The 72,089-nt window shown below is 44.6% G+C and overlaps 2 protein-coding genes across 2 annotated transcripts; both read right to left on the bottom strand.

Annotated features, from left to right (window-relative positions):
• Positions 1-27,486: 27,486 nt before the first annotated feature.
• On the bottom strand, positions 27,487-29,721 carry LOC127341760 (putative CBL-interacting protein kinase 13). The gene has a single exon (XM_051367687.2). It carries the CDS (start codon positions 29,544-29,546, stop codon positions 27,924-27,926), a length of 1,623 nt encoding a protein of 540 aa, XP_051223647.1. The 5' UTR covers positions 29,547-29,721; the 3' UTR covers positions 27,487-27,923.
• A 3,101-nt stretch (positions 29,722-32,822) lies between these two features.
• On the bottom strand, positions 32,823-36,964 carry LOC127341761 (mitochondrial dicarboxylate/tricarboxylate transporter DTC). Its single transcript, XM_051367688.2, has 6 exons — positions 36,757-36,964; positions 35,838-35,921; positions 35,050-35,111; positions 34,085-34,446; positions 33,138-33,352; positions 32,823-33,049 (listed from the first exon to the last, which is right to left on the bottom strand). Exons 1-6 carry the CDS (start codon positions 36,898-36,900, stop codon positions 32,993-32,995), a joined length of 924 nt encoding a protein of 307 aa, XP_051223648.1. The 5' UTR covers positions 36,901-36,964; the 3' UTR covers positions 32,823-32,992.
• Between the last annotated feature and the right edge of the window lie 35,125 nt (positions 36,965-72,089).

Below are 72,089 nucleotides of genomic sequence, written 5' to 3'. Positions count from 1 at the left end.
GACAAGCATAAGAAGATAAAACAAGAGTAACTTCAAAATTTTCAGCATATAGAGAGGTGTTTTAGTACCATGCAAATTTCTACAACCATATTTTCCTCTCTCATAATAATTTTCAGTAGCTTCATGGATAAACTCAAAAATATAACTATCACATAAAGCATGCTTTTCATGATCCATAAACACATAATTTTTATCAAGCTCAAAAATAGTGGGATTAAAACTTTCAAACCCACTTTTATCAATAATATAACAAGATGATTGATCAATCTCAAAAGATATGGGACTCATAGATAAAGTCAAGACCTCTCCAATCCCATTTTCATTAGTATTACAATTAATATTATCAAGTAACATAGGACCATCATCTAGAGATTTATCATAAACATTTGCCAAGCAAAACTCTTTAGTATCATGCATTTCGACATCAGGCACAAACAAAGCATTATCATAAAATTTATCAAAGTAGCATGGATTATCATAGATAACAGTAGCATAATTATTCTCACAAGTTTTACTCATAGGGAATATTTCAAGAGAATCCACAGGAACATAACATTCAACCTCTTTCGGTAAGCATGGAGGACAATCAAATAGTGTAAGAGATAAAGAGTTACTCTCATTAGAAGGTTGGCATGGGTAGCTAATCCATTCTTCCTCCTTTTGTTCATCACTCTCCTCTTCTTTTTCATCCAATGAGCTTTCGGGTTCATCAATTTCCTCCTCTTTTTCATCCAATGAGCTTTCAGGTTCATCAATTTCTTCTTCCACAGGTCCCTGCAAATTGTGAGTGCATTCTTGTGCATTAATGAGTCTCTCGTTATAATCAATGATATAAGGATTATCATTGTAGCTTTCTATGCAAAAATTAAGGATAGAAGAGACATAATCTTTAAGGTCCTTACAAACAACACAAGTTTCATAATTTTTAACCACGAAGGATTCTATCTCAGAGGCTCCCATAAATATGACAAATTGTTCTACCTCTTCAAACCCAAAATGAATATAGCTATTCCGATTATAGTTCTTAATTAAAAATTCCTCACTAAAGCCACATTGAAATTTAAGATGTTTAGTGTCCTGTTGAGAGCAAAAGTTTATATCATGGCGTTTAAGCAAGATTTTAGCAATTGTATTCAATTTTTCTATCACAGCACTCATCACTTTTCCCGCTCTTGATTCTCTATAATTATTATAATATTCTATAAGCTCCAAATAGGTTGTAGGTTCTCGCATAACAACAGTTTTTAATTTTTCGGTTTTTCAAATTTTTATGGATTTTCGGGTATATAGGGAAAATAAAACAAGACAAAAATAAACTAGACAAAAGTAAACTAAGCAAAATAAAATAAAACAGAGAGAGAGGTGGAGTGTACTCCCCAGGTGAACTTATGAGTAGAGCTATGCCTCCCCGGCAACGGCGCCAGAAAATAGTCTTGATAACCCACAAGTATAGGGGATCGCAACAGTCTTCGAGGGAAGTAAAACCCAAATTTATTGATTCGACACAAGGGGAGGTAAAGAATACTTATAAGCCTTAACAACTGAGTTGTCAATTCAGCTGCACCTGGAAAAGCACTAGTAACATGGGTGATGTGAAAGCAGCAGTAATATGAGAGCAGTAGTAATAGTAACACAGCAGCAGTAGCAGTAATATGAGAGCAATGGCACCAGAAAATAGTTGATACTACTTCCAATGACATGTAGAACAAGTATATGATGATGAGAGATGGACCGGGGTTCCCAGCTATCTACACTAGTGGTAACTCTCCAATAACAAGTGTCGGGTGAACAAATTACAGTTGGGCAATTGATAGGATTGAAATAGCATTAAGACAGAACATCAAGATCATTAATCATGTAGGCATGTTTCCCATATATAGTCATACGTGCTCGCAATGAGAAACTTGTACAACATCTTTTGTCCTACCAGCCGGTGGCAGCCGGGCCTCTAGGGAATCTACTGGAAATTAAGGTACTCCTTTTAATAGAGCACCGGAGCAAAGCATTAACACTCCGTGAAAACATGTGATCCTCATATCTAAGCCTTCCCCTCCGGTTGTCCCAATTTCTGTCACTTTGGGGCCTTTGGTTCGGGACATAGACATGTGCATACAACTTGTAGATACAATCTAAGCAATAAGTATAGAGCTTAAATCTAAGATCATGCCACTCGGGCCCTAGTGACAAGCATTAAACACAACAAGATTGCAGCAACAATAACTTCACAAACTTTATAGATAGACTAATCATAACGTAACAATCCATCGGATCCCAACAAACACAACACCGATTACATCAGATGAATCTCAATCATGTAAGGCAGCTCATGAGATCATTGTATTGAAGTACATGGGAGAGATGATACCAACTAGCTACAGCTAGAACCCGTAGTCCATGGGGGAACTACTCACGGAGCATGATGGAGGTGGTGGCGTCGATGGAGATGGCTTCCGGGGGCACTTCCCCGTCCCGGCAGGGTGCCGGAATAGAGACTTCTGTCCCCCGAATTGGAGTTTCGCGATGGTGGCGGCGCCCCTGGAGTCTTTCTGGAGTTTCGTCAATTGGTATCAAGTTTTTAGGTCGAAAGGGCTTATATAGGCGAAGAGGCGGCGCAGGAGGGGCAACAGGGTGCCCTCCCCATAGGCTGGCGCGGCCAGGGGCTGGCCCAGGCGGCCCTATGGTGTGGGGGCCCCAGGCCTCCCCTCTGACTCCCCTTCGGTGTCCTGGTCCGTCTCGGTGAATTATGATGTTTGGTCTTCATTTCGTCGAATTCCGAGAATATTGCCCGAACAGCCTTTCTGGAACCAAAAACAGCAGAAAACAGGAACTGGCACTGTGGCATCTTGTTAATAGGTTAGTTCCGGAAAATGCATAAAAACATTATAAAGTGCAAGCAAAACATGTAAGTATTGTCATAAAACAAGCATGGAACATCAGAAATTATAGGTACGTTGGAGACGTATCAGTGATGCAGGGAACACCACACGTGGCTCGAACACATGCAGCTAAACAACGTATCATTAGAATTACCGAATGAATTTTGCGGTTTTAGAATAAATACCTGGATACCAAACGAGCTCTTAGAGATATAGCTCATGAGGCATAAACATGGACCAATCTCAGAGATATAGGTCATGAGACATATACGTGGATACCGAGGGGCAATTGAAATTTTAGGATAAATTGCAAAAGCTGGATCTTGGCCTCTAATACCATGTCAAGCTTCATGCAGTAGCCAACGTAACTAAAAGTCTAAACTAATGAAAGTCGCTAGTGAAATTGACTTATACACTTCACAACACCCCCTTCTCACGTGTGACGGGAGAAGATAAAGTAAACAAGTGAATAGACGAAGAACAAACACATGCATAACTAAAGAGGCCTACACGTGGACAAAGAGGAAGCATCAACAATTTAAAGATTGATTGCGAAAGGTAGGTCTCGAACTCTTGAACTTGAGACCCCATGCTCTAATACTATGTAAACCTTCATGCACTAGCTAACTTAACCGATCTATTTATGCACTTCAACAACATTAACTATGACTTGCACATGTGGTAGAGTTGACCAAGTCACATGGTAATACTTCGTACAAAACCCTCAAAAAGTATTTTGTTCTAGTTTTGTGACCTTTTGTACTTAACAGTCCTCTCCCTTGCATCCTCCAGTGCATCGGGCCATCCCATCCTCGGCATCCACGAGCACCTCCTCGCACCACTATTCAAAAAATCATCCGATTCAACGATTAATCGGCTGATTAATCATTACTTCATGGTCATCGATTAGCCGATAAACTCACTTATCGCCCGACTTGCCAATTAATCACTAATCGCCAGCCGACCGAGTTGAAATCAATAAACGATTTCCTCAACATTGCCTCACACTGAGATTGTTGAGCGCCATGCCATCAGTGGCCACATGGCTCTTGACTATGCCAAGATGAAGCTAACCTCCGCTTGGAACTAGGGTGCGGTAGCATAGTGTCTCGAAGGAATGCGAGCAGAGCGGCTTGGGATGGGTTGGTCCATCTCTGAGCCTATTTTTTGATACATTGTGGTGCACCCAGACGTCATGCACCGCAGCTTGGTCTTTGCCTGGGCTCGACTTCGATCTATAGGTCTGCACCCTTCTCTTGATTGTACCGATCGGGGTCTATCATGCATCAAGATGGTGATCGACGATGACAGATCTAGATAGGAAGACAAAAGGAGATGACACTTATGAGAAGAAGGGGCACACAAATATTATTACAGTAAAGACTTGTTTTAGGGTGGATGGGAGGGGTTTTGCACAAAATATTGTCACCTGCCAAAGGTGCAAGGTGGCACCCTTAACAAAGCTTTAGAATTTAGACAATGAACTTTCATCCACCGGCTATCCCGATAAATGCCGTAAGAGTTACAGTTCATAATATGCGTGACCACTAATGCATATTTATCCGCGTAACCCTTACTGTCGGGAAGAGACGCCTAGGTAACGCGACATACTTGGTTATATAGACATAAAAATAAAACCTAGGTACATGTAAAGGTAGGCGCGAGATTTATACCCTAGACACGTGAGAGAATCGTCGAAGAAGATCCGGGACGCCCTGTCAAACACCCCCGCGACACCGCGCCCCGTGTCCACCTCGAAGCATCGCCTGCATAGGGAAAAAGTTAATTAGGGGCCTTTTTCTTTCCTAAAGAGGTCTATTCTATAAAACAGCCTAAATCCTAAAACATGCAAACACTATTATAAATAAACTATTTCTAATTATTTGTGCCCTAAATCCCATTTCTAAAATAATTTCTATCCTAAACTACCCTATTTTTCGTGTATATTTATTTTAACTACCTTAAATACTACCCTATATGAGACGAAAGTTCCCGAGGGCGGAATGGATTTACTAGCATCTGAGTTCTACACACCATGGTAAATATTTTGTCAAGTTTTATTCAGTTAGAGGCGGAGCCTAAATTAGGTGCATCCATAGATATGATCAAACACACTCCTTATGATGGGTCCTAGAGCCATTTCCATGAGCAAGTATGAGAATCATTAAGACATAAATGTCCCACCATAGCAATAAGATCATTGGTCCCTGACATAAATCCAAGTGAAGTAATATGTAGTCGACGTTCGCAAATACCATCATAGAATAACATAAAAGATAAAAAAACTTGCCAAATACTCATTGCACATCATGCATATAGAATCATAGCTAGGTAGATCATCTTATGCCCTTAGGAACGCGGGGAACTACTCACAAGTGTCAAACATGATATGGACCAGAGGCATAATGATTACAACACAATCTGGATATATAATCTCCCCACCAAATAATGACGAAGTACCAATCACAAACATGCAATAGCATTAAAAATAATATTCGAGGTTCAATTCAACACAAACTATGAGGGGGGGATTGATGGGGTTCGTAGCATAGAAAACAAAAATTTTCCTACCGCAAGACGAATAAAACCAATAGATCTAATCTATGGAACACCCAAGATCTAATCTACAAGATCGAAGCAACGAGATGGAGATGAGACTAACCCTCGAAGATTCCAAAGTCTACGAGATTAATCTCGTTGTTGATGTAGACGATCGTCCCCGGTGCTGCAATCCGGCAGCACTTCCGTACTCGGTCGCGCGTACGGTGTCGATGAAGCTCCTTCCTCTCCCCGTTCCAGCGGGCAGCGGAGGTGTGGTAGATCTCCACGGAATCCCAGCAGCACGACGGCGTGGTGGTGGTGGTGGAGAAGAATTCCTGCAGGGCTTCGCCCAAGCCGGAGCAGGAGAAACTGGGAGGGAGGAGAGGTGGCAAATTAGGGTTGCGAACGGAGCAGCTTTGGCCGGCCAAACTATCCCACTATATATAGTCGGGAACTAGGGTTAGGGTTTCACAAAACCCATCTAGTGTCGGCGCCTGGTGGGCCCACACAATACCCTGGCGCGGCCTGGGGGGCCCGCGCCGGCGTGTTGTGTGGCCCACTCCTGGCCTTTCTCCTTCTCCCCTTTGGACTCCGTCTACGTGACAGAAAAATAAGAACCTCTGTTTTTATTTCGTCCAATTCCGAGAATGTTTCCAGAACAACTTTTCTTGAAATACAAAACAGCAGAATTCTTCCAGAACAATTCCGGTCCTCCTCGTGATGTCTTGGATCCCATCCGAGACTCCGAACAACATTCGGTCTCCATCTCATATTCCGAATCTACCTATGCGACATCGAACCTTAAGCGCGTCACCCTACGGTTTGTGAACAATGCAGACATGGTCAAGACTCCTCTCCGAGCAATAACCAATAGCGGGATCTGGAGATCCATAATGGCTCCCACATATTCAACGATGACTTAGTGATCGATTGAACCAATTACATACGATACCAATTACCTTTGTCTCGCGATATTTTACTTGTCCGAGGTTCGATCATCGGAATCTCCATACCTTGTTCAACCTTGTTACCGACAAGTATTCTTTACTCGTACCGTGGTATGTGATCTCTTATGAACCATTCATATGCTTGCAAGCTAATCAGATGACATTCCACCGAGAGGGCCCAGAGTATATCTATCCGTCATCAGGATGGACAAATCCCACTATTGATCCATTTGCCTCAACTCACACTTTCCAAATACTTAATCCCATCTTTATAACCACCCATTTACGCAATGGCGTTTGATGTAACCAAAGTACCCTTCCGGTGTAAGTGATTTACATGATCTCATGGTCAAAGGACTAAGACAACTATGTATCGAAAGCTTATAGCATTTTGAACTTAATGACTTGATCTTATGCTACGCTCATATGGGTGTGTGTCCATTATATCATTCAACTAATGACATAACCTTGTTATTAATAACATCCAATGTTCATGATCACGAAACCACGATCATCCATTAATCAACAAGCTAGTTATACAAGAGGCTTACTAGGGACTCCTTGTTGTTTACATAACACACATGTATCAATGTTTCGGTTAATACAATTATAGCATGGTATGTAAACATTTATCATAAACACAAAGATATTATAATAACCACTTTATTATTGCCTCTTGGGCATATTTCCAATAGTCTCCCACTTGCACTAGAGTCAATAATCTAGATTACATTGTAAGGTACCTAACACCCATGGCATTCTGGTGTTGGTCATGCTTTGCCCTTGGGAGAGCTTTATTAGTCAACGGATCTGCAACATTCAGATCTGTGTGTACTTTGCAAATCTCTACTTCACCATCTTCGATGTACTCGCGAATCGAATGAAAATGCAGCTTGATATGCTTCAGCTTCTTGTGTGACCTTGGTTCCTTTGCATTGGCGATGGCACCCGTGTTGTCACAATAAATGACTAACGGGTCCAATGCACTAGGAACCACACCAAGCTCAACAATGAACCTCTTCATCCATACCGCTTCCGATGAAGCCTCTGAAGCCGCTATATATTCAGATTCTGTTGAAGATTTCGCCACCGTGCAATCGCTTTGGAACTGCTCCACATCGCCGCACCATTCAATATAAACACGTACCCGGACTGAGACTTAGAGTCATCAGGATCGGTGTTCCAACTTGCATCGGTGTAACTGGTTACAACGAGGTCTTGGTCACCGCCATAACAAAGAAACATATCCTTAGTCCTTTTCAAGTACTTCAGGATATTCTTGACCGCTGTCCAGTGTTCCATTCCTGGATCACTTTGATATCTGCTGGTCAAACTAACAGCATGTGCGATATCCGGTCTAGTACATAGCATGGCATACATGAGAGAGCCTACTGCCGAAGCATAGGGGATTTTGCTCATCCTTTCTCTTTCATCTGCCGTAGCCGGACCTTGAGTCTTACTCAAGACCTTACCTGGCAACATAGGCAAGAACCCTTTCTTGCTTTCATCCATTCTAAACTTCTTTAGAATCTTGTCCAGGTATGTACTCTGTGAAAGGCCTAATAGGCGTCTTGATCTATCTCTATAAATCTTGATGCCTAAAATGTACGCTGCTTCACCAAGGTCTTTCATTGAAAAACACTTATTCAAATAACCTTTAACGCTGCTTAATAGTTCTATATCATTCCCAATCAATAATATGTCATCTACATATAATATCAGGAATGCTACAGAGCTCCCACTCATTTTCTTGTAAATACAGGCCTCACCATGAGTCCGTATAAAACCGAAGTCTTTGATCACTCTATCAAAGCGTAGATTCCAACTCCGGGATGCTTGCTTCAGTCCATAAATGGAACGCTGAAGTTTGCATACCTTGTCAGCATTTTCAGGATCGACAAAACCTTTGGGTTGTACCATGTACAACTCTTCCTCAATATCACCATTGAGGAACGCCGTTTTGACATCCATCTGCCAAATCTCATAATCGAAAAATGCAGCTATTGCTAACAAAATCCTCACAGACTTTAGCTTCGCTACAGGTGAGAAAGTCTCATCGTAGTCAACTCCTTGAATTTGTCGAAAACCCTTTGCGACAAGTCGAGCTTTATAGACAGTAATATTACCATCAGCATCTGTTTTTCTTTTGAAGATCCATTTATTCTCGACAGCCTTGCGGCTATCAGGTAAGTCTACCAAAGTCCATACTTTGTTATCATACATGGATCCCATTTCGGATTTCATGGCTTCTTGCCATTTGTTGGAATCTGGGCTCATCATCGCTTCTTCATACGTCGCAGGGTCCTCATCATTATTATCCACAATCATGACATTTAGACAGGGATCATACCAATCAGGAGTGGTACGTTCCCTCGTCGATCTGCGAGGTTCAGTAGCTTCCTCGTTCGAAGCCTCATGATCATCATCATTTGCTTCCTCTCCTATCGGCGTAGGCTGCGCAGAAACTTCTTCCGGCACTGCGCTACTCTGATCTAGGAGAGAAGGTTCATCAACCTCGTCGAGTTCTACTTTCCTTCCAGTCACTTCTTTAGTGAGAAACTCCTTCTCAAGAAAGGATCCGTTCTTGGCAACAAAGATTTTGCCTTCGGATCTGTGATAGAAGGTGTACCCAATTATTTCTTTAGGGTATCCTATGAAGACGCGTTTCTCCGCTTTGGGTTCTAGCTTGTCAGGTTGTAACTTCTTTACATAAGCTTCGCAACCCCAAACTTTAAGGAACGATGATACGTCTCCGACGTATCGATAATTTCTTATGTTCCATGCCACATTATTGATGATATCTACATGTTTTATACACATTATATGTCGTATTTATGCATTTTCCGGCACTAACCTATTAACAAGATGCCGAAGAGCCAGTTGCTGTTTTCTACAGTTTTTGGTTTCAGAAATCCTACAAAGGAAATATTCTCGGAATTGGACGAAATCAACGCCCAGTGTCCTATTTTTGCACGAAGCTTCCAGAAGACCGAAGGGGAAAGGAAGTGGGGCCACGAGGCGCCGCCACAACAGGGCGGCCCAGCCCTAGGCCGCGCGGCCCTGGTGTGTGGGGCCCTCTTGTGGCCCCCCGCGTTGCCCTTCCGCCTACTTAAAGCCTTCGTCGCGAAACCCCCAGTACCGAGAGCCACGATACGGAAAACCTTACTGAGACGCCGCCGCCGCCAATCCCATCTCGGGGGATTCTGGAGATCACCTCCGGCACCCTGCCGGAGAGGGGAATCATCTCCCGGAGGACTCTTCACTGCCATGGTCGCCTCCGGAGTGATGAGTGAGTAGTTCACCCCTGGACTATGGGTCCATAGCAGTAGCTAGATGGTTGTCTTCTCCTTATGTGCTTCATTGTCGGATCTTGTGAGCTGCCTAACATGATCAAGATCATCTATCTGTAATTCTATATGTTGTGTTTGTCGGGATCCGATGGATAGAGAATACTATGTTATGTTGATTATCAATCTATTACCTATGTGTTGTTTATGATCTTGCATGCTCTCCGTTATTAGTAGAGGCTCTGGCCAAGTTTTTACTCTTAACTCCAAGAGGGAGTATTTATGCTCGATAGTGGGTTCATGCCTCCATTAAATCTGGGACAGTGACAGAAAGTTCTAAGGTTGTGGATGTGCTGTTGCCACTAGGGATAAAACATTGATGCTACGTCCGAGGATGTAGTTATTGATTACATTACGCACCATACTTAATGCAATTGTCTGTTGTTTTGCAACTTAATACTGGAAGGGGTTCGGATGATAACCTGAAGGTGGACTTTTTAGGCATAGATGCATGCTGGATAGCGGTCTATGTACTTTGTCGTAATGCCCAATTAAATCTCACAATACTCATCATATCATATATGTGCATTGTTATGCCCTCTCTATTTGTCAATTGCCTGACTGTAATTTGTTCACCCAACATGCTATTTATCTTATGGGAGAGACACCTCTAGTGAACTGTGGACCCCGGTCCTATTCTTTACATCGCATACAATCTACTGCAATACTTGTTCTACTGTTTTCTGCAAACAATCATCTTCCACACAATACGGTTAATCCTTTGTTACAGCAAGCCGGTGAGATTGACAACCTCACTGTTTCGTTGGGGCAAAGTACTTTGGTTGTGTTGTGCATGTTCCACGTTGGCGCCGGAATCCCTGGTGTTGCGCCGCACTACATCCCGCCGCCATCAACCTTCAACGTGCTTCTTGGCTCCTCCTGGTTCGATAAACCTTGGTTTCTTTCTGAGGGAAAACTTGCTGCTGTGCGCATCATACCTTCCTCTTGGGGTTCCCAACGAACGTGTGAGTTACACGCCATCAAGCATATTTTCTGGCGCCGTTGCCGGGGAACTGAAGAAAAGTTACACCACAAAGATCTCTATCTCCCACGTCAACTACACGCCAGCAGCATATTTTCTGGCGCCGTTGCCGGGGAGATCAAGACACGCTGCAAGGGGAGTCTCCACAATCCAATCTCTTTACTTTGTTTTTGTCTTGCTTTATTTTATTTACTACTTTGTTTGCTGCATTATATCAAAACACAAAAAAATTAGTTGCTAGCTTTACTTTATTTACTGCCTTGTTCTCTATATCAAAAACACAAAAAAAATAGTTACTTGCATTTACTTTATCTAGTTTGCTTTATTTACTGTTGCTAAAATGAATACTCCTAAAAACACTAAGTTGTGTGACTTCACAACCACAAATAATAATGATTTCCTATGCACACCTATTGCTCCACCTGCTACTACAGCAGAATTCTTTGAAATTAAACCTGCTTTACTTAATCTTGTTATGAGAGAGCAATTTTCTGGTGTTAGTTCTGATGATGCTGCTGCCCATCTCAATAATTTTGTTGAATTGTGTGAAATGCAAAAGTATAAAGATGTAGATGGTGACATTATAAAATTGAAATTGTTTCCTTTCTCATTAAGAGGAAGAGCTAAAGATTGGTTGCTATCTTTGCCTAAGAATAGTATTGATTCATGGACTAAATGTAAGGATGCTTTTATTGGTAGATATTATCCTCCCGCTAAAATTATATCTTTGAGAAGTAGCATAATGAATTTTAAGCAATTAGATAATGAACATGTTGCTCAAGCATGGGAGAGAATGAAATCTTTGGTAAAGAATTGCCCAACCCATGGACTGACTACTTGGATGATCATCCAAACCTTCTATACAGGACTAAATTTTTCTTCGCGGAACCTATTGGATTCAGCTGCTGGAGGTACCTTTATGTCCATCACTTTGGGGGCGGCTACAAAGCTTCTTGATAATATGATGATCAATTACTCTGAATGGCACACGGAAAGAGCTCCACAAGGTAAGAAGGTAAATTCTGTCGAAGAATCCTCTTCCTTGAGTGATAAGATTGATGCTATTATGTCTATGCTTGTGAATGATAGGACTAATGTTGATCCTAATAATGTTCCATTAGCTTCATTGGTTGCTCAAGAAGAACATGTTGATGTAAACTTCATTAAAAATAATAATTTCAACAACAATGCTTATCGGAACAATTCTAGTAATAACTATAGGCCATATCCTTATAATAATGGTAATGGTTATGGTAATTCTTATGGGAATTCTTACAACAATAATAGGAGTGTATCCCCTGGTCTTGAAGCTATGCTTAAAGAATTTATTAGTACACAAACTGCTTTTAACAAATCTGTTGAGGAAAAGCTCAATAAAATTGATATTCTCGCTTCTAAGGTTGATAGTCTTGCCTCTGATGTTGATCTTTTGAAGTCGAAAGTTATGCCTAATATGGATATTGAAAATAAAATTGTTACTAAAGCAAATGCCATCCAAGTTAGAATTAATGAGAATATAAGATTAATGGCTGAATTGCGTGCTAGGTGGGATAGAGAAGAAAATGAAAAACTAGCTAAAGAGAATAATGTAGCTAAAGTTTGGACTATTACCACCACTAGTAATGTTAATGCTCCACATGTTGCTGCACCTCCTACTAATAATGGTGAAAGAATTGGTGTTGGCAATGTTTCTACTCCTAGTGCAAAGCGTACAAAACTGCCTGAAATTGCTAAAGCTGAAACCGCTCGTGATAAACCGCTGAAATTTTTTCCAACATTGGGGATGATGATCCCATTGCTGTAGCTCATAATGATTTAGATTTTGATGATTGCCACATCTCTGAAGTTATAAAGTTCTTACAAAAACTTGCTAAAAGTCCTAATGCTAGTGCTATAAATTTGGCCTTTACAAAACATATTACGAATGCTCTCATAAAAGCTAGAGAAGAGAAACTAAAACTTGAAACCTCTATTCCTAGAAAGTTAGAAGATGGTTGGGAGCCCATCATTAAGATAAGGGTAAATGATTTTGATTGTAATGCTTTATGTGATCTTGGTGCAAGTATTTCTGTTATGCCTAAGAAAATTTATGATATGCTTAACTTGCCACCATTAAAAAATTGTTATTTGGATGTTAATCTCGCTGACAATGCTATAAAGAAACCTTTGGGGAGAGTTGATAATGTTCGTATTATGGTTAACAATAACCTTGTCCCCGTTGATTTTGTTGTCTTGGATATTGAATGCAATGCATCTTGTCCCATTATATTGGGAAGACCTTTTCTTCGAACTGTTGGTGCTACCATTGATATGAAGGAAGGTAATATTAAATATCAATTTCCTCTCAAGAAAGGTATGGAACACTTCCCTAGAAAGAGAATGAAGTTACCTTTTGATTCTATTATTAGAACAAATTATGATGTTGATGCTTCGTCTCTCGATAACACTTGATACACACTTTCTGCGCCTAGCTGAAAGGCGTTAAAGAAAAGCGCTTATGGGAGACAACCCATGTTTTTACTACAGTATTTTTGTTTTATATTTGAGTCTTGGAAGTTGTTTACTACTGTAGTAACCTCTCCTTATCTTAGTTTTGTGTTTTGTTGTGCCAAGTAAAGTCTTTGATAGTAAGGTTCATACTAGATTTGGATTACTGTGCAGTTACAGATTTCTTTGCTGTCACGAATTTCGACCTGCCTCTCTGTAGGTAGCTCAGAAAAATATACCAATTTACGTGCGTGATCCCCAGATATGTACGCAACTTTCATTCAATTTGGGCATTTTCATTTGAGCAAGTCTGGTGCCATTTTAAAATTAGTCTTTACGAACTGTTCTGTTTTGACAGATTCTGCCTTTTATTTCGCATTGCCTCTTTTGCTATGTTGGATGAATTTCTTTGATCCATTAATGTCCAGTAGCTTTATGCAATGTCCAGAAGTGTTAAGAATGATTATGTCACCTCTGAACATGTTAATTTTTATTGTGCACTAACCCTCTAATGAGTTGTTTCGAGTTTGGTGTGGAGGAAGTTTTCAAGGATCAAGAGAGGGAAATGATGCAATATGATCAAGGAGAGTGAAAGCTCTAAGCTTGGGGATGCCCCGGTGGTTCACCCCTGCATATTCTAAGAAGACTCAAGCGTCTAAGCTTGGGGATGCCCAAGGCATCCCCTTCTTCATCGACAACATCATCAGGTTCCTCCCCTGAAACTATATTTTTATTCAGTCACATCTTATGTGCTTTGCTTGGAGCGTCGGTTTGTTTTTGTTTTTGTTTTGTTTGAATAAAATGGATCCTAGCATTCATTGTGTGGGAGAGAGACACGCTCCGCTGTTGCATATGGACAAATATGTCCTTAGGCTTTACTCATAGTATTCATGGCGAAGGTTGAATCTTCTTCGTTAAATTGTTATATGGTTGGAATCGGGAAATGCTACATGTAGTAATTCTAAAATGTCTTGAATAATTTGATACTTGGCAATTGTTGCGCTCATGTTTAAGCTCTTGCATCATATACTTTGCACCCATTAATGAAGAAACACCTAGAGCTTGCTAAATTTGGTTTGCATATTTGGTCTCTCTAAAGTCTAGATAATTTCTAGTATTGAGTTTTGAACAACAAGGAAGACGGTGTAGAGTCTTATAATGTTTACAATATGTCTTTTATGTGAGTTTTGCTGCACCGGTTCATCCTTGTGTTTGTTTCGAATAACCTTGCTAGCCTAAACCTTGTATCGAGAGGGAATACTTCTCATGCATCCAAAATCCTTGAGCCAACCACTATGCCATTTGTGTCCACCATACCTACCTACTACATGGTATTTCTCCGCCATTCCAAAGTAAATTGCTTGAGTGCTACCTTTAAATTTCCATCATTCGCCTTTGCAATATATAGCTCATGGGACAAAATAGCCTTAAAAACTATTGTGGTATTGAATATGTACTTATGCACTTTATCTCTTATTAAGTTTCTTGTTGTGCGATAACCATGCTTCTGGGGACGCCATCAACTCTTTGTTGAATATCATGTGAGTTGCTATGCATGTCCGTCTTGTCTGAAGTAAGAGAGATCTACCACTTTAATGGTTAGAGCATGCATATTGTTAGAGAAGAACATTGGGCCGCTAACTAAAGCCATGAATCATGGTGGAAGTTTCAGTTTTGGACATATATCCTCAATCTCATATGAGAACACTAATTGTTGCTACATGCTTATGCATTAAAGAGGAGTCCATTATCTGTTGTCCATGTTGTCCCGGTATGGATGTCTAAGTTGAGAATAATCAAAAGCGAGAAATCCAAAATGCGAGCTTTCTCCTTAGACCTTTGTACAGGCGGCATGGAGGTACCCCTTTGTGACACTTGGTTAAAACATGTGTATTGCGATGATCCCGGTAGTCCAAGCTAATTAGGACAAGGTGCGGGCACTATTAGTATACTATGCATGAGGCTTGCAACTTGTAAGATATAATTTATATAATACATATGCTTTATTACTACTGTTGACAAAATTGTTTCATGTTTTCAAAATAAAAGCTCTAGCACAAATATAGCAATCGATGCTTTCCTCTTTGAAGGACCTTTCTTTTACTTTTATGTTGAGTCAGTTCACCTATCTCTCTCCACCTCAGGAAGCAAACACTTGTGTGAACTGTGCATTGATTCCTACATACTTGCATATTGCACTTGTTATATTACTTTACATTGACAATATCCATGAGATATACATGTTATAAGTTGAAAGCAACCGCTGAAACTTAATCTTCCTTTGTGTTGCTTCAATACCTTTACTTTAATTTATTGCTTTATGAGTTAACTCTTATGCAAGACTTATTGATGCTTGTCTTGAAGTACTATTCATGAAAAGTCTTTGCTTTATGATTCATTTGTTTACTCATGTCATTACCATTGTTTTGATCGCTGCATTCATTACATATGCTTACAATAGTATGATCAAGGTTATGATGGCATGTCACTCCAGAAATTATCTTTGTTATCGTTTACCTGCTCAGGACGAGCAGGAACTAAGCTTGGGGATGCTGATACGTCTCCGACGTATCGATAATTTCTTATGTTCCATGCCACATTATTGATGATATCTACATGTTTTATACACATTATATGTCGTATTTATGCATTTTCCGGCACTAACCTATTAACAAGATGCCGAAGAGCCGATTCTTTGTTTTCTACTGTTTTTGGTTTCAGAAATCCTACAAAGGAAATATTCTCGGAATTGGACAAAATCAACACCCAGGGTCCTATTTTTGCACGAAGCTTCCAGAAGACCGAAGGGGAAAGGAAGTGGGGCCACGAGGCACCGCCACAACAGGGCGGCCCAGCCCTAGGCCGCGCGGCCCTGGTGTGTGGGGCCCTCGTGTGGCCCCCCACGTTGCCCTTCCGCCTACTTAAAGCCTTCGTCGCGAAACCCCCAGTACCGAGAGCCACGATACGGAAAACCTTACTGAGACGCCGCCGCCGCCAATCCCATCTTGGGGGATTCTGGAGATCACCTCCGGCACCCTGCCGGAGAGGGGAATCATCTCCCGGAGGACTCTTCACTGCCATGGTCGCCTCCGGAGTGATGAGTGAGTAGTTCACCCCTGGACTATGGGTCCATAGCAGTAGCTAGATGGTTGTCTTCTCCTTATGTGCTTCATTGTCGGATCTTGTGAGCTGCCTAACATGATCAAGATCATCTATCTGTAATTCTATATGTTGTGTTTGTCGGGATCCGATGGATAGAGAATACTATGTTATGTTGATTATCAATCTATTACCTATGTGTTGTTTATGATCTTGCATGCTCTCCGTTATTAGTAGAGGCTCTGGCCAAGTTTTTACTCTTAACTCCAAGATGGAGTATTTATGCTCGATACTGGGTTCATGCCTCCATTAAATGCAGGACAAGTGATGAAAGTTCTAAGGTTGTGGATGTGCTGTTGCCACTAGGGATAAAACATTGATGCTACGTCCGAGGATGTAGTTATTGATTACATTACGCACCATACTTAATGCAATTGTCTGTTGTTTTGCAACTTAATACTGGAAGGGGTTCGGATGATAACCTGAAGGTGGACTTTTTAGGCATAGATGCATGCTGGATAGCGGTCTATGTACTTTGTCGTAATGCCCAATTAAATCTCACAATACTCATCATATCATGTATGCGCATTGTTATGCCCTCTCTATTTGTCAATTGCCTGACTGTAATTTGTTCACCCAACATGCTATTTATCTTATGGGAGAGACACCTCTAGTGAACTGTGGACCCCGGTCCTATTCTTTACATCGCATACAATCTACTGCAATACTTGTTCTACTGTTTTCTGCAAACAATCATCTTCCACACAATACGGTTAATCCTTTGTTACAGCAAGCCGGTGAGATTGACAACCTCACTGTTTCGTTAGGGCAAAGTACTTTGGTTGTGTTGTGCAGGTTCCACGTTAGCGCCGGAATCCCTGGTGTTGCGCCGCACTACATCCCGCCGCCATCAACCTTCAACGTGCTTCTTGGCTCCTCCTGGTTCGATAAACCTTGGTTTCTTTCTGAGGGAAAACTTGCTGCTGTGCGCATCATACCTTCCTCTTGGGGTTCCCAACGAACGTGTGAGTTACACGCCATCAAGCATATTTTCTGGCGCCTTTGCCGGGGAACTGAAGAAAAGTTACACCACAAAGATTTCTATCTCCCACGTCAACTACACGCCAGCAAACGACAGCTTAGGTTTCGTCCCAAACCATAATTCATACGGTGTCGTTTCAACGGATTTAGATGGTGCCCTATTTAAAGTGAATGCGGCTGTCTCTAATGCATAACCCAAAAACGACAACGGCAAATCGGTAAGACACATCATAGACCGAACCATATCTAAGAGAGTTCGATTACGATGTTCGGACACACCATTGCGCTGTGGTGTTCCCGGCGGTGTCAACTGTGAAAGTATTCCGCATTTCTTTAAATGCATGCCAAACTCATAACTCAGATATTCGCCTCCGCGATCAGAATGCAGAAACTTAATCTTCTTGTTACGCTGATTTTCTACTTCACTTTGGAATTCCTTGAACTTCTCAAAAGTCTCGGACTTATGTTTCATAAAGTAAATATATCCATATCTACTCAGATCATCCGTGAAGGTTAGAACATAACGATAACCACCGCGTGATGCTACACTCATTGGTCCGCACACATCGGTATGTATGATTTCCAATAAGTCTGTAGCTCGCTCCATTGTACCAGAAAATGGAGTCTTAGTCATTTTTCCCATTAGACATGCCTCGCATCTGTCAAGTGACTCAAAGTCAAGTGACTCAAGAAGTCCATCGGAATGGAGTTTCTTCATGCGCTTCACTCCAATATGACCAAGTCGACAGTGCCACATATAAGTAGAATTATCATTCAATTTAATTCGCTTAGCATCTATGTTATGAACATGTGTATCACTACTATCGAGATTTAACAAGAATAAACCATTCATCTCAGGTGCATGGCCATAAAAGACATTACTCATATAAATCGAACAACCATTATTCTCAGACTTAAACGAATAACCGTCTTGCATTAAACAAGATCCAGATATAATGTTCATGCTCAACGCAGGTACCAAATAACAATTATTGAGGTTTAAAACTAATCCCGAAGGTAGATGTAGAGGGAGCGTGCCGACGGCAATCACATCGACTTTGGATCCATTTCCAACGCGCATCATCACCTCGTCTCTTGCCAGGCTTCGTCTATTCCAGCCTCTGTTTCGAGTTACAAATGTGAGCAACCGAACCGGTATCAAATACCCGTGCACTACTACGAGAACCAGTAAGATAGACATCAATAACATGTATATCAAATATACCTTTCTTTTTGACGTGGCCGCTCTTCAGATCGGCCAAGTATTTGGGGCAATTACGCTTCCAGTGCCCCTTCCCCTGGCAGTAATAGCACACAGTCTCAGGTTTAAGACCAGCCTTAGGCTTCTCAGGATGCGTTGCAACTTTCTTGCCGCCCTTCTTGAAGTTACCCTTGTTAGGCTTGCCCTGCTTTTTGAAACTGGTGGTCTTGTTGACCATCAACACTTGATTCTCCTTTTTAATCTCAACTTCAGCAGATTTCAGCATGGAAAAGAGTTCAGGTAAATCTTTATTCATGTTCTGCATGTTGTAGTTCATCACGAAGTTCTTGTAACTTGGTGGCAGTGATTGAAGGACACGGTGAATACCCAGCTGGTTAGGGATCATCATCCCCATGTCACTGAGCTTCTTGGCATGTCCGGACATGGCAAACATGTGCTCACTAACGGAGCTGCCCTCTTCCATCATGCAGCTAAAGAACTGCTTCGAGGCCTCATAGCTCTCCACGGCCGCATGAGTTTCAAAGATAAGTTTGAGCTCACGCATCATCTCACATGGGTCGTGGTGCTCAAAACGCTTTTGGAGCTCTGCCTCTAAGCTGCACAAGATGGCACACTGAACTTCGGAGTACCGAACAGCCCGAGTCTCATAAACATTCTTTATGTCCTCGGACACTACAGGAGGTGGTGGGGGACCTAGCGGTGCTTCGAGCACATATTGCAGGCTTCCACCATTGAGGAAAATCCTCACATGACGGAACCAGTCAGTGAAGTTGCTACCATTGCCCTTAAGCTTTTCTTTCTCTAGGAACTGGTTAAAATTGATGGAGGGGGGCGCCATGATCTACAACATATTTGCAAGGAGTTTAGATTAAGTTTATGATAAATTGAGTTCAATTTTAATTCTTAAATTAACTAGGTGAACTCCCACTTAAAACAACATCCCTCGCATTGTCTTAGTGATTACACGAACCAAATCCACTACACCAAGTCTGATCTTCACGAGAAGAGATGTAGTTTCAAAGGCGAACACTCAAAGTGTTCATCATATCATTCATATGACTCATGCTCTACCTTTCGGTATCCCGTGTTCCGAGACCATGTCTGTACATGCTAGGCTCGTCAAGGCAACCTTGGTATCCGCGTGTGCAAATCTGGCTTGCACCCGTTGTATGCACATGTAGAGTCTATCACACCCGATCATCACGAGATGCTTCGAAACGACAAGTCTTAGCAACGGTGCATACTAAGGATGAACACTTTATTATCTTGATATTTAGTGAGAGGGATCATCTTATAATGCTACCGTCGCGATCTAAGCAAAATAAGATGCAGGGATTAACATCACATGCAATTCATAATGTGTGATATGATGTGGCCTTTCTTCTTGTGCTTTTGATCTCCATCTCCAAAGCACGGACATGATCTCCATCATCACCAGCATGGCGTCAAGGTCAGTGGCGCCGCTTCATGGTTGTCCATCACTTATAGCTACTATAACAACTACTTGAAATAAAGCTATTACATGATGAATAGACATGCAGGTCTTTAACAAAAATTAAAGACAACCATTAGGCTCCTGCTGGTTGCCATAATACAATAATGAACATCTCATACATCAAATATAATCATCATCACATCATGGCCATATCACATCACCAAACCCTGCAAAAACAAGTTAGACGCCTCTAATTTGGTTTGCATATTTTACGTGGTTTAGGGTTTTCGAGTATGATCCAATCTACCTACGAACATGAACCACAACGGTGATACTAATGTTGACAATAGAAGTGCAAATTACAATCTTCACTATGGTGGGAGAGACAGACACCCGCAAAGCCACTTATGCAATACAAGTTGCATGTCAAGCGTGGAGCAAGTCTCATGAGACGCGGTCATGTAAAGTTAGCCCGGGCCGCTTCATCCCACCATCCCGCAAGAAGCAAAGTACACAAACTAAAGCAACAAAAGCATCACCGCCCACAAAACCATTGTGTTCTACTCGTGCAACAGATCTATGCATAGACATGGCTCTGATACCACTGATGGGGTTCGTAGCATAGAAAACAAAAATTTTCCTACCGCAAGACGAATAAAACCAATAGATCTAATCTATGGAACACCCAAGATCTAATCTACAAGATCGAAGCAACGAGATGGAGATGAGACTAACCCTCGAAGATTCCAAAGTCTACGAGATTAATCTCGTTGTTGATGTAGACGATCGTCCCCGGTGCTGCAATCCGGCAGCACTTCCGTACTCGGTCGCGCGTACGGTGTCGATGAAGCTCCTTCCTCTCCCCGTTCCAGCGGGCAGCAGAGGTGTGGTAGATCTCCACGGAATCCCAGCAGCACGACGGCGTGGTGGTGGTGGTGGAGAAGAATTCCTGCAGGGCTTCGCCCAAGCCGGAGCAGGAGAAACTGGGAGGGAGGAGAGGTGGCAAATTAGGGTTGCGAACGGAGCAGCTTTGGCCGGCCAAACTATCCCACTATATATAGTCGGGAACTAGGGTTAGGGTTTCACAAAACCCATCTAGTGTCGGCGCCTGGTGGGCCCACACAATACCCTGGCGCGGCCTGGGGGGGGCCCGCGCCGGCGTGTTGTGTGGCCCACTCCTGGCCTTTCTCCTTCTCCCCTTTGGACTCCGTCTACGTGACAGAAAAATAAGAACCTCTGTTTTTATTTCGTCCAATTCCGAGAATGTTTCCAGAACAACTTTTCTTGAAATACAAAACAGCAGAATTCTTCCAGAACAATTCCGGTCCTCCTCGTGATGTCTTGGACCCCATCCGAGACTCCGAACAACATTCGGTCTCCATCTCATATTCCGAATCAACCTATGCGACATCGAACCTTAAGCGCGTCACCCTACGGTTCGTGAACAATGCAGACATGGTCGAGACTCCTCTCCGAGCAATAACCAATAGCGGGATCTGGAGATCCATAATGGCTCCCACATATTCAACGATGACTTAATTAGTGATCGATTGAACCAATTACATACGATACCAATTCCCTTTGTCTCGCGATATTTTACTTGTCCGAGGTTCGATCATCGGTATCTCCATACCTTGTTCAACCTTGTTACCGACAAGTACTCTTTACTCGTACCGTGGTATGTGATCTCTTATGAACCATTCATATGCTTGCAAGCTAATCAGATGACATTCCACCGAGAGGGCCCAGAGTATATCTATCCGTCATCAGGATGGACAAATCCCACTATTGATCCATATGCCTCAACTCACACTTTCCAAATACTTAATCCCATCTTTATAACCACCCATTTACGCAATGGCGTTTGATGTAACCAAAGTACCCTTCCGGTGTAAGTGATTTACATGATCTCATGGTCAAAGGACTAAGACAACTATGTATCGAAAGCTTATAGCATTTTGAACTTAATGACTTGATCTTATGCTACGCTCATATGGGTGTGTGTCCATTATATCATTCAACTAATGACATAACCTTGTTATTAATAACATCCAATGTTCATGATCACGAAACCATGATCATCCATTAATCAACAAGCTAGTTATACAAGAGGCTTACTAGGGACTCCTTGTTGTTTACATAACACACATGTATCAATGTTTCGGTTAATACAATTATAGCATGGTATGTAAACATTTATCATAAACACAAAGATATTATAATAACCACTTTATTATCGCCTCTTGGGCATATCTCCAACAGGGATTACGTCGATCTCGTAGATGGAGATCGTTGTGATGATGGTGCTGGTGAAGATGTAGGTGGAGATGCATCTCCCCAGCCAAGGAGGAATGGTGATGTCGATGGCGTTGATTTCCCCTTCACCGGAGGCACCGATGCAGTAGGATCTGCCCTCTCCCGGAGTAACAGAGTACTCTCGCCTCCGCCGCCGCCTCAATAAATCAAAATATAACTTAGGTTTTTAGGTGAAACGGTGGCTCTGGTATAAAAGGGGCCCGATACGATGCCCGAGGTGCAAACGGACTAGGGTGGCGTGCCCTACACATCTGGGCGTGACACCTGGTGCCGTTTGGCCCTCGTGGCTCCCCTCGCATGCTTCTTTCGCTCACGGTCCTTCTGTGGGTGAAAAACTGATCAGGTATTTTTTGCCTCGATTTTTATATGTCCAGAAAGTCCTAAAACAAATAAAATACGAAAACGAGGTTTTCTTCCTCCCATGAATTAAATACCAATGAGGGGAATTTGTAGAAAAGTCTTGGAAATCAACTAAAAATGCATAAATTGTGGTGTATGATGGCATATATCAATGAAAACTAAACATATATGTAGCAATAATGATGATGTAAAATGCATGTATCAACTCCCACAAGCTTAAACCTTTGCTCGTCCCCGAGCAAATAAGCGAATAGATCATATCATGCATCAATGAGCTTATGGTTGATAAAAGAAATACGATCATTGCATCATCAACTTATGCATATTCAATTGTAATGTAAGATCTCTGAACCGACAATCATATAAACATGGACTAACTCTAGCAATTACCTCTTACCATTTAAACAAGACTAACCATTACATGCTGGACAATTGAAAAATGTTTCATGTGTGTCTATAAATATAGATCACTTCTATTCTTGGATTTTTACTAGCTTTATTTCTCTTTTACTTTGCCCCGATACATCACGAGAGATGATAGTGATGTACTTCCTCCGTCCTAAATTGAATCCCTTAATTTTTAATAGATACAAATATATCTATAATTAAAATGTGTGAGGCGTTTTTGCACCTAGGAGCATATGCTCCCTATTTTTTTAATGACTTTTAAAGGTAGTTTAAAACTTTATAAATTCCAAACAAAAAAATTAACGTGTACGCCTCGACATATTATGTACTCATAAAGTTGTTTCGCGAAAAATTGACATTTTGTATGTCGCGTGCAAAAAACAAAAATTTTGATGCTTAAAAGAGCATTTCACGAGACATTTCTTTATCTTTTTAACGCAAAACACAAAAAAGTCAGTTTTCCACGGAACTTCGCGTCCACACATATATGTCAACCTATACGCATTAAATTAACGTTCTTTTTTAACATTTTAAATTCGGAAATCCACATTGGCTCCCGGGATCAAATGCACTCGATAGTTGGACCAATCGGTTGCGTGCAAATCAATGGCAATCTCTGTATTTCCTGTTGTATATGGTCATGCACGCTGAATATGAACAGTAGACCTGGGCGCATTCATTATGACGGTCCCGATGTTTATCTGCGACGTCATGGACCAAAGTTCACGTTCTTGTACCGCTGGTAACCTGCACGCTGGCAACGCGTGGCACCTGCGGTAAAACTAAAATAGGGGTCGGACGGCTGCCAGTCGCGGCCTCTATATAAAAAAATTAAAATTTTAAAACATAATAAAATTCAACGAAAAAGTAAATTTATTGATAGTTCAGCCATATTTGGCCGATATTTGTACAAATTAAAAACATTAGATTAAAAAAAACCTAGCAACTGCCGCCGCTGTTTCCGCGCCCTAGTCCTGGGCGGCGGTACATCTCCGCCGTGTAGTTATCACCGTCGTCAGGGGTCGACCTCCTTCGGCTGCGGGAGGTAGTTGCTGCAGGCCTGCAGCCCTGGCCGGCATCGCCACGACTCCCGCGCGGCCTGCTGGATGGGCTAGCCTCGTTGTCATCATCGAGGTTGATGACGAGGCCGAGGCGACGGCGTCGGTCCTCCTCCTCGCGGCGGTAGTCCGCCGCGCTCCACGCTTCGGCGAACGCGTCCATCGCCGCGAAGGGCTCCAGCTGGGCTTGGCGCAGCCCAAGGAACTCCTCCGGGTCATCCTCCGCCTTGACGATGGAGGCCGCCACCTTGTACTCCGGCGGTGGCGTCCACTTGCGCTGGCGCGGCGGAGAGGGTTCCCAGATGACGAGGGCGCCGTGAGAAGAGGCATGGCATCGACTGCAAGAGGGCGCAACCTCCACCACCTCGTCCTTCACCGTTGCCAAGAACCTTGGCAACACAATGTGTTGTAGGGCGAGTACCTCGACGACGACCCGCGCGCCGAGGACCCGCGCGAGGAGGAGGAGCGCGACGACGAGGATGATCGGCGGGCCGCCCACTAGCCGTCATTGCCCCGCGGCGCCGCCAGCTGCAGGTGTCGTGGTGGCATCTGCGGCGGCGGGTTGTTCCCGTCGGTGATGTAGTGGAGGACCCACGCGAGGGTCCTCCCGGGCGCGCTCCACCACCGCTGCCGTCCAACGATGTTGTAGTTGGACGGCGGGTCGCCGTTGTCGTCGTAGGCAGCGAGGCGATCCGCGTGCTGCCGGACGAAGAGGACGTCCTAGGCGTCGTCGTTGTCCAACGACCACTAGGGGTCGTTCCGCTCCTCCGCCGTGAGGTGGTCCCAGAAGTGATTGTAGAAGGCGGTCGTCCGCTCGGTCCCCGTCGGGACGGGGTAGCGCGCGTCCCAGAGGGCGCGCGCCTCGGTGACGTGGAGGGACCGCCGACTGAAGCCGTTGGCGGCGGCGCCTTCCCTCTCACGGTCTTGGTGGTCCATGGCGGTTAGGGACGCTGGCGCTGGAGGGGCGATGTGGCTTGGAGGTTTGGAGGTTTAGAGGAGGAAAGGCGAGGTGGAATGCGCGGCGAGGGAGGCGCGCGACGGTTTATATAGCGCCGAGGAAGCCCGTTGGCGCGAATTAACGCCGCCATTGAAGATGAGTAGGTGGCGCGGAAAACGAGCAGGCGCATTAACGCCGACGCGACTCGACACGGAAGGCGAGCAGGCGAGCAACCTTTGAATGCCACTGAAGACGAGCAGGCGCTCTTAAGACGAGCAGGCGCATTAACACCGACGCTAACAGGGCGGGTCCACGGCCATGCAGGCGTTTCCCGCGGTTTCTTCCCGCGTGACACGCGCCGGCGCCCCCGCTAGCCTCCCTTTCTAATGGGTTCAGCCTAGAGACGCCGAATGCAAAGTTGGATCGCGCCGGCTAAAAAACAATTTTGGAGGACGCGGCTGGCAAGAATTTGGACGCCGGCACTCTCCAAAGACCTATTGGGGGTCTTTGGGGAAGACGACTGAAGATGCTCTAAGACCCAACTAGCAGCTACCAAGATCTGGCGCGCGCGCAAATCTTTATGTCTCCGGCATCAACACGATGGCTATGCTCATCTCCGACAGCGCTGCATCATTTTATACAAACTACTGTTCTGAACTGAACTTGCTAGGACTGTCAAAACACTTGTTGTTGTCAAGTCTGTGGCGGTGTGGCCTCCCCATGTGTTGGTTATACCAGGCTAGCAAATTATGGGCTAATCAAGTGTACTCCGTAAAGTCCTGTAGACATTTTCGCTGATATCAGCAATTGAGCTGAGATTTTTAACTCTTAGTCCAGTGCGTCGAAGGCTGATTCATATTCACACTCCACTGCACTGATTCAGCCTGCCCTTCACCTTCTCCATTGCTGGCAGCTTCTACTGCTTGAACGATGCCTGCAATGGATGGATCTGGCTCCACCGACCCGACATGACTGCACGCACCGACTAGCTCAGGGGGGAATCCAGGGCTGTCGCTGGTGAAGTCCGGCTGTCCCGCCCCAGGTCGCCTGCTCCGCACCCATGCCCGTCGTAGCTCAGCCGCAAGCCCGCAAGGGGAGTCGCCGAATTCAAAAATAACACCAAACTCGGTTTCCTGTACCATGGTCCAGGTATTCCACCACGTCTTGTTCCGCGGGTCTATCTTCTTCAGCTCCACTCGTCCGTCAATCGCAGGCAAATTCACTGTCGCCGCAAGTTAGTGTGCAGTGGGCCACTCATACGAAGATACGCTGCTCCACCAACGTATTCATGTTTGCCTGCTGCTTCTCTGTCAGGGTATTGTCCCCATATAGCAATCTCACAGCACTTTCCAACGGTACAGATAGCAGGATTAAATACACCCGGGAGCCAAAACTCCATTCAAAATGCTTTTCTCAGGTAGCATGATGCTCCTAAGTTTAAAAGTGGATATCCGCTAAATACAACAATATCTAGATAAAAGTGAGACACCTATTTTAGATGGAGGTAATATAACTTTGAAAAAAAATACCGTCCAAATACATGTTTGTCAACCGTTGTCCTAATTCAGCAACCCCTAGTCTCATACTAGTAAGAAGTAGCACCATTTAACTATTTATGCCGAAAAATCTAATTTGATTGTATACCGTGTCACTGTCCTAAGCTAGAGAGATTACGTGGACATGCATTGATCTGCCAGTTAACAGCTCCTCGTATGGCGAAAATGCTGATGCAAAGCTGATCTCGGGCAAAGCTGAAATCTGGGCCCTTGCATGGCATAGGGATGTCCATTCCTGGGTCCCACGTATTTGACTACCCACTTTACAAGATTCCCTTCTCTAAATACACTACCAATTGAAAAACTAGCACAACTTTCACGTAATAAATTTAAATTAATTTTTATTTTCATATTCGACTTGCTCGCGACGAGCTCTTCAAAATGAGTCTAATATTCAATATTTTAAAAGTTATTTTGTAAACTGCATCTATAGAGTTCTCTATTACTTGGGCATATAGTCCGGACACTACGTCCATGTAGTCCTGCGATATATAGTACTGATTTTATAAAGTCCTTCCAAATTTGTTTGAATGGTACATGTAGGATTTGTGAAAAGTACTTCTATTTTTGTACATATGACAGCTGCAGATTCCCTTTTCACGTGGGAACCATTGGCACGAATCTCGAAAAAGGCGGAGTAGAAACAGTGGCTATGATATCAGATTCGCACGAGATCAGCAGTAAAATCTGCGGGTCGCTCGTATGGCAAGTTGTTATCACGGATGACAGAGCATTTTGTCAATGTATGAAGATTGTGTGGCTGTATGAACTTGTAAGAAAGAAAAAAATGAATCGATAGTTTTCATTAATTTGCTTATCCAAATATACAAGGAACTCATGCAGTACATCAAAACAATCAAACATCACACTTACTAGTAACTTAACACACTTGATCTCCTAATGAACAATGTCCCCATTTTTCACCCCGTTTTACCCTTTATACAGTGTCGTGGAATGGAACTTTCAAAATAGATACCACCCGTAGCACCGACCAAAAAAATGGAATACGTACACATGTACGTACTTATGTGTATACGATTCTAATGACCAGTCAAACGGACCATGCGCGCGTGCATGTACCGCCATGATCACACTCTCCGAGAGGTCTCGACGACGTCGAAGCATGGCTGCTCGCCGCTCCATCATGAGCTCGCGGAGGCACCACCGGTAAAATGTTCTATGCATATACGGAGTACGTTTTTCATGTACATACACACATATATTGGTATGTGTATGTACGTATGATTCTGATAACCAGTCAACCATAACGTGCGCGCATGCATTGATCGCACGCCACGAGCCCACGATCGATCATACTTTCCGAGGGGTGTCGCCGGCGGCGGCGCGTGGCTGCTCGTCGCACTTGAGCTCGGCGAGGCTGGGCTTGAGGCTCGCCCGGAAGAACTCCTCGTACTCGGCGGCGCCGCCGGCCTTGCGCCGCACCTCCACCACGGTCAGCTCTGTCGTGAGCTCGTAGATCTCCGCGACCACCGCGAGCGCGCCGTGCGCGCCCTCGCGCGTCCCCTCCATGATGACGGACCCGTCCTCCCTCGCCCGCACCGCCATAGCCGCCGCGGCCGCCGTCCTCTCCAGGGACGCCAGGATTTCCTCCACGGGCGCGGCCGAAACGAACCTCGCCGCGTTCTGCTGCTGCTCGCCCTCGCCGCTGGCGCCGCTTCCCTCGTCCTCGAACAGCCCCGACAGGTCGAACCCCGGCGAGAAGGAGATGAGGTCGAACGCGTTGAGGCTCGACCGCCGTCGCGAGCTCTCGCCCAGCAACCTCCCTTCCAGCAGCGACGACGCGTTCTGGAGGTTGGACCGCCGGCCCGAGTTTCCCAGCAGCCTCCCTTCGAGCAGCGATGGCGCCGACCCGCACGACGTCATTCTCGCGTGCAGGTCGGGGTCGTCAGCGCGGTCGCCGCCGTCCTCCGTCCGCGGGGTGTCCGGCGGCGAGGTGGACGCGTACACGTCGCCGTCGTCGAGGTCGAAGCGTGTGAACGAGCGGTCGTCCTCGATGCGGAAGGAGAAGCGGCGGTACCCGACCCTGAACCACTCGTTCTCCATGATCTCGTCCACGGCCGCGCGGCGGATGGGCTTGGTGTCCAGCAGGCGGTGGAGGAGGCGCAGGAGCTCCGGGGAGAACCACTTGGGGCAGCGGAAGTCGCCCCTGTGGATCTTGCGGTACATGCCGACGAGGTTCCGGTCCTGGAACGGGAGGTAGCCGGCGCCGAGGACGAAGAGCACGACCCCGCAGGACCAGAGGTCGGCCTTGGCGGCGTCGTACCCGCGTCGCGACAGCACCTCGGGGGCAACGTACGCGGGAGTGCCACAGAAGGTGTGGAAGAGGCCGTCGTGTCGTATCTGCTCGGCGACGGCGGAGAGGCCAAAGTCGGAGACCTTGAGGTCGCCGGCGTCGTCGACGAGGAGGTTCTCGGGCTTGATGTCCCGGTGGTACACCCCGCGCGCGTGGCAGAAGGACACCGCGGAGACGAGCTGCTGGAAGTAGCGGCGCGCCTCGGGCTCCGGGAGCGGGCCCTTGGCGACGCGCGCGAAGAGCTCGCCGCCGCGGACGTACTCCATGACGAAGTAGATGCGGAGCTTGGTGGCCATGACCTCGTAGAGCTGCACGATGTGCGGGTGGCGCACGCGGCGGAGCACGGCGATCTCGCGCTTGATGTGGGAGGTGAGGCCGGACTTGAAGATCTTCTCCTTCTCGATGACCTTGATGGCCACCTCCTCGCCGGTGCCGACGTTGCGGGCGTAGTAGACCTTGGCGAAGTTGCCCTGCCCCAGCATCTTGCCCACCTCGAACCTCCCCAGCAGCAGCGGCTTCTTCACGTCGCGCTCGCGCCCGCTGGTAGCCTTGCTGCTTGCCACCCGCGCCAGCTCGCGCTCACGGCCGCTGCTCCCCTTGCTGCTTGCCGTTCGCGCCATTGACGATGAAGAATCCAGTTAGAAACTTGATACACTACCTAGATAACTAGCTCTTGAATTTTGCTTCAAAAAAATTAATGAAATTTTCACTTGAAGAAACGAATGGGATGAGAGGAGAGAGTAGAACGTAGGGATGGAATGCTGGTTAAATAGATACCAGTTCCAAATAGATAATTCCAGAGAGTGTGGTGCTGGCCCTTAACTCTCAAGAAGAGAGTTTCAAACATAAGAAACTCTACTAAAAGAAAGGATTGACTTTTTGGTGATACTGTCTTTTAAATAAGATTCCATGATCAATTTCTCTTGGTGAAACTTTAAAATGTCTTTTACCTTTTCGTATAATGAGCTAACGCGCAAACATTTTCCTTCATCTCAAATCTATTGAGTTTCTTTGCTTCTATGATAATGATTTATCGTCATGAAAACTTGCTTTTGCGCACATTTGTTCAATGGCCTAGCACAGTTTGGGCATGGACATAGTGGGTTGACCCGATGACCGTCCGATGTGGATTGCGGTGCTATCTTGGCCGTTGGTTCCGAGTAAGGATCTTTGCAGGTGATACTGACATATTTTTGGGAAGTACTCTTAATTAGCTGTCAAATTCTCATTTGACAATTTGCTTGAGACTAATGAGATCCAATTTTGATTTGACAATTTTTTTGGTGAGGTGGACAGTTGGACTAAAAGGTCGGTGCACTATGACATTTCAACATTTGGCGGGCACATTGTTGCTATCCTCCACGTAGGAGGAAAGGTTGGTGGGGCACCACTTAAATTATTCCTTGTGACAGTCCAGATTTTTTGGCACAACCCCTTGAGATGCCATCTGTATGTCCTGACAACGCTTCTCAGATCTAGAAAGAGAAGAGGAAATACTAGTATCTTGATGGATATATATGACACATATGAGTAGTCTAACTCTGAGCGAAAAGTGTTTTTAGCTCCCGAGCTCCAGTGCTCTCGCTATGTTAAAAAAAAATTAAAAATATTTTTACAAGTTATAAAAATCATGAAAATAATTCTGAAGACTGTCATTGAAACATTCCACAATCATGCAAAATCCTAATCCGAAATTCTTTTTATTTTGAGCTAGATAAAAATGACAAAATCTGATATGTTTTGAAGATTTGAAAATGACTACTCAGATCTACAATTTTGTCATTTTTGTGTAGCTCAAAATATTAAGTATTTGAAATTAATTTTTTTCACGTTTGTGGGATACATCATTGACTATGTGCGGATTTTGTTTCAGAATTTTTTGAAACTCAAAAATATGAATTTTGATTTTTTTTAAAAACGAGATCACTGGTGCCCATGTGCACCAAATCTCTGTCCCTGAGTTCATATACACGTTATACTCGCAAAAGGGGCAATGTGCATGTACCGTGGAATAGGATTCTTCGGAGTCTCAGAGGTTGTTTGAAAATTTCCAGACATTTTATGTGTGCTCTAATGTGATGACGATCTGAATATTGGCAAGAAGCAACGTCAGACAGACACTGTACTAGTTTTCTCTCAGCTCCAGAAGTGTGGCCTTTTTGTTTCTCCAAGGTCAGTTGGTCTGAAGAACACAAACAGAACAAATGTCCCATATTGTCGTGTAGGGACACTTTATGGTTGAGTATATTCCCTATCTTGTTTCCTTGAAACAACACAACAAGCTACTTTTCCACAGTGTTCATTTCTTTGTTTTTCTTGCACAAAAGATGCGTGCATGGTGGCCACGATGAAACATTCTTAAGATTAGGAAAATAGGAAGGAAAATCATTATGACTACCTCTTGGCACGTAGAAAATGCAGGAGAAAACTTCAAGAATGGATATAACAGTTTGCAATGAAATGAATAAGAGAAAACTTCAGGATATGCAATAAATAATAGGGTTACAGTTTGCAATGAAACGAATGAGAGAAAACTTCAGAATATGCAATAATAATAGGGTTACACGTCAGATCCAACGCACAGGCAAGAAAAAGATGAGGAGTTGAACAGTGGAGAAAAAGATGTGACCACCACTAATATCGCTTAGCCCAAAAACCAATGGGAGCTGTACAGAAACTTTCCTGTGTGATTTTTCTGCCATATTAAACTGGAATTTCGTGCTTTAGTTTCCTTTTGGTCAAATGCAAGCTAATTGGATTACCCCATCAGAATCTCATTTCTCAAGTCACCGATGGTATGTTTCTGGCTAGAAGTGTGCACCAGGAGCTGTATTACTGAAATGAAGCTACAGGGGTCAAGGCCGAGCACACGCGACAGTCCAATCTCCAATATCCATAGGCCATAACTATCTTCTCGCTGCTTCCTTAGCAGGCAGCTCATTCTTCTATCGAAAAGTGCTGGTACTAAAATTTATGTGAGACTGGATATGAAAAAGAAGCGCATTTATCATAAGGGGACCATTACTTTAAACTGAGCTCTACCTAGTACACTGATGGAAGTTGAGAGTTCTTGAATGCTGGTAAAGCATAGATGTCATGGTGGCATTAAAAGAATTGGTACCATTATCAGGTAACTGATATATCCTGTTAAACTGATAGTATATACCAACCCTTTTGTATCCCTTCGTGTGGACCTACATCATCAAATCAAGCACATGATGAACAATGGAAAACATAACAACGGTATTTAAGTTTCCCTTCGATGCATGAAAGAAAAATCAAGCAATGCTTAGAAGAATTTCTCAAGGATAAACATGCTGTTTTACATTTCACATTTGTAAATGTTGTTTGCACATTTGCAGTCCGACGTCGTGCACTTCATACACAGTGGCAACAGCAAACCAGAAACCAAATGATCCCTACAACTGAATGTTATGGTTATGGAGTCTCTACTGTCTGAAACAAGTTCAAAACCAGTGACCTCTGGATGAACGGTTCCACCAGTACACGGAAAATCAAAGGAAATCATGGAGAGTATGTTACTGCTACGTGTGAGTACATAAGTACAATCACAAGAAACCCAAGTATACTGAGTAATATTTGCACACCATCATGGTAAACTGATAAATCTATGGATGTGAGCACATTAACGAATTCAGATCCTAGTTCTCTATAAATATGGATGATCAACACTCAACAGAAATGTCACTACCACCATTTCACCTAATTCCAGAAAGGTGCATGAGCAACAAGTTACTTCATGTTACCCCTCAAAACAACAACAGAATGCATAAAAATTGATACTTGACAACCAGAAGACCTACAACAAAATTTAGATGAACAAAGTATGTTAATGTCTGGCTCCATCTTATGACATACGTCAAGTCTAATGATGGTAGCTCAAAAGTTCCCCGGAAATGATACGATTATATGGTGTGAAAGGTTCAAAGCACCAGGGTAGCATATAAGCTAAGTAAAGAAGTTCAAATTTTGTGTATCTGGCTTATAATGTACATAGAAGAAACACTATTATTATTCCTTGGGCAGGTATAGCATAACACAGCTCTTAAAGGCCAACACGCTTCTCGGCCTTCTGGATCTGACTCAAGAATATCCAAGTCATCTGCATACAACACCTCATTAGGTAAGTTGGATAGAACATGGAGATGCAAAGCTGTCAAGAACAAAAACATCATGTACTATCTGCATACCATGACATGTGGAGCAATCCTGACGCAGTAGACTGGAAAACCAGTGTAGAACTTAAATGGTCCGCCACTTTTCAAGGTCTTCATTGCGCAGTCAAGAGATCCAGTGTATGGATATTTTCCAGTGGCATCGGGCTGCATCTTCTGAACCTGTGTCTTCACATAATCGAAGGGCAAACTGCAAGCAGATGCAAAGAATCCTGAGACAGCACTGGCCCCTACAAGACAGATTCAGTGTCATCTAAGGAATGCGTAGAGCATTTGTAAGTCTAATAATGGGAAGCAATTACAGTTGGACCACACAGTTTAACAGAAATGAAAATAAAACATAACATGGTGAAAACTATCACACAAAAAGATAGGCATATGAACTAAAGTTCTCCGGGGCGGCACGGCAGCACACAACTTCCTGACACACATGATACAAATCTGTCTTTTTTACAGAAATGGCTGGGACGTCCTTGAACTAAGCAAACGGAAGGCTACTTTCAGCACGCCAACCATCATGCAGGTACCTTCAACAGGCTAACATAGCATTCAAATCCAGAGTTCTTTTCTTTAGAAATGAAACTGGCTGGAGTGTTGCCTGATCTGTTAACATGAAAAGAGTTGAACAGCACAGATAGGAAGACGTGCCTTGGAACATGAGGCCGCCCAATGGACCAAGCAAAGAGTCATGCTCTAAATCCATAGAGCTTTACATAAATTTAGAGCATGGCGTGACAGTTAAGGTTAGCGACCGTGGTTATATACTGGCTTGAAATCCACAAGTTACTTATTGTTGTATATCCTCCAGAGATACACTAAAGATGTCATAAGCTTTGAGGGCCTCTAGATAATATGATCAGTATGCCACTCTGCTTCACGCCTCAAAATGCATAGCAATTCCCAGCAGAGAAATGAAAAAACATAATACTGCAAAATTAAATATGAAAATAACATCGTCTTACCAAGCATTGTAGACATCTCCCCAGCACCAAGTTTGTCTCTGAGTAACTCAACACTCTGGTCATAGGAAGCAAGCATGCCCATGTTGAGCGACATCGCTCTCGCTACAGTTGGACCAGCACCCTTCCAAAGTGCCAGAACACCTTCATCAGCAATAATACGGTAAATGCCGTGAAAAGCATTCTTATAGTTGCGGCGCTGGGCTGCTGGTAAGGTTGAATCGGCCTGCATCCTGATGAGAGCCAAATCTGCAGGACTACCAAAACATGCTCCAATTGCTCCGGCAGTGAGGCCAATAAGAGCTTTCTGGACTAGGGGCAGTGGTTTTCCATCGTTTGCTTCAACTGCTTTATTTGTTAAAACCCTGAAGAAATACAGAAAGAAGACATAATCAAGTAAAATTGAATGACGTCCCAAGTAAAATTGAATGTCAGGATCTCAATTTCTTCTGAATATTTATCTGACAGAATATGCCCAAGTAAATTTTCCTGCCTTGCAGATGGTAAAAAGACTAGCGATTGATTTTATTTTATGATGGCTTCCACTGTCATGTTTTATTTCCATCTCCAGGAATGATGAATCTGACAACTCCAGCTTTAACTTAATATAAGTGTTCCCTCTTGAAAATATTTTCAACACAACTTGACAAATGATAAGAAAAACATTGTTGATTCGGCAGTTAACCTACAATTGATGGGTTTTTTTAGTCATACAATTGATATGTCACGTAAAAGTGCACACTGGGGTTGTCACAAATGCTGCAGAACTGACAATGCTAGATAGCAAGCATCAACCTACAAAGAATTCTTTATAGTATCTTAACTACTACGTAGTACTACAGAACCACAAGCATATGGTGCATTCTCCATTCACCAGCAGTTGAATATACTATTAACTCAAAGTCATGAACCTTCATGTGCTAATTATTTGGAATATAACTGGTAAAATAAGTTACTAGCGTACAAACCTGAAGGATCCAAGACGGGCAGTTGTGTATGTTGCTTGCCTTAGCAAACCAGCTGACAATCCCTACACAAGATAAATGTATAACAACTAAGAATCAGAAGCCGCATGCCACCTCTTGACTGGCAACTGAATTCCAAACTACTTGGCATGATTCTTGTAAATACAAACAACAGATACAGTCAAAAGTGGTAGAACATAAGGTTACAAGCATGAAAATATTACACATAGTAAGAAATCTAGAACTATCAAGGACACAAATTTTCTTGGTTCCACCATCTTGATGCGATAACGAAAATTTCCATTTTATTTTCTTGAATCTTCAGTGCATTCAACTCCAAAAGCAGTATGAGCTATTTCATTCACAGTTTTCTCTTAAAGGAAAGATTATTAGCATAAGAAGATTCATTAGTAGTCGTTTACTCATTTGTAAGAGAAAAGTGCCTCTTTTATATCCCAACAAGTGAAAGGCGTACATTTTACAATAAACAATAAAGAATGACATTCATTGTTAGAAAAGGACTGCATGCTAAGAAAGTTTTTCTAAGACCAATGTTATGAATTTTATGCAAAATTGGTTCTTGAATGACCTACAACTCAATGAATCAAACCATGAGTTGACTTCAATCTAGAAAACTGTGAAGTTTCTACCAAATGATACAAGAAAAATAAAAATCCCATCCATGATAAATTACTTCTGCAGGAAATGTAAGAACGCAGATCCATCACAATATTACAATACAAACCTACATCGACTACAATCTGTACGGCAGAGCACCTAACAGAACATACCTTGTAAAAGGAACCAACCCCCCCTTCAGCAAGCATCTTCCTGGTGACAGCAGTGGCAGAGCCCTCACCCAGCTGGATCTTTACCTGAAACAGAACAGCAACCACTATTCAAATGCCTGTGGGGTCCAAGACTGAATATACCACCACACAAAACTCCAACTTAATTGAAAGAAAAGACCTAAGAACACGCCATTACAGCAATCCCGGGCTAGCTAAACCAGCGTTCTAGCCCCCATTGCGCCCAGGCATCTGTTGGGCTGCTATATGCACATACGCATGTGCATCCACGGAGCAACACAGGCTTATAAGTCGTGCTCTACCCCCTTCCACAACCGATGTGAGAGTGAACCCAACACAAGCAGGTCTCGTCGAAATCAATGCTTTAACAATGATAATTACTAGACAAACTCCACGACGTAGTACCAATAGTATCCAAGGACAGCCTTATCAGCGGTAAACTAAAATAGTCGAATGACCAATATGAACTAGACCTGATTATTGTAGAGTAATGCAAAGAGAATTAGTAATCTTGTGCGGCCTATACATGGCGGTTCAAAACTTCAAACCCACTAAGCAACCTATTATCACAGATTCACTCCTTTTATAAAACAAACCCAGAACTCACTCCATTTTGCTTAGACGAACCCAAGGCTCTACTCCATTCCTTTGAAAATTCCCATAACAAAAACTAAAGCCGCACGCAGCATTTTCAGCCAGATGGGGCAAACCTCTCTCCACAGACGCAAAACATCAAACAGCTCATCTGCAACAACTCACACCCCAGATTCCCCTTCCCTGGGAGGCTGGAACCTGGAAGCCACTATTACGCAAAAGAGCAGAACGCCGAGTGCCGAGCAGAGCGGGCTGCTCCACCCAAAGGCTCTCTCCGGAGACAGACCACGCACGCGTAGCAGCATACCTTGACCATGTCGATGGGCTGGATGACGCAGGTGGCGAGCATCCCGGACGCGCCCCCATTCACGAACGGCTTGACCGTCTTCCATGCGCCGCTGGCGGCCAGCGCCGTCTGCGGCGGCTGCTGCTGCTGCTTCGCCTCCGCCATCTCCTCCTGTCAAGTGCTCCCGAGAGCTCTTGGGAGAAGAGAAGAAGCGGTGGTGGGCAGTAGGCGACAGGGGTCACAGCGATGTGTGGATGCCTCGAGTAATTTGCATCCTCTCGTCGGCGCGCGCGAAGCATTTCCGGTGAATTGCGATAAGCCGCTTCGCCTCCGCCGTCCGCATGAGCCCTGTGGCATGTGACCGTTGGTGCACCGGTATGTGGGGCCGTTTTCTTTGTTTTTTCTTCGGATGAAAGTGGGCTGTTTTTTTTAGACTAACAGGCAGCGCTCCCCAGCTCCATTTTCTTTATTGAAAATAAAACACGTAAACGCAAAGAGAAAATTAAAAGATCCAGCCCATTAGCTAAGCCGAGAGTCTTAGAAACATCTGAAAGTCCTCAGACCGAGGACAGGTACTACCAAATAAACGAGCCGTCTAGCAAACTCTTACAAACCGACTATTTTCCTAGCTTTTAAGAAGCAGAAAACAGCAAATACTATGAATAAAGCACTAAATCACTGCTTCTTTTTCGCGCCCAAGACCAAGCCATCAGATCACCACATGGATGTCGTCTGATTCCTCTGGGTGCTTCAGCAGGTAGGCTTCAGAGGCGCGCCCTTGATGGAGAGAAGTCGTGGATGACTTCCAGGTTGAAATCCAATCAAAAGATGTGCATTTCAGTCCGGCATCAACGACGGCACCATCCTCAGTCTTCTCACCAGAGCATTTTTTAAATTTTCCACCAGACCCCATTCCAGGTTTTTGAATGGAACCTGCCAGATCCTTAGGTATGATAGGAGTAAGCCCCACACCTGTTTCATAGACAACCAAGTTTTTCTGTTAAACACCAAATGGTTCCTGTTGTTCCAAATGCACCACATAATGGCAGATGAGACAACATTGAACTGCTCAATTTTTTTATTGCAAAGCCATTTAGATGCAAGGGATAAGTAATCAACAATCTCTATGTCAAAGATCTCTTGCACCACAGACCAAAGCAACCTAGATACTAAGCAGACAAAGAACATGTGCTTAACTGACTCTAGTTCACTACAAAGCTCACAAACCAAGGATTTTTGAATACCCCTATGTCTAAGATTATCCCTAGTCATGATTTTGTTTTGGGATAGCAACCAGAGAAAGATCTGCACTCTAGGTGGGATTTTTAAATCCCAAACAGCAGGCAGGAAAACTGGTTGAATCCCTCTAAAGTTGATGATAGCATAAAGAGATTTAGAGGAGTAAACCCCTTTTGATTCATATTTCCAGATAAGCTGGTCCTCTTCCCCAGAGAAAATGATAGTCTGAGCAATTTCTCCTATCTCAATCCACATTTCCATCATCTGTGGGTAAAGGTTCTCCTAAAGTCACATTTTAACTGTTGTCCATCCCATAGATCAGCAACAGTTTTCATCTGCTGGTTAACCACAAAGTAAATGTCCCAGTACTGAGTGTACAAAGGTGCATTTCCAAACCAAGTATCCTCCTAGAATCTAACAGTCCTACCATTCCCAATTTTCCATTTATAGCCAAATTTGACTGCTCTAGATGCCCACATCATACCCTTCCAGAAGACAGAAGGATTTATGTCTTAGCAACAAAAGATATTAGGATTTCTAGTGTTATATTTAGCATCTAATATCTTTTTCCAGAGGCTACCTTCCCCATATATATATATCTTTTAACCCAAGAGCTAACTAGGCAAATATTTAAATCTTGGAGGTTTGGTATACCAAGCCCACCATATTCTTTCCTCATATAAATAGAGGGCCAATTAGCTAAATGTATTTTCTTATTTCCATCTACATCATCCCACATACAGACATACAGTTAGCTATCTGGGTGTTGATAAGATCTAAAGCCCATTTTGGGAACTTAAAAAAGGAAAGCATGTATACAGGGATACTAGATAAGACAGTTTGAATGAGGATTCTTTTTGCCTCCAAAGACATCAATTTTCCCCTCCATCCTGCCATTCTACTAAGCAAACTGTCAACCAGAGGTTGCAGATCTTCGCTTTTAAGCTTACTAAAGTGTAAAGGAAGGCCTAAATACTTAACAGGAAACTTCTCAGCAACACATTGAAAGATATCTAAAAAAGGAGCAAGTTCATTATCCTACATCTTGATAGCCATCAATTCACTTTTGTGATAATTGATTTTCATCTCTGACACTTGTTCAAAACAAGTGAGAGTCCATTTAAGATTTATGGCATTCCTTTCATTATTTTGCAGGAAGAGCAAGGTGTCATCTGCATATTGCAGACTGATCACCCCACCAGGAACTAAGTGTGGACATAATCCTGTGATCATGCCACAGGACGCACCCTTATTTACCACTTTGGAAAAAACATCAACCACAAAATTAAAAAGGAGAGGAGCAAAAGGATCTCCTTGCCTTAAACCTTTACCAGTGAGGAAAAAATCTCCCTCGACATCATTTACCTTAACACCAACAGACCCCCCTTGGGTTATCTGTTTAATCATAGAGATAATTTTCTCCCCAAAATCTCTAAGTTGCAGAACTTCATGAAGAAAGTCTAGATTTACCATATCATAGGCTTTTTCATAATCTATTTTGAAAACTAATCCTTTATCCTTTTTCCTATGTACTTCATGAATGATCTCATGAGCTGAAACCACACGCTCTAAAATAAACCTACCCTTAATGAAAGCAGATTGTTGTTAGGAAATCAATCTGTCAATCAACAAGGAGAATCTATTGGTAATAACCTTGGTAAAGATCTTAAACACATAGTTTAGTAGACTTATAGGTCTAAACTTCCTCATTTCTTTTGCATCATCCTCCTTTGGGATCAGGGTGATCATAGCAAAATTTAATCTATAAATGTCTAATCTATTATGATACCGGTCATCAAAAAGCTCAAGAAGATCCCCTTTAATAATGTCCCAAAAGGACTGGAAGAAAAGGAAAGATAGTCCATCAGGACCAGGTGCTCCTTCAGCATAAGACCCAAACACTGCATTTTTAATCTCTTCTTCAGAGAACTCTTTCTCTAAATCAATATTTTCCTGTAGAGTGACTTTCTCTTCAGGAGAGAAGAAGTCATTCATTAATATAATATCAGGTCTTTCCTCCTTTTTAAACAACTCTTTGTAGAACTCAGTTGCTATTTTGAGCATGCCTTTTTGGTCAGTTACAGGACCATCTGACCCCTCTAAGACATTAATTCTTTTCTTTCTTCTTCTTTGGTTAGCTACTGCATGGAAATAGGATGTGTTCCTATCTCCCTCTAGAATATTTCTATCCCTGGATCTTTGCCTAGCTTTAGTTTTCTCAATGACCCAATAAGTATTGAGCTCAGTGAGGATATCTTCTAATCTTTTCCTACTTGGTTCATCTAAAGGCTGAGTTTCAGCCAAAATATCTAAGGTATCATATTCCTCCATGAGTTCTTTTTTGTGTTTCCTAATGTCAGCCTCTAAATTAGCACTCCAACCTCTAGCTAACCTCCTAAATTATTTACACTTATCATGCCAACTATCAATAGCAAATTTATTCCCTCTACCTAAACTCTAAGCTTTGATCACTAGATCCTTGAAGTCAGGCCTGGATAACCACCATTTCTCAAATTTAAAACCACTTTTCTTTGGTACTTGACCACAGCAAGAGTCTCAAACAATGGAGGTATGATCACTCCCTACTCTAGGTAAGGCTCTAGCATGAGCTAAAGGAAACTTTTCTTCAAACTCAGTGGTACAGAAAACTCTATCAATTCTACTCATAATCAGATTTTCTTGATTATTAGCCCAAGTAAAAGCTCTACCAGTAAGCCCAATCTCTACCAGGGCCCAAATATCTACCCAAGCATTGAACTTATCTTCCCATCTATGATCAATATTACCATTACTTTTATCTAACTGGGATCTAACAAGATTGAAATCACCACCAATAATGGCAGGACCTTCCCAATGAAGAAAAAGCTCATGTAATTCAGAAATAAAGTCATCTTTCTTCTCTTCATAAGGAGAACCATAAACAGTAGTAATTCTAACAGTTGCATCAACTATTTTATTCCTAATAACAACACTAACAGAGAATTTCCTAATATCCCAAGCAACAATATCAAAAAGGTCAAGATTTATACCAACTAAAATCCCTCCTGCAGAACCAACAGCAGGGAGATGATTCCAGGCAAAATTCCTATTTCCTAAGACACACTTGAGAAAGGAATTACTAAATTGCTGCTTTTTTGTTTCTTGGAACCCAACATAATCTAGTTGCAGAGGAACAAGATTTTCATCTATATATCTCTGCCTACCCAGGGCTTGAATCCCTCTACAATTCCAAAAGCCACACTTCATCTAAAGACTTTCCTGGGGTGCTTGCCCCGTTTTTTCCTAGTCACACATACACCCACACATTCTCACCTCTATCATCAAACTCATGATCTGTATTATACTGATCAGGAGTTCTTGGACAGTCAGATGTACCTGACATACCATCTACATCTACCAAAAAATCTACAAGCTTATTAGAAGGAACTATCTGGATATTAGTTTTATCCAAACTATCAGTCTCCATAGTACCATCTATATCACTAGTATCTACATGAATCTCTATTTTCCTAGCCATATCACCTAGCTCTTCTACTTGCAGAACATGAAAAGGGTTGGATTTGATTATACCTGTCATTTTTGTAGCAGCTCCTAGGGTGTTCTTTTTCTCTTTTAATTCCATAGCTTTATCCATCACATTCTTGGACCTGTCAATTCTGTCACTTTGTCTGCTAGGTTGCACAGGACCCCAAGCCTTTTTCTGTTTCTTTCCAGATCCTTGGTCTTCTCTACTCTTCAGCAAGTCATCAAAAGCTGGCATGATATCCTCAGGCAAGTGGAGTTGTTCTGTAGCAGCTTCTTCCATCCTCTCGGCAAAAGATAAACCCTCTTCATTCCAGAAGCTTGTAACTTCAGATCTCACACCTTCATCAACATTGCTTGGAGCATCCCAGATGAAATGTCCATCGGTACCTATAGCACCCTTATCCATCAGTAGCTTGTATACTTCACTACCTGGAATCACTTCTTCAGATGTGTCAGCAGTCAACATTGCAGTCTGTCTTCCATGAGATGCATTCCCAGTTTCCCTTGATGATTTGAACCACCACTGGACTGTGAGTTGGTGGTATTCCTATTTGCTTCAGATCTCCCATCAGTATCCATTCCACTAGTCTCATTTCCATTTCCTCCTCCTGCATTGCCACTATCCTACCCAGCAAGCACTTCTCTCTGAACCCCAGTTGCATTTGGTAGCTCAGCAGTGAACTGCAGCTGGAAGAGCTTCCCATGGAAATTAAACTGCCTACCAGCAGGAATTCTGTTAGGATCTCTGCAGAGAATTTCTACCCTAACTACCTCAGCACAATTCTTGAAGATACTTTGCCAGTCCACCTTTTTCAGCAGACCACACACTGACACAGCTTGGTCAATGATGTTCCATTCACACCATGGAGGTAGCAGTCCCCTTTGAAAGAACATCTCTCACATTATGTTTTGAAGTGTTTGATGTCAATACATGTGATACTCTAATGTTTGATGAAGTGTTGCAGAGATTATATATATACATATATGTGACTATCTTGTGTGGAAAAACAAGACAAAAGGAAGCAGAACAAGTTTCACCAGGCAGGATAATCTGGGCCGGATATTTGCAAAATATCCGCCCCCCCCCCCCCCAAATCGGCTAAGGACTTTTGGCGATGTGGCTCAGTACTACCCTGGACATGGGCCGGTTTTTTGGCCGGAATTTCCCCAGGGCCAGACTTTTTGGGGGGGCCGGATTATCCGGCCCTAACTTAGGCCGGATTATCCAGCCCTCGAAAGTCACCAACGGATGGATTTTGAGAAGGGGTATTTATACCCCCCCTTCTTCTACCTTCCTCCTTGCTCAATCATTGCACAAATTCTGCCAAGCCTCACCACCATTAGAGCCACCTCAAGAACACAAGATTTGCAAGATCTCCTCCCTCACCCAACCAAAGCTCTTGATCTTTGAAGATTCGAAGGAGAAGACACCGATCTACATCCTCACCGAAGAGATTTACATTTCCCCCTCATATGCCTGAGGGCCCTCTTGCTAGGGTTCCTCTTTGGATCCCTAGTTGTTTGTTGTTGATGTATTCTTGTTGATTGTTGTGTTGTTACAGATTTGGGAGCCTCCAATTTGGTTGTGGATGTGTGCCCCAAGAACCTTGTAAAGGCCCGGTTTCCGCCTCGAGGAAATCCCTTAGTGGAAGTGGGCTAGGCCTTCGTGGCGTTGCTCACAGGAGACCTAAGTGAAGCCTTCGTGGCTGTTGGTTTGGCTTTCGTAGCAACCACACTCCTCCAAACGTAGACGTACCTTCTTGCAAAGGAAGGGAACTACGGGAATCATCTCCGTGTCTCCGCGTGTTCCACTCTCGGTTACCTCTATCCTATTCTATCTCCTATATATTCGTAGCTATATCTTGCTTAGTTGTTATCCTTGTCATATAGGTAAATTCACATAGTTGCATATCTAGAGAATTTACCTTTGTGTCTAGCCTAAATTGAAAAAGAACTAAAAATTGGTTAGCACCTATTCACCCCCCCCCCCCTCTGTGCGGCATACGATCCTTTCAATTGGTATCAGAGCCTCGGCGCTTATTTCGGGCTTAACCGCCTAAGAGTATGCCGGATGACGAACACTCGGAGGGGGCCGCAAAGCCGGTCTCCATGGATGATCTCAAGGCGGTGGAAACATCCTTGAGATCCGCCATGGAAACCCAAATGGAAAGCTTGATGAAAATGTTTAACGACCCCTTTCCCGCGGCTCCCCCATCATCCCCGTCATAGAGGAAAAGGACAAGGGTGCGGTAGAAGAGGGAGATACTTCGGTATTACCCTCCTCTATCAATCCCTTGAATGGTGATAACTTAACCACTATTAAAACCCCCATTGCATCTCCTAGGGGAGCTAGTGGAGGTGCTAGCTACAATCAAGTGGCTCCGCCTTTCCTATCTCCCGATATACCGGTTCCCCATCCTCATATAAACATTCAGGGCGACCCACCTAAGTTTAATGAGAAAGATTTCGATACATGGCAATTTGAGTTTCGCTCTCATGTTCGCAGTGCCTCCAATGAACTTTGGAGAATCATCTTAGAAGGATTCACGCCTTACAACCCCGATAAGTTGACTAGAAGAGAAGCGGTTGATAATCAACTCAATGACATTGCCTTGCACATGATTCAAACTAGTGTGGGGACAAAAGATTTGTCTCGGGTTCGGAATTTCTCCACCGCCAAGGAAGCTTGGGATGGTTTGGCTGCTAGTTGCATGGGAAGTGATAGCATGAGAAGGAACAAGTATAATTCCCTTCGGAATCAAGCCGAAGGATTCATGAGGCTACCGGATGAAGATCATGAAGTCATGTATAGAAGACTCATCACCGTTGCGGATGCTTTCCGGAACGTGGGTGCCAAACACATTGATGACTCTTGGATCAAAGATAAGTATATTGATTGCATGATGCCGTTTGAACCCATTGATGTCAAGACTCTCGTTGGGAGAGAATGCTTCCCCTCTCTCACCTCTCAAAAAGCGGTGCACGAGTTGCAAGCTCTCAAGGTGCTCGAGCAAAACTCTCATGATTCTCGCAATCGTGCCGTTGGAATGTCAAGAGGGAACAATCTTGCCTTGACGGTCAATTCCGTGGAAGAAGTGAACCCTCAAGAACCATATAGGACATCTTGGAGTATCTCCTATCCGGAAGACTTGGAACTCCACTACAATGATCACATGGCATTCCATGCAAAATTCTTTTGGGTTGATCCATCCAAGGCCAAGGTAGACAACATCAAGAGAAACAACTCAAGTGGATTCACAAGCTCGGGCCCCAGAACAAGATCATGCTACAATTGTGGTGACAAGCACCATTTCATCGCCCAATGCCCCTATGAGCATAGGGAAACTCATGGTGGAAGGCTCATTCCCAAGGACAAGAGCAAAGATTCAAAGGGCAAAGATTCAAAGGCCCCCAACAAGAAATTCTACAACAAGAGCAAGAAGGGCAAGAGGCCCTCAAGGATTGTGCTAGTGACTAAGGAAGAATATTCTTCCGATGAAGTTGAAAGTAGTAGTGATGAAGAAGAAAGCTCAAAGGAAGTGGCCGCCATTGTCACCACCAACATTCCCTCTTCATCTCTCTTTGAATCCCCCAATGAGAACTCTCCTATCAAGAATGCACATTGCTTCATGGCAAGGTCCACCTTGGACACATCTATTGTGCTATCAACTCAAGAAGAATATACCTCCGGAGATGATGAGGTTGATGATGAAGAAGATGAAACTTCAAATGGATTGGTTGCTCTTGCCTCCCTCTCCACCAACTCTTCATCACCAAGTGAATTCCCCAATGAAGTCATTCATGTGGAGGAAGAAAGTTGCCTCATGGCTAAATCCTCTGAGGTATCATCTCCTAACCCCTCTATGCCTAACATATAAAATGATCTAGGGGTTGATCATGCTAGTTTAAAAGTGAAACAAGAAATGCTTGATTTTGATGAGTTCATCCTTAACTTAAAAGGTGACACTAGAAAGCATGTTTCAAATCTCATGATTCATCTAGCACAACTAAATGATACTCTTGAGAAAAATGTCGAATAGAGAGAGAAGACTCTCTTGAAATACATGCTCTTAAAAATGCTCTTGAGGAAAGTCAAGAATCCATAGCTTCTCTTGAACAGAGGCTAGAAACTCTTGAAGAGCCTCAAGATAAAATTAACAAGCTCACTAAAGCTAGAGATCTTGCTAGGGCTAAGACTAAAGTGCTTAAAAAGGAAAAGGCCAAATTTGGTGTTGATCATGAGAAACTTGTGAAGGATCTAGATGAACTAGACAAGGTCACAAAGCCTTGAAGAGTGAATACTCTCTCCTCTCCAAGTCTAATGAGCAACTTCAAATTAGGCTTGCTTCATATGACATACCTAGTACCTCTACCCCTTCATGTGATCATGCAAATATTATTGAGGAAAATTCTAGGTTGAAGGATGAACTTGCTAAGGCCTCCTCTCCCCAAAGTAAACTTTCCTTGGATGATCTTTTGAGTAAGCAAAGGTCAAACAATGGAAAGGAGGGCCTTGGTTATAATGCCAAGGCAAAGAAGGCACATAAGCAAAAGGCCAAGCCCGCACAAGAGAAGAAGAAATCTATCACTAATGTTGAAACCCCTAAGGGCAAAACCATTAATAATGATGATGCGGGAATTGCTAACCCTCACTATGTTCTATTTAAAGATTATTATGGTGATGTCTATGCAAAATATGTTGGCCATATGATGGTTATGTTGCTTGGTCTATTTGGGTCCCAAAGACCCTTATTGCTAACAAAAGAGGACCCATTGAGAAATGGGTACCTAAATCCAAGAATTGATCTTATGTAGGACTATGCCGCCGGAGGTTCAAAATGGGTACTTGATAGTGGATGTACAAGTCATATGATCGGTGGCAAGAACCTCGTCAAGGAGTTGAGGCCCAACATAAATAATATCACCGTCTCCTTTGGCGATAATTCTACATCCGAGGTATTGGGTTTTGGCGAGGTTGTGGTTGCACACAACGTTACTCTTGTGGATGTAATGCTTGTCAAAACCCTTGGCAAGATGGGTTTCACCGTCTTTATTGATAAAGATATTGTGGTCCTCTTGTGGAGCAAGACTCTAAAAGTCGCTTTCGTTGGGTATCGCGAACATAACTTGTATGTGGTGGACTTCTCGGGGACCACCACCTCAAGTGCGATGTGCCTATTCGGAAAGGCGGATGTGGGTTGGTTGTGGCATCGCCGCTTGGCCCATGTCAACATGAGAACTTTGCAAAGTCTTCACAAGGGGAACCATATTGTGGGACTAATGGAAAATGTTTCTTTTGCCAAAGATCGTGTTTGTAGGGCTTGTGTTGAAGGAAAAATGCATGACTCTCCGCACCCAAGCAAAACTACATCTCTTCCAAGAGGATCTTGGAGCTCCTTCATGTGGATCTCTTTGGTCCTACCACTCATGAAAGTCTTGGTGCGAAGAAATATTGCTTGGTAATTGTTGATGACTATTCAAGATACACTTGGGTATTCTTTCTCAAGAAGAAAGATGAGACTCAACAAATCTTAATTGACTTTGCTACCGAGGTGAAACGCCAACACAATCTCCTCATTATGGCAATAAGAAGTGACAACGGCTCCGAGTTCAAGAACTACACACTCAGCGATTTTCTTAGTGATGAGGGGATAAGACATCAATATTCCGCTGCATACACCCCTCAACAAAATGGTGTTGCGGAGAGGAAGAACCGGACTCTCTTAGATATGGCAAGGTCTATGATGGCGGAATACAAATCCCGCTATAATTTTTGGGCCGAAGCAATCTCCACCGCTTGTCATTCCTCTAACCGGCTCTATCTCTGCAAGGGCTTGAACAAGAATCCATATGAAATACTCACCGGCAACAAGCCTAATATCTCATACTTCAAGGTGTTCGGTTGTAAGTGTTTCAATAAAATCAAAGGAGTTAGTTTATCTAAATTTGCTCCTAAAGATTTGGAGGGTATATTTGTTGGTTACGGTGCCGAATCTCACACTTATAGAGTCTTTGATATATCTTCCAAGATTATCATTGATTCTTGTAGTGTGAAGTTCGAAGAAAATGATGGCTCCCAAGTGATGAAATACCTCAAGATGCCATAGTAAGAATGGGTGTGGGATTTTTTCGCCCCATTGAGGGACACGGTGTGGCGTCTCGGGAAGGACTATGCTCTACCACGGTGGAGCCCTCATCTTCTCAACATCAACAAACCCCATCTATTGAATCAAATGATGAACCAACCCAAGAACAAGAACAAAACCCTCCCTCTTGTGTGCAAGATCAAGGACAAGATCAACCAAAGGTTCATGATGGCTCCGATGAGGATCCATTCAATTCTTGTCATTCACCGAATAATGTCCAAGATCAAGCACATGAAGTTGAGCAATCTCAAGAAATTGAGGAAGCTCAAGTTGAAGGTCAAGACGGGGACCCAAATGATCAAGTTGATCAAGTGATACCTCCAAGGCCAAGAAGAACCAAGGAGGAGATCGAGGCCCGTCGTCTAGCAAGAAGAGAAAGCAACCTTGAAATTCGTGAACACACTCATGACAAGGTCCTTGGTGATTTAAGGGCAAGTGTTACCACAAGAAGGCAATTGGCTAACTTTAGCAATCATCATGCTTATATATCCTTAGTGGAACCCAAGAAAGTGTTTGAAGCCCTTGAAGATTCGGATTGGTTGGAAGCTATGCACGATGAACTCAACAACTTCAAGCGCAATAAAGTATGGACTTTAGTAGAGAAGCCAAAGGGGTGCCGCAATGTTATAGGCACTAAATGGATTTTCAAGAACAAGCAAGATGAGTTTGGAAATGTTGTGAGGAACAAGGCAAGATTGGTGGCTCAAGGTTTCTCTCAAGTTGAGGGAATTGACTTTGGAGAAATTTATGCTCCAGTGGCTCGCCTTGAGTCCATCTGTATCCTTCTTGCTTATGCATCACATCATAACTTTAAGTTACAACAAATGGATGTGAAAAGTGCATTTCTTAATGGTCCTTTGCATGAAGAGGTTTATGTTAAGCAACCCCCGGGGTTTGAGGATCTCAACTTTCCTAACCATGTCTATAAGCTTGATAAAGCACTTTATGGTCTCAAACAAGCTCCTAGAGTTTGGTACGAGCACCTTAAAGAATTGTTGATAGACCGTGGGTTTGATGTTGGGCTAATCGATCCCACTCTTTTTACTAAGAGGGTCAATGGGGAGCTTTTCGTTTGCCAATTATATGTTGATGATATTATCTTTGGCTCTACTAACAAAGCTTTCAATGATGAATTTTCAAAGCTTATGACCGATAGGTTTGAGATGTCTATGATGGGAGAGATGAAGTTCTTCCTTGGTTTTGAGATCAAGCAACTGAGAGAAGGAACCTTCATCAATCAAGCAAAATATCTCCAAGACATGCTCAAGAGGTTCAAGATGACCGAGATGAAGGGTGTAGCCACTCCTATGGTTATTAAATGTCATCTTGCACTTGATCCCAATGGTAAAGAGGTGGATCAAAAGGTATATCGTTCCATGATTGGATCCTTGCTTTACCTTTGTGCATCTAGACCGGACATAGTGTTGAGTGTTGGTGTGTGTGCAAGGTATCAAGCTTCTCTTAAGGAGAGTCACATGATGGCTATCAAAAGAATCTTTCGATATTTAGTTGATACCCCAAGATATGGTATTTGGTACCCTAAAGGCTCAAGTTTTATTCTCAATGGATACACCGATGCGGATTGGGCGGGAGACAAGGATGATAGGAAATCAACCTCCGGGGCTTGCCAATTCCTTGGTAGGTCCTTGGTGTGTTGGTCTTCTAAGAAGCAAAATTGTATATCTCTCTCCACCGCCAAAGCCGAATATGTTGCCGCCGCAAGTGGATGCACTCAATTGTTATGGATGAGGCAAACTTTAAAGGAATACGGTGTGATTTGTGAGAAAGTGCCTCTATTATGTGACAATGAAAGTGCCATCAAGATTGCCTATAATCTGGTGCAACATTCAAGAATGAAGCATATTGAGATCCGTAATCATTTCATTAGGGATCATGTTGCCCGTGGTGATATTGAGCTTATCTATGTTCCTACCAAAGATCAACTTGCCGATATATTCACGAAGCCTCTTGATGAAGCAAGGTTTTGCTATTTGAGGAATGAGCTAAATATCATTGATTCAAGGAGTATAGCTTGACCACCTTGCAAACACACCTTTGTCTCAAAACTTTATTTGGTATAGATGTGGGCATGGAAATAGGGGGAGTGCGGTTTAAATTATTGAGCTATCCCTCCCCCCATAATGCCAACATTAAGAAATCATTCCCTTTATATCATATGTTGATATGTGAGCTTCAATGATGAGTAATGGTTTGGGCCCAAGATATATCTTCGCGGTGCCATGCCATAACACTCATATATGGTGGCCTAGGCCACCACACTCTTCTTTGTGAAGAGTTGGAGTTATTTGGATCTTAATGATTTTATTTGACATCTCCTTATTCTTACGGGAAATCACTCTAGTTTGGCCTTATTTGCTCGTATCTTGCAAACTTGAGTGATCATGTACCATTAACAGTTTGAGCTTTCTAAACCCAAGCCTACACTCATCTATAAGCCATTTCCATCTTGCTCATATGTCATGTTTTGGTAAAAACTTGGAGTTTGAGGAATTTCGGTCGGATGATCTAGGTTGCCCCATCTTATTGGTCAATATGCATCTTATATGTGACATGATACTTCATTGCACCACATATGGGCTTATGCAAATAACCAACAAAATATAGGCAGGATTTCCGGTGTTCTGGAATTCTCCAGAAAACCGGATAATCCGGCCTGTTGGCAACCCAGAAAATCCAGCCCGGCCGGATTATCCGCCCTTACGTAGGGCCGGATTATCCGGCTTGGGTAGGTTGCAAAGGGATTTGAGAGGGGCCGCGGGGTGGACGGTTGCAATAGCAACCAGTCTCCCCCACGCACCCTCTCTCTCCTTCAAGGCCACCGGAGCTCCTCCTCCTCCTCGCCGGAGCCGCCCCGTCCGCTTTCTCTTGGAGTTTTTGGGTGGATCGGGTGCCCCTCCTCCCTAGCTCTCATCTCCTCCAAGCGGCTCCTCCAATGGATGAGGGTATGGCTCACAATCCCTAACCCTAGGTGTTGTGATTTATATGTGTTATTTTCTTGGTGGAGATGGTGTCTAGTTGTTCCAAATCATGTGTAGTATACTCCATTTGCATGCTATGAGGCTGATCTGGTTCTAGACAAGGTTTTGCTTGAGATTTCTGCAGATTCGCAGGGCCGGATTATCCGCCCCCCGCGCCATCCGGATTATCCGGCCAGGCTGGATTATCCGCCCCTCGGGGACCCCGGATTATCCGGCCTGGAGCTATGTTGCTGCTGCAGTTTTGTTTCAATCTATCATGTCTAAACTTTTATCGACTCATAGTATGTTTCTATAGTACATTACTGTATCAATGCATGACTTATGAGCATTATCTTCTCTTTGCTATCCGTCTTTGCCTCTCACAGGTAGTGGTGCTCGGAGGCGCTCAAGGCATACCCGGTCGAGTGATGAATTTGCTCAGAATGCTCCTCGCAAGTCCGCCACTCTAAGGCGGAAGGGCAAGTCAGCTAGGGAGAACTACAAGTCCATGGATAGTGTCTCTTATGCAGCTATCCGACAGAAGAACTGGTATGGAGACATTGAGAGGGATGATGAGATTGAGGACAAGCGCTTCTGGTGCATGGAGCAGGAGTTCATTTTCAAGGACATATATGAACCCATGAGGAAAGTGAGACCTATGCAAGCAATCAATGTGGATCTTCTGGCTATCAATAATCACTTTGAGGATGCCATCTGGGTCACCGAAAGGATGGGTTTGCAGGATCTGATGAAGATACAGTGTGACTATAGTCCTGACTTGATTAAGAAATTCTTTGCTACACTTGCCTTCAAGAAAGATACTGAGTGCACTATGCAGTGGATTACTGGCTCCACCCCATGTGACGCAACCTTGCGCCGGTTTGCCTCTATTCTTGGTATTTCAGCAGAAGGTGGTCACCGCCTCCATGGTCCTCAGAAGACGGATAAGATGGTGCTATTTGATCTCTATGACTCGTCTGGAGTTGTTGGTTCTACCAAGGGGCTCCTTCCTATCTATAGTCAGCTGCTCCGTTTCTTTTGAGCCAGCATTGCTCCAAGTGGTGGAAACAATGATGCAATCCGTGGAGCTCTTGTGGATCTTATGCACCTCGGCTTTCAGTGTGCTCGTGATGGTGATGAGGATTTAGACTTCGCCTTGATATCATGGACTACATCTTTAATGAGATTCATGATGCCATGGTCTCCCGGACCACTATGCCCTATGCTCCATATATTCAACTTCTCGTCAACAACATTGCTGCACTTGATGAAGACTTGAGTCGTTTCCCTAAGGAGAAGCACACTGTCAATAAAGCTTACAAGAAGAAGCCCGTTCCCCCTGCTGCTCCTGCTGGCTCCTTTATGGGAGATGCCCGCTCTAGTGGCTTTGCCCCCGCTCGCCATGTTGATACTCCAGTGATCCAGAAGCATGTGAAGAAGCTTAGTTGGTTTCAACGCAATGTTCTGTGCATGAACATTGAGATTCACAAGGAAAACTTTGAGGCTAGCCGTCAGCACTCAGAGATTCAGCATACTCAGGCGGTCATTCTTCACAAGCTCAGTGGTGAGCAAGGACCTCCGCCTCAGCCTCCATTTCACCCAGCTTACAGTGGGTGGCACTCTTCCCATGTTCCATGGACTGATCTTGAGCAGTGTGTAACATCCCAAATTTTAAAACAAAGAAGAAAATGAATTTCCCTTTTTCCAAAAATGAGAACCAACAAAAACTTTTATTAAATCAATGACTATGCATAGTGCTCATACCTAATTCTTGTGCTATTGCCATGCTCATTGTTGGTATGCTTATCAAATGTTTCTTAAACCCTAAACCTTGCTCCTTTTCATCATCCAAGATTAAAACAAAGAAAAGAAATAAAAGAAAAGGCCTATGGAAGCCTATGGCTACTCTTGCAAATAATTAACTAGGCAATGTTCTACCTTGTTTAGATGGTTTGCAAAACCTCAAGAAAACCAACTTATCATTTACCAACTCAATCTAAGGTGAAATCAAACGAAAATAAAAATATACATAGAAGCATATGTGGCACATAGCCATAATACCAAATCTTGACCTATGCCATTATACTTGGCCCAAATGGTTTGAAACCCTTACTAAACTTAATCTAACACTCCATGATCTCAAAACAACGACCTTTGGTCAAAGAAAAGGAAAAGAAAATAAAAACATAAAATGCACATATGTGCTTATGGCCATTTTTGCAAATCTTTAACCTAGACCATTTTGGCTTGCACCATTGGTTGGAGATGGTTACTAAACACTTATTAACACTTTTGGAATCAAAGAAACTCAAATCAAATCAAATTTGAATTCAATTTGTGCTCACATACACTAATGGTCAAATCTATCATTCTTATCATGATGCCCTTTTTGAGCCTCTGTTTTAAGAAATTCCTAAATCAAACTTTGCCAACTCTTTGAACCTCATCCAAGACCACATCAAGGTGAACATTTTTGATGTTGACCACTTTGACCAGATCATCACCAATTGCTCAAAATAAAGATGCAAAGTTGCCTCACCAAATCTGAATCAAGATCATACCCAATTCAATTTTTCACAAATCACGTCACCTTGACCAACCAACACCACCACTACATCACAACTATTATATGAATCACTCCCATAAAATTTTGTGCCAAAATTCCAAAATTATGCTCATGCGGGCATTGCGTCGAACACATGGCCGGCACAAATTCGCCAACTACACACATGCTTATATCCAGTGGTTAATTGCCTCAACCCTTCACCATATGTCATCATCAGATCCTCCTAACATCCAGTAGACCTTGCCATGCGTTGGAGACACACTTTGGTGACGTTTGAGGCCAGGACAATACCATGCCGAGGTGACCATGTCCTCACCCTGCTCTCCTCCTCTCCTCTCAGTTCTGGACGACATCAGCATGTCCTTCACCTTCCCCTGATTCTGCTGATCATGCTAGACACAGCCCTGAGCCAAGAAGACGACGACAAGCGCTGGAACGCGTCGTGCCCGTGACGTCCATGCCACGCCAGAGCGCGCACGGTGAGTGCCACAGACTCGCACGGACACGACGTCGCCCGGCCAATTCCCTTGACCCCTTGCTCTCTCCTCGCGCCAGTAGACTCCATGTGACCTCAGCAACCTCGTGGACACGCCCATTGGCTCGCGCTCGACCTGTCGCCGTCGCCATGGCCGACGCCATCAGCCACGGGCACGAGGATGCGAGGACGATGACGAGTGCTACGGACCACCGTTTTCAGCGCGCAGATGCTCGACGTGACCGCCAGGATGTCGCCTACTCGACTGCGTCATCGCCAGGACCTCTCCGCCACTGTATCACCGTCGTCGACGATGACCTGCCCCGCTCCTCGCAGCACCCCTGGACGCTATAAAAGGAGGCCCTCTCGTGATGGATTTCTCACACCACTCATCTCCTCTCATCTCCCTGAGCTCCCTCGACCTCTTTCCCCTCTCCAACTCTCACCGTAGCCGTCCAATTTGTCGCCGTAGCCCGCGGCGGTGCTGAGAAGGGCGCCGTCGATTTCGGCCACCATTGAAGTCGCCGTTGGTACCAGCCGCCTCACCGTCGTCCGCAACATCGCCCTGCACCAATGCCGTCGATCGCCGGAGTCCAGGCTCGCCTCCGACCCCCTCCCTCCGCCGTGCCAGCAGCCACTTCTCGTCGACGACGACGCTCCACCGTCAGATCCTCGTGTGATCCAACGCCCCACGAGCAGCGTACCGATTCAGTGAGTTAAACTCGCTAACGAGTGGCCCCCACCTTGTCAGGCGGCCCGCGTGTGCGCGACACACTGCTGGGCCGGCCCATTCGGTTTTCGCTGTTTATCCCAGTTAGGTTTCCCGCCAGGCCCGTTAAGTTCAAATTCGAATTTTTCAGTTAAATCAAATTGCTTACAGATGCTATTTTCAAAATTGAATAGAATCAAATCCACTGGGCCAAATTTGATGAATTTGGTATTGTTGGAAAGCTTGTGAAAAGCTCTATCCAACCCCACTGGTCTCACCTCAAATTTCTTAGTAGAATTACTGTGACAAAAATAACAAGGCAGGGACTTTTCCAACTTAAAACATTTATTAAAAATCAACCAAAAATGCTTTTGAGTTGATTCCAACTCTGAAAAATCACATTTCATAATTGTTATCCGAATAGGTAAAAATATGACATAGTTGTTTGTGTGATCATGGCCTAGATTAAATAATGGCTCTATGGCTATTTCTAGTCCATTTAAATTGTTCAAAATTATTTATTAAATAGTATGGGAGCTATTCTCTCATTTAAATCTTGTCTCAAGTAACTCAATATGAGGTAGTAATCATGGTCTACTTAATCTCATGTTGAATTATTTGATGACATTAAATCACTATCATGTTAGTATTAAATTGTATGAGGTATATCACCTCATTTAAATCATTTTCCCAAATGATGATTATGAAGTATTGACCTTGGTCAACCTAGGTTCATATATTATTATTTGAGGAGATTAAATCTTAACAAGATTCAATGAGAGGAAATTATTTCTCCAAATAAGTTAAAAAGCAACCCTAATCAATATTTGTAATGAGAGGAAATTATTTTTCTTTAAAAGAAAACAAAGTCAACCAACATGTTAATAATGTTGTGATGCTAGAATAGCTTGTGTGAACCAATTGTGGTGCTTAGTCTAGATCTTAAGATTTGCTTGGTGATTGTGTACATCGTATCCGTTTTTAGACGCTAGTACCGAGGAGTACCAGGAGGAGGAGGTCTACTTCCAAGGAGAACAAGACCACTTTGATCAGTACACCAACCAAGGTAAGCTAATATTCTTGCAAGTTGACCTAGTGCAAAGCTCTACAAGAGCAAGGCACCATCACAATGTACTTTATGCTTAATGATCCCATCCCAAGTTTTTACCTTACAAGCTTTTGATTTTGTTAATCAAGGTTTACTTTTTGATTCATGATTTACTTGGTCTAGATATATAGTAGAACAAGAGCATCAAATTTAGCCTAGAGTAATACAAGCTAGTTAGCACCCCTCATGACTAGTTGCTAGTGCTAAGAAATAAAAGTGACTACTCTAGATGGGAACATGTGAAATGGAATGACTTTGAAAACCTTGGAATGATGAGTCATTCTATTGAAAGATTTTGAAGGTGAATGTGACTTGTGAATGACATGGTGAACTTTACAAAAACTGATGGTTGGGTTCGGATGCGATACCATTCCAATTTACAAGTACCCCCACAATACCTGATTATGGGTAGGGCTTAACTGGAAGTTTATGTGTCTTAGTATGGGTTCCCTCTAAACAAGCGTCATAGGGGTTATGCCGAGGCTGCCTCCGTTGAAAGTGAATTGATGTGAAATGACGTGAAATGAGGTGAATGTCCAGCCCAAGCCATGTGTAGTTCCCAGGCTGACGGTTTGTCTTCACTGGGAGGCCAAGCTCATGGGGAGAGGTGCCTATACTAGGATATGTAAGTGAAAGGTTATGGTTGATGATCCGCATACCGAGTATGATTATTCAGGGCTATCCCTGACGGATGAGATCAAATGTTGTGGCACAAGTGTACAACCTCTGCAGAGTGTAAAACTATTCGAATAGCCGCGTCCACGGTTAAGGACGGTTGGAAAGGCCATACTGTTCCACCATCAGATCATTTTAAAAAATGTGACATGTGACTTGTGACTTGAACTTGAAAGGTGAATTTGATATGAACCACAATAAAGTTGTGGGAATGACACTAATGTTCCCACTTGAGTAATTTAGGCAAATGAAGAGTCTTTTATTACTAAAGTGCTTATGAAATAAAACTGGCTTTGTGCAAATAAACCTAGAGCTTAGCACCCCCTTACCATAGTTGATAGTACTTACATTAGTATTAATTTGCGAGTACTTTAAAGTACTCATGGCTTTGTCCCTGGCTATTCAAATGGCCAGACTATGAAGAGGAGTACCAGAACCAGGAAGAAGGTCAGCAGGACGTCTATGACAACTAGGACCACTCCTGACGTCAGCAGTTGCCTGTGGAACAGATGGACCACGACTGCTACTTCGCTTCCGCTATGTGTTTTGTAATTGGATCCTTAGATCCCCTATGTTGTATTAAGACTGGATCATGTGATCCTTTGTTGTAAGACGATTATGTGTTGTAATGAATGATGTGTTGTGATATCAATCTATTATGTCTCGCAAAAACAATATTCCTGGGATTGCGATGAATGGCATAATAGGCATCTGGACTTAAAAATCCGGGTGTTGACAAGTTGGTATGAGAGCCATTGTTTGACCTTAGGAGACCCTAGTTAGAATGGACGTTCTGAAAAACTTAAGTTCAAAAACAAATGAAGCGAATATTTCTGAAAAACTTAGTCACTCTCTTCTCTTTGAGATATTTTTGAAATAAGAAGCCATGCTCTTCCTTATGAATCTACATAAAATTTTGACACACTTGCACTTCTCTAACTGACTCATCCAATTCTCTTTCAGATGGCGTTGCCCCACAACACCAAGTTTTACCAGTTGGGGAATGGTGGGAACTTGATGTTCGAGAAGGACTTAGACGCTTTGTCTGAGCATCCTGGACGCCCGCACCCGGAGTTCCTTGGAACTCAAATGGACGACCAGCCCGGAAGGGAACTGCAGTGGGTTATCACTACGGATCTACGAGGCAAGAGGGAACCTCCTATTTCTACGAGGATCCATTTCTCTATCATGGAAAGCAACTGGCTATATGGACTAGCTAGAGCCATGCAGGAAGCACTTGCCCGTCTGTGTGGGCAGAATGTGACTGAGCTTTATGGGACTCGCTTTGCTCACTTGGCAAGGTATGACTCCATCGGAGGACCCAGGGCACTGTTACCCCACCCGGAGCTGAAGAATCACGTGGAGCACCTGGACGTTATGCTGCACGAGACACAGAAGGAGCTGGACGACTGTCGCATCTACGCCAACCAGATTCGCGCCCACCTAGCGCAGCAGACTGATACCGTCAGGATCCTTGCCCATGAGCGCAAGACACTTCGCCAGCAGCGTACCAAGAAGGACGCTACCATTTCGCGCCTCCGCACAAAGATAGTATCCTTGGAGGCCACTGTCAAGGCCAAAGAGGACCAGCTGATAGAGCTAGCAGAAGAAGGTGAAGACATTCAGGGAGGAGCAGCCTTCCTGAGTGATGATGAGGATTTCGAGGAAGATGAGGACACTGATATGGAAGACTATGAGTTTCTTGAAGCCGGAGGGGATGACCACATCCCGATAGATGTGGATAGTGAGTAGTAGAAGTTTCACTTGATCACTTCCGTAGGAGCGAGTTTGTATCGGTCCCCTTGTACCGTAGAGCGAATGAATGGTTCTTAAAACTAACGGTGTGTTAGCTTTGTAATGTGTGATGTTTGGTATGAATGAAAAAAGTGTTGTTGGTTGTACCCCCTCAACACTACTCAAGTTTTGAATCTTTTTTGAACTTTAAACCAAACAAACCATAGAAATTTCCCTCTTATCATCTACCTCAATGATCAGATGACCCCACCAACCCGTAGCACCAACCAAGACGCAATGATGCAGATGATCCAGATGATGATGGCAGACCGCGAAGCCGAGAGAGCTGAACGACAAGCCAATATTGCCGCACTGCAGCAGATAGCTCAGAACAATCAAGGCCATGGAAACCATGATCACCCTGGATCGAAGCTGAAGAATTTGCAGAACACCAACCCTCCAATGTTCAACAAGACAGAAGAGCCCCTAGATGCTGATGACTGGCTCCAGACAATGGAGAACAACCTAGAAGTTGCAGGAGTAGAAGCCGCAGAGAAAGTACTGTTCGCCACCCACTACCTGTCAGGACCTGCCAGAGCCTGGTGGACAAGTGCCCGCGCAATGAATGCGGGACAAATAATGACATGGGAAGAATTCAAGCTCAAATTCAGCAAGTACCACGTGCCTCAAGGACTGATCAAGAAGATGAGAGACGAGTTCCGTGAACTCAAGCAAGGAAGGATGTCGGTGGTGGAATACCGCGACAGATTCCTCACTCTGTCAAGGTACGCCCCCGATGAGACCGACACCAACGAGAAAAGGAAGGAGAGATTTCTGAACGGATTGCATGACGAGATGCAAACTGTGTTAGTAAACATTCCGTTTGCTGACCTCGAAGCACTCGTAGACTCAGCTATACAGATGGAAGGGAAGCTGCATCAAGCCAACGAGAACCGCAAACGCCGGATGATGAACCAGAATGGACCCCACCATACACAGAAGTACCGTAACAATTCAGCAGGAGGATTTGCCCCAAGAAACAACAAGCCACCTGTGCAGACTTACCGACCCAACAACAACAACAATGGAGGCCACCCGAAGCCCGGAGGCCACAACAACAACAACGGCAACAACAACAGCAACCACACCAACAACAACAACCACCTCAATGGTAATAACAACAACAACCCCAATACTGCCCCAAGGACAGGAAGCAACGCTGTTCCCGTCACCCCGAAGGACAAGTCAACCATAACTTGCTATGAATGTGGAATTGTGGGACACTACTCCAATGAGTGCCCCAAAAGGTTAGCCAAGACTGCCCCCAATACCGCTGCACCTGCCCAGTAACAGCGCCGATTTGCAGCTAGAAGGAACCCGAACAACCGCAACGGCCGCCTCTACCACAAGAATGCAACAGAAGCTGATGGCGTGTACAACACACGTCCGTTGGGAACCCCAAGAGGAAGGTATGATGCGCACAGTAGCAAGTTTTCCCTCAGAAAGAAACCAAGGTTTATCGAACCAGGAGGAGCCAAGAAGCACGTTGAAGGTTGATGGCGGCGGGATGTAGTGCGGCACAACACCAGGGATTCCGGCGCCAACGTGGAACCTGCACAACGCAACCAAAGTACTTTGCCCCAACGAAACAGTGAGGTTGTCAATCTCACCGGCTTGCTGTAACAAAGGATTAGATGTATAGTGTGGATGATGATTGTTTGCAGAAAACAGTAAAGCAAGTATTGCAGTAGATTGTATTCGATGTAAAAGAATGGACCGGGGTCCACAGTTCACTAGAGGTGTCTCTCCCATAAGATAAATAGCATGTTGGGTGAACAAATTACAGTCGGGCAATTGACAAATAGAGAGGGCATGACAATGCACATACATGATACGATGAGTATTGTGAGATTTAATTGGGCATTACGACAAAGTACATAGACCGCTATCCAGCATGCATCTATGCCTAAAAAGTCCACCTTCAGGTTATCATCCGAACCCCTTCCAGTATTAAGTTGCAAACAACAGACAATTGCATTAAGTATGGTGCGTAATGTAATCAATAACTACATCCTTGGACATAGCATCAATGTTTTATCCCTAGTGGCAACATCACATCCACAACCTTAGAACTTTCTCACACGTCCTGCATTTAATGGAGGCATGAACCCACTATCGAGCATAAATACTCCCTCTTGGAGTTAAGAGTAAAAACTTGGCCAGAGCTTCTACTAATAACGGAGAGCATGCAAGATCATAAACAACACATAAGTAATAGATTGATAATCAACATAACATAGTATTCTCTATCCATCGGATCCCGACAAACACAACATATAGAATTACAGATAGATGATCTTGATCATGTTAGGCAGCTCACAAGATCCGACAATGAAGCACATAAGGAGAAGACAACCATCTAGCTACTGCTATGGACCCATAGTCCAGGGGTGAACTACTCACTCATCACTCCGGAGGCGATCATGGCGGTGAAGAGTCCTCCGGGAGATGATTCCCCTCTCCGGCAGGGTGCCGGAGGCGATCTCCAGAATCCCCCGAGATGGGATTGGCGGCGGCGGCGTCTCAGTAAGGTTTTCCGTATCGTGGCTCTCGGTACTGGGGGTTTCGCAACGGAGGCTTTAAGTAGGCGAAAGGGTAGGTCAGGGGGCGTCACGAGGTGGCGACACAACAGGGCCGCGCGGCCAGCACCTGGGCCGCGCCGCCCTAGCGTGTCGTCGCCTCATGGCCCCACTTCGTTTCCTCTTCGGTCTTCTGGAAGCTTCGTGGAAAAATAGGCCCCTGGGCGTTGATTTCGTCCAATTCCGAGAATATTTCCTTACTAGGATTTCTGAAACCAAAAACAGCAGAAAACAGCAACTGGCTCTTCGGCATCTCGTTAATAGGTTAGTGCCGGAAAATGCATAAATACGACATATAATGTGTATAAAACATGTAGATATCATCAATAATGTGGCATGGAACATAAGAAATTATCGATACGTCGGAGACATATCAGCATCCCCAAGCTTAGTTCCTGCTCGTCCCGAGCAGGTAAACGATAACAAAGATAATTTCTGGAGTGACATGCCATCATAACCTTGATCATACTATTGTAAGCATATGTAATGAATGCAGCGATTGAAAGAACATTTCCCGCCCTTTTGGGTTTTGTGTGTTTGACGTCAACACTATGTATATTTTTATGTGTGTTGATGTAGACAGGTACAAGCCATCAAAAATTATGTTGGATCGGTGTATTGGTTTAGCTGTTCTGAAGTTCTGCAGGTTTTCTGTATCTGGCGGAAGTTCCGGCCTAATCTGGCGGAAGTTCCGGCCTAACATTTTCAGCAGAAGCTTCTCAGCGCCGTCTGTGCTCAGTTTTCTCTTCAGGACCGGAAGTTCCGGTGGAGTTGGCCGGAAGTTCCGGCCAGCGGAACTTCCGCCCAACTTCCGGGCAAGTTCCGGAATTCCGAGTTTGTGGCTCTGTAATGTCTAGTAAGGTTTTCGCAAGTTTCCGGAACTTGGCCGGAACTTCCGGCCACCGGAAGTTCCACCCAAGTTCCGCCCCTTCTTTTGCTTTGCAGGTATTTTATCAAGGGCGGAAGTTCCGGTCCGAGTGGCCGGTACTTCCGGTGGAGGCCGGAACTTCCGGCCATCCTGGCCGGAACTTCCGGTGTTAGTGGATTTCGTCCCCAACGGTCAGATCTGAAAGCTCCACCCATATAAATAGCTTTCTCCTCCAAAGGGACAAGTTTCTCAATCATTGCAAGAAAAATCTGCCAAGCTTCATCACCATTAGAGCCACCTCAAGAACACAAGATTTGCAAGATCTCCTTCCTCCCCCAACCAAAGCTCTTGATCTTTGGAGATTCGAAGGAGAAGACACCGATCTACATCCTCACCGAAGCGTTCTTCATTTCCCCCTCTCTTGTTTGAGGGATCTCATGCTAGTGTTCCTATTTGGTTCCCTAGTTGATTTGTGTTGATGTATTGTTGTTGATTGTTGTGTTGTAACAGATTTGGGAGCCTCCAATTTGGTTGTGGATGTGTGCCCCAAGAACCTTGTAAAGGCCCGGTTTCCGCCTCGAGGAAATCCCTTAGTGGAAGTGGGCTAGGCCTTCGTGGCGTTGCTCACCGGAGATCTGAGTGAAGCCTTCGTGGCTGTTGGTTTGGCTTTCATAGCAACCACACTCCTCCAAACGTAGACGTACCTTCTTGCAAAGGAAGGGAACTACGGGAATCATCTCCGTGTCATCGCGTGCTCCACTCTCGGTTACCTCTATCCTATTCTATCTCTATATTGCTTAGATATGTCTTGCCTAGTTGTTAGCCTTGTCATATAGGTAAATTCACTTAGTTGCATATCTAGAGAATTTACCTTTTGTGTCAAGCCTAAATTGAAAAAGAACTAAAAATTGGTTAGCACCTATTCACCCCCCCCTCTAGGTGCGGCATACGATCCTTTCAATTGGTATCAGAGCCTCGGCTCTTATTTTGGGCTTAACCGCCTAAGAGTATGCCGGACGAGGAGTCCTCGGAAGGGGCCGCCAAGATGGTCTCCGTGGAAGACTTCAATTCGTTGAAGTCCTTCGTGGAAGCCCAAATGGAAAGCATGAAAAAGATGATTGCCGAGCTTTTGGCTCCGGCCCTTCCCAAGGCTCCTAGTGTAGAGGTAAAAGACATGGGTGCGTTAGATGAGGGAGAGGCTTCGGACTTACCCTCATCTACCAAACCCGTGGAAGGTGATAACTTAAACACTATCAAATCCCCCATTGCATCTCCCAAGGGAACTAGTGGAAGTGAGAGCTACAATCGAGTACCTCCACCTTTCCAATCACCCGATATACCGGTTCCTCATCCTTATTTGAACATTCGGGGCGACCCACCTAAGTTTTCTATTGAAGATTTCGATACTTGGCGATTTGAGTTCCGCTCTCATGTTTGTAGTGCCTCCAATGAATTATGGAGAATCATCTTGGAGGGCTTCAATCCATACAACCCCGACAAGTTGACTAGAAGAGAAGCGGTTGATAGTCAACTCAACAACACCGCCTTGCACATGATTCAAACTAGTGTGGGGACAAAGGAATTGCATCGTGTCCGGAACTACACCACTGCCAAGGAAGCTTGGGATGGTTTGACCGCTAGTTGCATTGGAAGTGAGAGCACAAGGAGGAACAAGTATAATGCTCTCAAGAATAAAGCCGAAGGGTTCATGAGGCTACCGGATGAAGATCATGAAGACATGTATGGAAGACTTCTCACCGTTGCCGATGCCTTCCGGCTTATTGGTGCCACCCACATCAATGACTCTTGGATCAAGGAGAAGTACATTGAATGCATGATGCCATTTGTACCCATTGATGTCAAGACTCTTGTGGGAAGGGAATGCTATTCCTCTCTCACCTCTCAACAAGTCGTGCACGAGTTGCAAGCTCTCAAGGTGCTTGAGGAAACCTCTCATGATTCTCGCAATCGTGCTCTTGGGATGGCAAAAGGTTCCAACTTTGCCTTGGTGGTCAACCCTGTTGAAGAAGTGATTCCTCAAGAATCTTATAGGGCATCTTGGAGTATGACCTATCCGGAAGATTTGCAATGCCACTACCATGATCACATGGCCTTCCATGCAAAATCCTTTTGGGTTGATCCCTCCAAGGCCAAGGAAGACAACATCAAGAGGAACAACAAAAGTGGGTTCACTAGCTTTGGTCCAAAGACAAGATCATGCTACAATTGTGATGACAAGCGCCACTTCATTGCCGAATGCCCCTATGAGAATAGAGAGCTTCATAATGGGAGGCTCATTCCCAAGGACAAGAGCAAAGACTCAAAGGGCAAATATTCAAAGCCCCTCAACAAGAAGTTCTACAACAACAAGACCAAGAAGGGCAAGAGGCCCTCAAGAGTTGTGCTAGTAACAAGGGAAGAATATTCTTCCGATGAAGTTGAAAGTTCTAGTGGTGATGAAGATGAAGAAAGCTCAAAGGAATTGGCCGCCATCGTCACCACCAACATACCCTCTTCATCTCTCTTTGAATCTCCCAATGAGAACCCTCATATCAAGAATGCACATTGCTTCATGGCAAGGTCCTCCTTGGACACACCTATTGTGCTATCAACTCAAGAAGAGTATACCTCCGGAGATGATGATATTGATGATGAAGAAGATGCAACCTCTAATGGATTGGTCGCTCTTGCCTCCCTCTCCACTAACTCTTCATCACCAAGTGAATCCCCCAATGAGGTCATTCATGTGGAGGAAGAAAGTTGCCTTATGGCTAAATCTTCCGAGGTATCATCTCCTAACCCCTCTATGCCTAACATTGCTAATGATCTAGGGGTTGACCCCGCTAGTCTAAAAGTGAAACAAGAGATGCTAGAGTTTGATGAGTTCATTAGTAACCTAGAAGGTAACACTAAGAAGCATGTTTCTGTTATCACCAGAATTTGACCGAGTCAGAGGTGGGCCACGATCAAGATGGGCTTGAAGATTATATACGGAAGAAATACGTGGATCGGCCTTATATGCAAGGTTGGGCTAGTTTGCCCTTGTATCTGTAATATAGTAGATCGCATCTTAGATTAGAAGTTAGAATTCGTATCGTGCACGGTGGGGATTATTCCCACGTTAGAAAGTCCCCTGGACTATAAATATGTATCTAGGGTTTATGGAATAAACAACAACCAACGTTCAACCAACCAAATCAATCTCAGCGCATCGCCAACTCCTTCGTCTCGAGGGTTTCTACCGGTAAGCAACATGCTGCCTAGATCGCATCTTGCGATCTAGGCAGCACAAGCTTTATGTTTTTCATGCGTTGCTCGTACTGAAGCCTTTTTGATGGCGAGCAACGTAGTTATCATAGATGTGTTAGGGTTAGCATAGTTCTTCGTATAACATGCTATCGTAGTGCAACCCTTGCATGTCTAGCCGCCCTCACACCTATCTTAGGTGTGGGGGCGGCACCCCGCTTGATCATTATTTAGTAGATCTGATCCGTTACGGTTGCTCCTTGTTCATCAAGGATTAGTTTAATATCTGCAATAGTTAGGCCTTACAAAGGGCTGGAGGATCCAGCGGCACGTAGGGTGTCGTTCGCTAGTCCTAGACAGGATGTTCCGGGGATCAACCTCGTGTTGGTTTTTAGGCCTTGTCTAGGATCGGCTTACGATCACCGTGCGTGGCCGCAAGGCCCAATCCTGAGTAGGATGATCCGATTATGCGGTGAAAACCCTAAATCGTCGTAGATCTCATTAGCTTTATCTTGATCAAGCAGGACCACCATATATTCGTGCACCTCGTACGAATCATGGGTGGATCGGCTCCTTGAGCCGATTCACAGGATAACCTGAGAGCCGATCGAGGCTCGTATTTAATGTTTACGTGTATGCCATGCAGGAAACTAAGCGAGGCATCTCCATCACCTTCCTGACCAGGTATAGGTCGTGTGGCACGCCCTTGCATCAGCATCGGACGTGTGTACTGTAAGGCTTTGCGGGCCGTCGCTCGGAGGGACCTCGGCCAGCCGCAGCCCTAGGTTGTTCCCGGCTCTACGGTGTTGCCCGTCGCTGCCCGCCGGTGGGTTTTGGCAGCAACACATTCTGGCACGCCCGGTGGGACAAGCTTCTACATCAACCACCTCGCCATCTACATCTGAGATGGCGGACGGCACGCCAGTCACGTACGAGGATCTGACCGACGAACTCAAGAAGAAGTATGACGAGATCAAAGTCATCCTCGAAGCCGACCTCATCGGCTCTTTCCACAGAACCCGTTCACATGGCATCAGGTGGAAGGGGTTCTCGCCTAATGGTGCACTAGATGGGATAGACCTCTCTGCCCCGTCGGAAGAACGCACCAGGTCCCTGCGGCAGGAGATCAACTACCTGGTGGCTCACTCGCTACACCGCCACTCTGAGAACCTGGTCAACACGTTGGAGCGTGTCGCTCTTCGCGTGATCCAGGAGATCATGAGGCACCAGTACTCGCCGTCAGGACCAGCTCTCGGGACGCATCAAGGAGAGTTGCCACTCCAGTCCCGTCCACCGCTGCCATTTGCGTTGGCAGCACCAGAAGTGCCGGCTTCACCGGCATTCGTCGTCTACAAGATCGGTGGTGACCCTAGTGACTACCAGTTCTTGCCTGAGGCGCCTAAGGAGATCCCTCACGGGTACACGTGCACGTATGTGCCAGATTGCGGTAACTGGGCGCTCACAAACCAGGCCACAACATCAGGGACTTCTGGGAAAGCAGGAGGGACGTCAGCAACAGATCTTGAGAAGCAGACGTGGCTAACTAAGTACGCCACCCCGACGAACCTCCAGAGCTCAACTCCTGCAGTTGGCTCAGAGCTGGAAAAGCAAACATGGCTGGCTAAGTACGCCACCCCGGCGAATCTTCAGAGTTCAACTCCTGCAGCCAGCACAGCGGATCAGATCAGTACCATACTGAGAGATCAGTTCGGCATGGTGCCGAAAAGGAGGGCAATCGGCTATTCCAAGCCGTACCCCGACGACTACGAGATGATCCCGCTACCACCTAAATATCGGCTCCCTGATTTCTCCAAATTCAGTGGATCAGATGGTTCCAGCTACATCGAGCACGTAGGCCGATATTTGGCACAACTAGGACCGGCCTCAGTGTCGGATCAACTACGCGTGAGGCTCTTCTCACAGTCCCTCACGGGATCGGCTTTCGGGTGGTACACCTCGTTGCCACCAGACTCCATCCGGACTTGGAAGCGATTGGAAGAAGCAGTTCCATATGCAGTACCATTCGTAGGCTTCCGAGTCCGGCATTGCCGATCTAGCACAATTACGTCGAAGCGTGGAGAACCGTGACAGAATACATCCAGCGCTTTCAGAATCTTAGGAACCGATGTTATTCGGTTCGTATAACTGAAAAAGAAGCAATCGAGTTGGCGTAGCGGGCCTCGCAACACCGCTCAAGGACATGGCCTCCCAAGCGACTATCCCTCATCGGCGCACATGGTTCAGAAACTGTCGGCATATGAACAGCGCCACCCGGACCTGTACCAGGACAAGTTCAAGCGTGCAGTAGTCCTGGTCGATGCAGAGGAAGACGAAGTTTCTGCGGGAGATCAAGAGGTAGCAGTGGCTGAATGGACTCGGGGAGGAACCCCCGTGTCCTGCAAATGGGTAAAGCCACCAGGCCCGCCCCGGGGGTTTGATTTTGACGTGACCAAAACTGAGCAAATCTTTGACCTCCTGCTCAAGGAGAAGCAGTTGACGATTCCCGAAGGTCTCAAATTCCCCACGGTGCAAGAGCTGAATGGAAAGCCATACTGCAAATGGCATAACTCGCTCTCCCATGCCACCAACGACTGCAGGGTATGGCGTCAGCACATCCAAGCGGCGATAGAAAAAGGGCGTCTGATTTTCAACCAGTACGCCATGAAGGTCGACACCCAGCCCTTCCCCGCCGTTAACATGGTAGAATGCACTTACCCTGAAGGTTGCCAGCCAGGATCCTCGTTCAGCATCAACATGGTAGGACCTGGGCACCACTCTGGCAAAGATGGAGACGAGGGCAGCTGCTCTCGTAGCAAGGACACAGAGGAGGCCGCTCCACGCGATCGGCTCCGTCATGATGGCAAGCGCTACGTCACAGAGGGAGAAGTGAGGAACATAAGATATCAGCGACCCCTCTCTGATCACCTCCTCAACAAATATGTGAGTCAGTATGACCGACGCCGACGATCCAGCGATGATGATGAAAGAGAGCGTCTGGCTAGAGAAGCCAGAAGACATCGTCGGCATGATCGCGATGAGGAGGAGCACGAGCGCCGTGCCACAGAAAAATCAAGGGAGCAAGATGACAACGACAGGCACTGGGACTGCCCCTTCTTCAGACACTGCTGGGATTCAGGAATGAGCCGATTGCCCACAATCGGCAATTGCCCAGAATGCAACCAGAAGAAGAAGGAGGCAGCCAACGTATCTGTGTTCAGGCGCTTAGGGCCTCTCCCGCCACAAAGCAAACGCGCTGAGTCCCCTCGGTGGGCAGATCTCGAGGATTCAGAAGACGAGGGACAAGAAGAAGAAGACAGGTACCACCGGCCAAGGTGGTGCCCTGATGGACTCAGCCGTTCACAAAAGCGCAGGGTTCAGCGACTGCGCGGTCTAGAGGAAGCCGAAAGGTTATACTTGCATACGTTAAGGAAGGCACGACCTGATCTGGCTGCGAAAGTTCAGCGAACCCTGGACGAAGAGGGTCGTCCACGGAAGATGGAGTGGCGTCCCAAGCAAAGGAAAGCCGATGATGAAACATCGGCTGGTACAAACATGGTGCTCGTCCTTCCGACGGAGCTTAGTGCTCCACGATTATACGATGCACTCAAGGTGGGCGACAGCAAGCGCATCAACACGATAAAGTCAGAGGTTGGGCTAGTTCTATCCACCAGCCTGGCCGAGTAGCGAGAACAAACCGATGAGCAAACGTGGCGAGGCTGATCCTTGTGATCGGCCCCAAAAATTATGAAGGGGCATTACAGAACCTTCAGTCAGCGCTTCAATCGATATGGAGGCCGATTCCAGCAATCGGCCAAAATTATCTTCACCACAGGTTCTGCTTACGTTCAACATTGATCTATTGGGCAGCTGTCACGTCGGCGGATGAGGGTCAACACGAATCCTAGCGGAGCCGACGTGCAAATACAGTGCCTTGGCTAACCACAAAGCCGATATCTGCAGTCACCTGGCAGATTCGGCTCGGGGGGCATCCAATCAGATGAACAGGTGCAGATGAACCTGTGTGCAGTAAAACATGTGGGTAGTAAAACATTGGGGGCCGATAGAAAAATACAAGGACATCCCATGTTAGAAAAATCGGCCCCGTAAAAAAAAAATCTCTAGCCGATGCAAGATATAAGCAGAAGCCCGATGGAGCAGTTGTTGAGTTACAAGGAGAGGCTCTACTGGATAAATTCCTTCTCAAGACTTCCAACTCCTTCTGCAAAGTTTCCAAGTTCAGCAGTACCAATGCAAGCATACAGATCAGGTTAAGGGTGAGTCCAACAAAGGGAGCATACCTATCCTAGGAACTTTCAGGGGTTGTTACGCCCAGAGTTTAGGAGGGCATCAGAGATTCAAAAACATCCTCACCGGAAGTTATATTAGTCTGCCAAAGATGATGAGCCGATCTGATCAGCAAGGCGCAAAGGAGGAGTTGGGAAGCTGTTATATTTGAGGCTTCTTAGTTCAAGGAACAGATTTGCTGATCTTTCCAAAGCTTTTCAGTACAACGGTTCTTCCAGAAATCAAGAGGCTCGGGGGGCAGCTTGCCCTGAAATATCTTTGCTCTGGAGAGCCGATTTGTTTGGAATCGGCTGGTTCTGCATTATAACTTGGAAACCGAGGGTGACGCATTTGGCTCGCTTCGGATGAGGCTTGGGGGGCAACTCGCCCGAGAGGTTCTTGGCTTTGGGAGCCGATTTTGTCGAAATCAGCTGGCTCTACGTCGCAACTGTTCTGAAGAATGATGCTTTTGTTATAGAGTTATCAGTTTCAGCATCCGAGCTGATTCAGCAACAGTTCCGGGGCTCTCTTAAAGACACCCGCTCAAGCTCAAATCGCCGGTCTGCTGCAGTCGGCTGCACCCAGTGCTATCATCGGCAGAGCTGGCTAACTTGGAAGGATGACTGAATTGGCCTGTCTCGCAGATTGTCGTGAGAGACCAAGGCGTGGCCCCATCTGGTCATCGAGCATCAGTTAGGCTGACAATCGTCAAAGTCAGATGAGGAAAAATCGGCTAAATCAGCATAAAGAACATCGGCAAAATCAAAGGAAATTTTTCATTGATAATAAGATTTCTTACAAAGAGAAGCCGATTGTTCGACAAAAGGGGCCAGATTACTACTGCTAACCCTATGCTAGTAGATCCCTACTCTAAGGGCTGGTGCTGTCTTCGCCATCGCTGGGGTAGCCGCCGTCATTGCTGCTGTCGACGAGTTCCTCGTTGCTGCTACTGTGACCTTCAGCAGAGGCTTCTTCCTCGTCATCATCATCGTCCTCGTCTGACCAAGCCCAGCCCCGGATGCGCTTTGGTGGTGGTTCGTCGGAGGAGGTGTCGTCCTCCTGTTCCTTCTTCAGGTCGGAGGAGACGTCTTCGTCTTCGTCATCCTCTTCTTCTTTGGGGACGGAGGTGAATTTACCCCGGAAGGGAGGGTCGTCGTCATCGCTCTCCGCCTCTAGTGCTCCGTCAACCAGGTACCGGAGGTCATCTTCCCCGTCGGTTAGAGGCATGGCCCCATCTGACCAGACGAGGTCCTCACCCTCTGGCACGAAGTCGAAGTCCCACTCCCGCTTGTCCCAATGCTTGGGAGCATGACGGTTGTACGCCTCCATCTGGTCGTGCTCTGGAACCGACTCGCTTGAGGAAGAGGATTGGAGAGAAACGGAAGAGGAGGAAGAAGACGACATGGCTATGGAAAAACAGGGTTTTTTGGTGCCGATGGCTGGAATGGAAAAGGGGATGAAGTGGGCTGATACGTCTCCGACGTATCGATAATTTCTTATGTTCCATGCCACATTATTGATGTTATCTACATGTTTTATGCACACTTTATGTCACATTCGTGCATTTTCTGGAACTAACCTATTAACAAGATGCCGAAGTGCCAGTTCCTGTTTTCTGCTGTTTTTGGTTTCAGAAATCCTAGTAACGAAATATTCTCGGAATCGGACGAAATCAACGCCCAAGTTCCTATTTTCACCGGAAGCATCCAGAACACCCGGGAAGGACCAGAGGGGGGGCACTGGGCCCCCAGACCATAGGCCGGCACGGCCCAGGCCCTGGTCGCGCCGCCCTATGGTGTCGTCGCCCCTTCGACCCTCCTGCGCCGCCTCTTCGCCTATATAAAGCCCCTGGATCGAAAACCCTGATACGTTCGACGAAAACCACAGAAACCTTCCAGAGCCGCCGCCATCGCGAGGCCAAGATCTGGGGGACAGGAGTCTCTGTTCCGGCACGCCGCCGGAGCGGGGAAGTGCCCCCGGAAGGCTTCTCCATCGACACCGCTGCCATCTCCACCGCCATCTTCATCACCGCTGCTGCTCCCATGAGGAGAGAGTAGTTCTCCATCGAGGCTCGGGGCTGTACCGGTAGCTATGTGGTTCATCTCTCCCATGTACCTCAATACAATAATCTCATGAGCTGCTTTACATGATTGAGATTCATATGAGTTTGTATCACAATTTATCTATGTGCTACTCTAGCAAAGTTATTAAAGTAGTTCTATTCCTCCTGCACGTGTGTAAAGGTGACAGTGTGTGCACCGTGTTAGTACTTGGTTTATGCTATGATCATGATCTCTTGTAGATTGCGAAGTTAACTATTGCTATAATATTATTGATGTGATCTATTCCTCCTACATATGCATGAAGGTGACAGTGTGCATGCTATGTTAGTACTTGGTTTAGTCTTTTGATCTATCTTACACTATAAGGTTACTTAAATATGAACAAGTTGTGGAGCTTGTTAACTCCGGCATTGAGGGTTCGTGTAATCCTACGCAATGCGTTCATCATCCAACAAAAGTGTAGAGTATGCATTTATCTATTCTGTTATGTGATCAATGTTGAGAGTGTCCACTAGTGAAAGTGTAATCCCTAGGCCTTGTTCCTAAATACTGCTATCGCTGCTTGTTTACTGTTTTACTGTGTTACTACTGCTGCAATACTACCACCATCAACTACACGCCAGCAAGCTATTTTCTGGCACCGTTGCTACTGCTCATACTTATTCATACCACCTGTATTTCACTATCTCTTCGCCGAACTAGTGCACCTATTAGGTGTGTTGGGGACACAAGAGACTTCTTGATTTGTGGTTGCAGGGTTGCATGAGAGGGATATCTTTGCCCTCTTCCTCCCTGAGTTCGATAAACCTTGGGTATCCACTTAAGGGAAAACTTGCTGCTGTTCTACAAACCTCTGCTCTTGGAGGCCCAACACTGTCTACAGGAAAGGAGGGGGAAGTAGACATCAAGCTATTTTCTGGCGCCGTTGCCGGGGAGGAAAGGTAAAAGGTACTCACACTCCGGATCTCGGCTACCAAGCTATTTCCCGGCGCTGTAAGTACTTGAAGCTATTTCCTTTAGATCCTGCAATTGCAACTTTTTGTTTCTTGTTTACACTAGTTTGGCATAATGGACAACAATGAGCTTTTTACTCTATTTC

The sequence above is a fragment of the Lolium perenne genome, chromosome 3, assembly GCF_019359855.2.
Source record: "Lolium perenne isolate Kyuss_39 chromosome 3, Kyuss_2.0, whole genome shotgun sequence".
Taxonomy (NCBI): domain Eukaryota; kingdom Viridiplantae; phylum Streptophyta; class Magnoliopsida; order Poales; family Poaceae; genus Lolium; species Lolium perenne.
This window is presented reverse-complemented; position numbering and strand designations above follow the sequence as displayed.

What these genes read in the sequence shown, in the direction of transcription:
- LOC127341760 (XM_051367687.2), bottom strand. Translation starts at nt 29,546, where the DNA reads ATGGCGCGAACGGCAAGCAGCAAGGGGAGCAGCGGCCGTGAGCGCGAG.
- LOC127341761 (XM_051367688.2), bottom strand. Translation starts at nt 36,900, where the DNA reads ATGGCGGAGGCGAAGCAGCAGCAGCAGCCGCCGCAGACGGCGCTGGCC. An exon ending in GCCCGTCTTGGATCCTTCAG is followed by an intron (nt 34,447 to 35,049) that starts GTTTGTACGCTA and finishes GTATTTCTTCAG; the next exon opens with GGTTTTAACAAATAAAGCAG. An exon ending in GGATTGCTCCACATGTCATG is followed by an intron (nt 33,050 to 33,137) that starts GTATGCAGATAG and finishes TGTTGTATGCAG; the next exon opens with ATGACTTGGATATTCTTGAG.